This window comes from Tyto alba, unplaced genomic scaffold, assembly GCF_018691265.1.
Source record: "Tyto alba isolate M040663 unplaced genomic scaffold, T.alba_DEE_v4.0 Super-Scaffold_3, whole genome shotgun sequence".
In the NCBI taxonomy this organism is placed as follows: domain Eukaryota; kingdom Metazoa; phylum Chordata; class Aves; order Strigiformes; family Tytonidae; genus Tyto; species Tyto alba.
The window spans coordinates 19,569,731-19,638,799 of record NW_024881304.1 but is presented as its reverse complement, the minus strand read 5'-3'; the positions used below and the strand labels follow the sequence as shown (position 1 = coordinate 19,638,799).

Sequence of the window (69,069 nt, the reverse complement as noted above, 5' to 3'; positions counted from 1 at the left end):
CTGGGACGTGGCGGGAGATACGAGCCACCCAGAGCTCGTAAAATCATCGCCGGGCGGGTTAGCGGCAGCGCGGTGCTGCCTGCTGCCTCCCGGGGCTGCCGGGGGGGCTCAGCCCGAGCCCCCCCCTCCCCGGCTCCCGGGGCCGGCGCGCCGGGGCGATGCCCCACAACGAGGAGCCTTTTGGCTTTTCCTTCTTGCGGTGCCCGCCGTTGCTCTGTGGGAAACCGGACCTCTCGAGGCGTTTTTCTGTAGGAAACTGGAGCTTTCAAGGCGTTTCCCTGTAGGAAAGCGGAGGTCTGGAGGCACGGCTCCAGCCTCGCAGACCGAACCAAGTCGAGGTGTGCTTATTTCGCTCAGCACTTGGTGGTGCTTCCAGCGGCGAGCCGAGCCCAGGCGCGCCTTGGCGCTGGTGGGTCATAACGTGCCGGCAGCGGGGTCCAGCCCATCGCGGCTCCCGGGGGCACGGGGGACACGTTTCGGAGTCAGAGGCGAGCGGGGCAGCGAGGAATTCACGTTCTTCCCCAGCCGCGGTGGTTTCTGCTGCCGAGTCCCAGCCCTCGGCGGGCCGGGACAGGATTCCGCGCGGGCAGCCCTTCCCCGGCGCTCTGATCCCGCTCCTCCAGAGCCTCCAGTCCGGGGGTTGTGTTCAGAAACAGAGGAGCTGCCTGAGAAAAGGGGGTTTAGAGATGTTTTTTACAAACTCTCTTTTTCGGAAACTTAGGCAAGGCTGTTTGGAACAGCTTTTGAAGGCTTAAATGAAGTTTTAGCATACCAGTGAAATTAGAAAAATACGTCTGAAGACATTTATAGATCCAGCATGTCTTTGGGGTGATGTTTGGGTCTATGACATAATAATTGATAGTGAGAAATATTATCTTATTCAAAGGGGAGACTGCCACATTATGTTTAGCTTAAGATTTAAATTAACTAAAATCCTAAAGCCTCTACATGCCTTGTTTTCAATCCATATACTTGCAAAATAAACACCTGAACAACAGGATTCCTGGTTGAAAACCTTTGAATGTGGGCATTGTCTTTTCCTCAGCCCGTGTGCGCAAGCTGAGCGCTCCGGATGGGAAGGTAGAGAGTAAGTTTGGTTATTAAAGTCACTTTGCATCCAGTGATCCACCCTGCCTGTGCTGTCGGGGGCTGTTGGGCAGGGAGCTGTTCAACGCTGCCGCACCTCCGTCGTTGCTGAATCCGTGTGGTGTTGCCGAACATTCTTTTGTTTCAGGAGTTACTAAAACCTGTTTTATTAAATCAAGAATATGATTCGGCGGCTGGGAAAACACACCCGCAAGCCAAGCTGGAAGTACCCACAGACCCGATTTCTCCTAGAAGAGAGAGACCGACGTTACTGTGAAGACCAGACCTTGCTAAGTGAGCTGGGTGCCCCCTCGCCTTCAAAATGTGGATGCTCTTTTTTGACATCGGCATCTCGCGTTCCCTTTAGCGTTCTCCCTCTCACCGCACGGCGGCTTCCCCTCAGCGTCGCCGGAGCAGGCTGCTGGTTGGTACCTACGGGTGAAGCTGATACCCTGCCTCTGAGACGAGACCCCCGAGAGGGACGGGAGGGCCGAGCAGCCCCCGCTGCGGCCGGGACGTGGGGGGGGGATGGTGCCTGGCTCCTCCTGGGAGCTGCGGAGCATCCCCCCAGGCCTTCCCAGACGGGAAGGGGCGATGGGGGGCTGGAGGAGCTGCGGTGGGCAAGGGAAGCGTGGGGGAGCGCGGGACGCGGCGCGGTGGGTGCGGGCGGCGAGGTGCGGTCTGGCGGAAGGAGCCGCCCCGGCTGGGATTTGGGATGGACGGGCGGGGCCACCGCCGGGAGCTGGGCCGTGGGAACCGCGGGGACAGCCCCGGCGGGCCGGGACCCCGTCGTCGTGTCCTCGCCGAAAGCACGGGGAGCGGAGGAAACTAAAGGCAGCGCGATGGGCACAGCTGCCCGCTCTCGAGAGCAAGAGCAAGTGCCGTACGAGAGAGAAGAGACGGGAGCAAATGAACAAGTGAAACGGAGGCAAAATGAAGTGGGTGAAAACCCCGATAAACGGGTTTACAAACAAATGAACAGAATGAAAGTAGGGGCGTGATGGCTGGAAGGGGCACGGGGTGAGGAGCGGGAGCGGTGGAGACCCGGCTGGGACGGGGCAGGGGAGGCAGGCAGGGCTGCGAGGGGTTCCAGGCGCCGACCACCTGAATCCTTAAAACGGCTTCAGCAATTTTTGCGTGTGTCCGTCCGAGGTGGGGCCAGGGCAGCGCTGAAGGTGCGGGTCAGGCAGCGCTTGGGCTCCTCTCCTCTCGGGCTGCATTTCTGTACAGCTGCATTGCCCGTGGGTCGCATCCCAGATGTGGGGACACTTCCTCGTGTTTTGTGGGAGCATTTAGGAAGATGGCTCCTAGCTGGCTACAGTTAATCATGCAAATCCGTTGTGGAAATAAATGTCCAGAGAACGTATCTGATGGCAGTGACAAGGTGAGGATGGAGGTGGTTTCCCTGTGCATGGCAGGACGTTTCATTTTTCCTTCTCTTGGCTGCTGCAGGAGGGGGAAGCGCCCAGACCCACCTTTCCTTCTCGATGCCCACTGCTACGACTGCGCCTAACAGAAGCTCCAAAAAATTTGGTTTTTGGCCACACTTCTCACCCTGCGTTAGGTCTCAGAGCAGTTGGAGCAGGCAGAGCAGAGGCTCGCTGGGCCTGTGGTTTGCTATTCCGGGCAGGAATTTTGGCTCCAAAGAGAGAAAAGGGAGGATTACTGTGGGAAGCGGCTCATAAAACTGACAAAGCGTTTTCCGTCTCGGGCCATAGCGTTGCGCCTCGAGGAGCTGCGGGTGCTGGGCTGCAGGTCCTGAGGAGCACGCCGCGGGGCCGGGGCTCCCCGGGGGCTGGGTGGCTTTTCTCCTGCTCCGCACCCTCCCGCAGAGACCAGGGATGCTGTCGGCCCCGGCTGGGGGGCTGCCCCAGCTCGGGGTGATACCCCGATGGGAGGTGATGCTGCGGGGTGTGGCTGTGGGGTGCTGGGGGGCCCTGAGGGGCAGAGGGCGAAACAGGGGGTGGGGGGCTGGGGGATGGGAAGGATGGGGCAGTTCTGAACTGCAGAGGACTGATACCATTTAATTTCTTCTCGTCTGCTAAGGCCTCTCAGCTGGTACCAATTTCCAGTAAGATCATCCCCGCCTCTCCAGGTACAATCAAAATCAATTGACTACCTCTCGGTGTTCTTTGGGAAAAGCCTTTTTAAATCCCTTGCTGGAGTAGCCCTGCAGACAACAGTTTATTTGCAACTCACGCTGGGTCTTGGCTCACACACGCAGATGACTTAGCGGCAGCGCAGCTTCTGGCTGGTGCCAGTCTAAATAAACGCAGAAGTCTCACCGAGGTGCGTTTGATGTGAGCACACAGCTACCAAAAAGAAGCACATCTGCATTCGAGGAGCGTCCCCCAGAACAGCAAAATATTTCTCTGCAGTATAGGTATGTTGCGTAGGTGACTCTCGGATATTGGCTCTGCTTTGAACAAAATTTTGGGTTTCCATCCCAATTTATAAATTCCACAATCTCTACTCTGGAAGCTGCTGCATCAAAGCAACTGTGTGCCAGAATCTCAAAGTTCCCAGCAGGTCGGGTTTTGCAGAGCAGGAGCCATTTAGATTTCTTTGGGGTTTTTTGTTTGTTTGTTTGTTTTGTTGCTTTTTTTGTCTCTTACAGGTACTGCTGCTTCCCCTCAGGCATTGCCGTGGGCTCTGGCCATGCTGACATGTCCCTGCAGCTCGTGGCTCTGGCTGTGGCTCCGCGTTCCCGGCTCGTGTCACCGGGCTTTGCTGCGGGGGACGGGGCAGTGGGTGTCCCAGGAGAGGGTTTTGCATCTTGTGCAGGGGCTGGGGCCGAAGTTTGGGTGAGAAACATCCCCCTCCCCCCCCCCCCCCAAAGCTGCTCCTCATCCCGCTGCCCAGCAGGAGCGCGGCCGGTGAGCTGCCAGTGCAGGGCCTGGGGCAGGAGCAGCCTGGATGGGGGCTTGGAGCTGTGGAAGGAAGGAGGGTTTTGCTCTTGGAAAATGACTCTTCCCCCCCATGCCATTGAAGCCTGAGCACGTGTTAAAACCGTAGTCTTGATCACAACGTTTAATTTTTCACAAAAAAAAAAAGTTACGTGGCGTGTTTAACAGGCTGTAGAGAGCCCCGGGAAGCCTGCTTGGTTCGGGCAGCGCGGCTCCCCAGTAGCGCCTCGCCTGCGTTTGACCCAAGTTTCCCAGACAGCTTGGGAAGGGATTTCCTAAAGGGCAAATGGCAGTTTTGCTGCTGCAAGCCGCAGCCAGGAGCACCAGGAGGAATCCTACAGCCCCGTGAGTCAGGTTCCCCCTCGAACGCCGGCTCCCCCGGCGAGCTCGGGGCCAAAGGATGCCAGGCGCGGTGGAACCGGCGGCTGCGGCAGCACCACGAGCCGCTGGGCAAGAGGAGGGACGTCCCTCGCCGTCGCAAACCACGTCGCTGTCGGTTTGCAGCCTTCCTGTAGCAGCAAGTTGAGGCTGGGGCTCCCATTTTCACACGTGCGTTTGGCTTTTTAATGTTAGGGTCACCTCAGGTCTGGACACGGAACAGCTTACATATTTTTTTTTTTTTTTTTTTTTTTTTAAAAGGCTTTTTCAGGGTTTTGCAGATCGGGGACCAGTGAGCAGATTCCCTGCTCCCCGTGGGTGTTAAGGGGATTTTTGTGCCCTTTTTCCTCCTGCGCCCGCGTCTCCCCGGCGGCTGGGGCCGGGGGTGCTCATGGGGCAGAGCGCGGGTGGGCACCGGGGGGGTCTCATCTGTGGGGCAGGGCAGGGGGGCTGCCAGGGGGGAGCGGCAGCCCCCAGCCCCCCCCCGGGGTGCCCAGTGCGGGGTGGCACCGCCCAGGGCTGCAGCATTTGCAGACCATGCAAGCAGGAGAAGCGGAGAAGCAGCAGCAGCAGGAGGTTTGGAAAGGTTGGTGGCACACGGGGATTTAATCGCTATTTGCGGGATTAAATGCACACGTAGTGACAGGCCGTAAAATCTTGTGCTTGCTCTAATTATTTTCCGTCTAAAAAGAGTGGCTGACACTGGACGTGGTCAGGCTGCTGCCGGCCCCTCTGGCAGCCCCTGCTCTGAGCCACGGCTGGGGCATCGCGCCCGACCGGGGCCACTGGGAGGAGGGAGGAACGTCCCCCTGCTTTCAAATAAATGCAGGTAACGTTCTCTCTGGATATAGAAAAAGATAGCAACGGAATAGTGAGGGGCACCTGGTGGGAACTCAGGAAATGAGGAGTCATTTTTAATTCTGCAAAACCTTCCGGTGCTGCTTTCCAAAGCGAGGGGGAAGCCCTGGGCGGGGGGCGGGGGCGCAGCCCCTGGGCTCCATCAGCTCTGCGGGCCGAGCCGAATCCGGGGGGAAACAGTGAATAAATCCCCAACGAGGGCCCAGGTGAGTGCATGGGGCACTGGGGAGCAGGGACAGCGTATAAAAATATATATGAGAAGAAGACTAAAGCATTGTGAAGTAAGGGTGTTGTGGTTAGGTTTTGTTTTTTTTTTTTTTTTAAAGTGGAGCAAACTTAAGTGAATTGCATCAAGAGTGAACTGAGGTACTCTGACTTTTGCCAACCAGGGTTCTGGTTTATTGTGCTCAGTGGTAAAATGAGAGAAAAATGAAACTAATCTGACCATTAGGAGTAAATTACTCAAAAAAAAAAAAAAAAAAAAAATAAGAATTGGGTGATAATTGCTGCAAAACTGGTGGGGGTTTGTGCACACGCATCCTGCACCTGCCGGGCTTCCAAGGCGCTGTGCTCCTGAGCCAGCAAAACTGGGGAGTGTTTTCAGACGCTGGAGTAGCACCAGCCTTTTCCCCTCCCTCCCCCCCGCAGCAGCGGGCTGGCGCGGGTCGGCGAGGCAGCCCGGCTCGGGCTCCTCCGTCCCGCAGCCGCTGCAGGTGCCGATGGTCAGTGCTGCTCTCCTGGGCCTCCCCGGGGGTTATAGCGGAGTTGAAACTCGCCCTGTTGCGTCGGGGAACGGCTGTGCCCCGCGTTCAATGCCGATGGCACCGCCGCGGCCTCCTCCAGGGAGGGTTTTGCAGAGCAGGGCCGGTCAGCCGCCTTCCTCCAGCAGCAGAAATCCCCCGCCGAGGTTCCAGCTCCCACCGGCGCCCGAGCACCGCGGGGCTAAGGACCGAGAGCAGGTCTAACGTGAGCTGTCAGTCCCGCCTTGCAGCCGCCCGACCCTGACCTGCTCGGGGCTGTTAAATAATCCAGTGGGGATTAACAGAAATAAATCATCGTGCTTGCCGAGCTGGTCTTGTCTCAAAGCAGAGACCCCGTGAGTGCATCTCGTGTGCCTTGTTCGGCGTCGGGCAATTAAAGGGGCCTGCAAATGAAGACGCAAATCAGGTGCCTTTGCTTCGAGGCGCGGCCACGGGCCTGGGCAGTTACTGCAGCTCGCCTGAGGTTCCAGGGTGTGTCGGTGAGCCCGAGCAGTGCAGTGACATCCCCAGGAGAGGCACTGGTGCGGCCGGCTGAGCTGGGTCCCGGCACCCAAAGCTCTGAGCAGGCCCCGCGGGGAGCAAAGCGTCCCCTCTGCCGGTAAGTGCCACCCTGCAGAGACGCGGTTCCTCCTCGGGGAGTTTTTTCCCCACCGCAGGAGCATCGAGCCAAACCCGGTCCTGCAGGTGCTGCCACGAGGACAGCGATCCTTTCGTGCAAAACCAGCTCTTACTGACTCCTCGCCGTGCACCACTGGGTGAATTTTTAAACCTTTTGTGGTAGAGGAGCAATAATACTGTGACGAGCTTTCTCTGGGCAAGGGCAAACGAGCCTTGGGAGGATGTTTGTGTGCAGGGATGCAGCAGGCTACCAGTTCTGTAACATCTTTGATCAGTGAACTGGTGTGGCTGCAGCTAATTACATTTCCATTGAAAATAAGCTAAACAGCCATGCTACCACAATAATTGGGGCACTAAGATAATGAAGCAACTACTTGGTGTGATAGAAGAGAGGCAGGACAGCTATGACACGTTAGATACAGACATAAACTGGTTTGCTGACAACCTGTTGAGATTCTTTTTTTTTTTTTTTTATATCGCTTATTGTTGAAGTGACCACTCGAAGTCTGGTTACCTTTGCTGAAGATGGAGAAGTGTTCACTTAATGTACCTGCTGTAAGCGTCTTCACCGACGGACTTACAGACCTCTGAGCTTAAGAAACTGGTTTGGGATCCTGCACAGGCAGTCGGTGTGCCCCCGCCCCCGCGGCTGTGCAGAGCAGACATCCCTGACAATGTGGATGCTTCGGAAAACCGTGGGTTTGCTGTTCCCATCCCACTGGAGCGGGGTGCCCGGGGGGGACCCCCCTGCCGTCACGGGGCCGTGGGTGTCCGCCGGTCCCCTGGGTGCCATAAATGACTCCTCCAGGGCTGTTTGCTGCACTTCTCTCACCAGACCTAAATTCGCCTAAATTGGATAACGTAAGGGAAAAAACAACAACGGCGAAGGAAACGCAGTGTCCTCACCACGCTGTCCTGTCCCCTCGCTCCCTTGGGCAGCCCTGCTCCTCCGTCACCGAGTCAAGGGGCGACTGGGGAGCAGTCAGGGCCTCGTGAACAACCGGGCCGGGGACAAAAGTCACAGCAAAGAGGAGCACAGCAGCGGTGACGCGCAGCGAGGCGCTGGAACGCTTCCCCTGCCTGAGCAGCGCTGGCCTTCGCTTCAGCAGAGCCGAGACACGTCCCAGCCCTCGGCCAGCACGATGGTGGCGAGGGCCAAAAAACCAAACAAACAAAAAAAAAAAAACAAAAAAAAAAAAAGCCAAACCCACAATTGTGTTTCCGAAGCGAGTGATTGTAAAGTGGGTTCCTTCATTCTCTTTTCGCTTTTTCACTGCGTCGATTTTGAACAGCGTTAAGTTGCGTTTTATAATCACTGACAGCTGACGCTGGGCTTGTTCGCGCAGGGGGACGGGGGGTCCTGGGGGACCCTCTGCCCTGCCCCCCCCCCCCCCCCCCCCCCCCGCAGATCCAGACCCTTTTCAGACATCCCCAGGCCGGCGATCCCGAGCCACGGGGCTGGGGGAGCTGCATGCGGGGCCGGGGCGATGCTGGGCTGGGCAGGGGGGCCGCGACCAGAGAGCTTTGGGAACCGCTGCTTTGGGTGGAAAATCCGTTCAGGAGGAAATCAGTTTAGTCACGGAGCAATCCTTCAGGGTGGGAGGGCAAAACTTGGAACAAAATAATCACAGACGCGGGAAAAATGTACCCCCGCAATAGACTGTTGGCTCCCACTGCGTGTCCCTCTCCAACATGCAACAGCCGGTGGTTTAGAAAGGGCTTTGGAGGGCTGGGGGTTGTCTGGGTTTGGGGTTGTCTGGGTTTGGGGGTTATCCGTTTTTGGGGTTGTCTGGTTTCGCTTCGCTTTGCAGATGACAGGGAGCTTCTCTCAGGCTCTTTTTGCCGGGCAGGAATGTCGCAGGAAAGGAGGGGAGTTGCCCCAGTCTGTGACATCCCTCGCCGTTAGCTAACCCCATTTCTACATCCCTGTGAGCGACCCCAGGGCCCGGCACCCCGGGAAGGGGCTCCCAGTGCTCCAGCTGACTTGGGGACAATGCAAATGCTGCATTTGCATCTACTTTACGTGCTGAAAAGAGCAATGGGCTTATTCTATATTGCTCTTGGTCCCCAGGAAGGCCAGTGTTTTGGAAGCAAGAATAAGGGATTTGCTCCTCTTTCACCATGTCTCGTTTTTTTCCAGAGCTGCCCACGTGCCTCGGGCTGATGGATGTGCTGCGTTACCATTGTTTTCCTAAAAGGTCTGATTTGGAAAGAGAACTGTGCTGAATTCCTCCCATCCTTGTTTTGATGTTCTATGTCAGCAATAATAGAATAGCAGCTGTGTTTTGTAGATATTTTAGAATCTGAACAAGATGAAAAATGGTTTAGTTTTCTGAAAATTGGTATAGGATTGGGTGATTTGAAAATTTTCCATCTTAACTTTTCTTACAGGGGAAAATTTGTTTCCCCAGTTAATGAAAGATTTTACAGGAAGTATTTGCTTTCTTTAACTGATGCCGACTTCTTTTTTTTCATTGACTTTCCCGCTCTAATGTCTGGTTGAATATTTTGCCTTTTGGACAGTTGGACTACATGATCTTAAAGGCCTTTTCCAAGCTAAATGATTGTGTGACCCTACGATTCACATTTCTTAAGACAAAAAGCCAATGCTTCCTGTGTCAAAAGCGTATTTATTCACTGGAAGCTGCCCGCAGCCTGGCCTCCCCCTCCCTGCCGAGCCCCCCGCGCTGCGCCCGCCGTTATTTCACATCCGAGGTGCAACTTTAATTCTAATTACTCGCTCTGCCCCGAAGCTCAGGAGGTTTCTCATCACGTTTGGTCTAGCTTGAAAACCGGCACCCAATTCCTCGCTTCGCCCTCGCTGGCTCTGGAATGTTTGATTCACTGTTAGGGGGTGAAGCAGGGCGGTGGGTGAGGCTGTGCACGTGGGAGGGATTTGGGGCAAAACCTTCGGTCCCCCCAGCGCTGTAACTGTTGAGGAGCTGCATTTGGGATTTCAGCACACGTGGTCTCTTTGTCCCTGGTTCATCGTGGGTGACTCCTCGCCGGCTGTATGTGCCAGGCAGTTACTTTCACACGCACGCGGCGGCGTGATGAAATTTCAGTGAAGCGTCGTTGTTAGTAAGCAATTTTCCACCAAAAAGGATAGCAGCAAAAATCTTTTTTGACTCTTTGCCGTCTGTGGGGCGCAGGTACATCTCTCTTGGGCAGCGGAGGCAGAGGTTGCCCCGGGGGGGTCGGTGGCTCAGAGTTCACCGGGCCGTGATCCCGGCCGATCCGCCCAGCACGGGCAGCCGCGGGCACGCCAGCATCTCCGGGTGTGCAATTGGGCTGCCCCGGGGCCGGGGGGGGGGCTGGTGCCCCTGGGGAGTGTGGGGTTCTGTGGGTCCTGTGGGACCGGGCGCTGTGGCCCGGCAGGTCGGGGGGACACGCCAGCCCCTCGCGTCGCATCGCCGGGGGAGCTGCAGATTCTCTGGTACCCTTGTGAGCTCCGCGGGCGAGTCGCGTCTGGCTGTGCTTAGAAAGAACATTTTTTTTTTTTTTTTTTTTTTGAGGTTGACATCTGAATCATGTCTCTTTTTATAGCCAGGCGGTTGGGCTGCTGTGATTGCAGCTCCCAGCCCGAGCCCAGCGCCTGCTTGGGTTAACGGCCATCGTCCCGCGGGGCACAAGAGAACATATTTTGCTCGTTTCCCAGAAAAGCGAGGCTCTCTCTGGGGATGCTCTCCGTGGGCTGGCTCTGCTCTCCCCGGGGGATGCTGTGAGCTGCCCCCGCTGCCGGTGGGTGATGGGCTCCGGCACGGCCACGGGTGCCCGGGACAAGGCAGCAAGGGCGAGACAGGGCTCGGCCGTGTCCCCTGTGGATGCTGCATCCCCACCCGTGTGCCCGCTTCCCAAGTCCAGGGGATTCAGGCTGGGGCCCCTCCGCCCCCCCGGGCGAGGGTTTCTGTGGCGTGGGTCTGCGTGGCAAACCCACGCGTGGCTCTGCCCGGGGCCTGGCGCTGCCGGCCGAGCTCCCAGTTCCCGTGTTTCGTGGCGGATGGGCCGTTGCTCATCCCCCTGTCCTCTGCAAAGCCTTTGGCAGGGGACCGCGGCATGCTGTGCTCCTGTTCCCACGTCGTGACACTTAATTAACGAGCTGCCCCATTTCCCTTTACCTTGACAATGGGCAACAAATCACAGCTTGGGTTTCTGGTTCGCTCATTAATCGCTGTGTTTGTTTAGTTTCCATTCACCCCTGTCAATACATTTTTAGCTGCTAGCTCCTTTTATCAGCAATGGGCTGGATTCACCTGAGGACAACCCTGTTGCTGACCCTGATGGAAAGGGTGTGATTTAAAGCCAGCCGAATATGTCTGGATGCCTAAGGAATAATCAGTCTAAAAAAAATTTTACTTCATTTGGACTTAGTTTGCATAAGGGAAAAGTGCTGTACTTGTAACATCAGGGCTTCTTAGAAAAATTGCTGCTGTCTTGTACTCCATTGTGTTGGCTTTTAAAGCAGTGGTCATACAGAGAAAATTTAACTTGAAGCTTTTTTTAAAAAAAAACAAAACCACATAAAACAGAGTGAAAAAAATATGATTACACAGCTTGGTCTGTTGGAAGGACCACTGTGACTGGACCCCGTTGTTCGTACAAGCTGTCGTGGCTCTGTGGGAATCTGCAGATCTGGGGCACTGTGCTCCAGTGCGTAACTCTTGCCCTGTGTCAACACACATTTTAAATTGAAGTGTTTAATCAGCAGAAGTATTAATTTTGCTGTTAGGAGTTTTCCCAGTCGACGCCTTTCTTTATAAAGCAGCTATTTAACTTCTTGTGTTACAGAAATGTCTGGGTGGAAGCAGTGCCTGGTGGGTGGCGTTCCAGTGGGCTGATCTTTCCGTCTGGCCCCATTCGGGGCGGTTGGGGGGGTGCAGGAGCACGTGCAGGTGCCGGGACCACCCCGTGCGTGGAGCCGTGGGGAGCAGGGGCCACGTGGGGTAACCAGGGCGTGGGGCGAGACAACGGAGCATGGGACTGTGCAAACGCGCAGAGCGTGGAGCATGCAATGAGTGGCGGGGAGACCTGTGTCGTCTTGAAAATTTAATGCAATAATCCTGAAAAACGCCTCTAAATCTGTCTTTTCAGACATGCTGTGGTTTTGGGTGGTTTTTCTGTGTTTTTGCATAAGTGGTTTACGCATTTTTTTCATTCAAGGTTTCAGCTGAGAAAAAGTTTCTTAATAAATTATTCTGTCCTGATTAGTTTAGGCATAGCAGAATTACTGAATAGTGTCTGCCTGGAGTAATAAAGGCTGAGCAGAGGTAGCCCACAGAGCCGTGATTATTCCCAGGAGGTTTGAGCCGGGTCTGTTCATGTCCTTCGGGCCCTGCCCGCAGCTTTGCAGGGTTTCCCCGGAGCTGCCGAGCCCCGTCCTGCAGAGCCGATGCTGGGAGCAGGAGAGTGGGGCAGCTGCAGAGCTGCTTCCACCAGCCGCCAAAAAGCATCCTGAGTCCTTCGTCCCTCATCCTCCATCCTGCATCCTTCATCCTCCATCCTGCATCCTCCGTCCTTCATCCTCCGTCCTTCATCCTCCGTCCTGCATCCTCCGTCCTGCATCCTGCATCCTCCGTCCTGCATCCTGCATCCTGCATCCTGCATCCTTCATCCTCCGTCCTGCATCCTTCATCCTCCGTCCTGCATCCTTCATCCTGCATCCTGCATCCTGCATCCTCCGTCCTGCATCCTGCATCCTCCGTCCTGCATCCTTCATCCTCCGTCCTGCATCCTCCGTCCTGCATCCTGCATCCTTCATCCTCCGTCCTGCATCCTTCATCCTCCGTCCTGCATCCTTCATCCTCCATCCTGCATCCTCTGTCCTGCATCCTCCGTCCTGCATCCTCCATCCTGCATCCTTCATCCTCCGTCCTGCATCCTTCATCCTCCGTCCTTCATCCTCCGTCCTGCATCCTTCATCCTCCGTCCTGCATCCTTCATCCTGCATCCTTCATCCTCCGTCCTGCATCCTTCATCCTCCGTCCTGCATCCTTCATCCTCCATCCTGCATCCTCCGTCCTGCATCCTGCATCCTGCATCCTCCGTCCTGCATCCTTCATCCTCCGTCCTGCATCCTTCATCCTCCGTCCTGCATCCTCCGTCCTGCATCCTTCATCCTCCGTCCTCCATCCTGCATCCTCCGTCCAGCATCCTTCATCCTCCGTCCTTCATCCTCTGTCCTGCATCCTTCATCCTCCGTCCTCCATCCTGCATCCTCCGTCCAGCATCCTTCATCCTCCGTCCTTCATCCTCCGTCCTGCATCCTTCATCCTCCATCCTGCATCCTTCATCCTCCATCCTCCGTCCTGCATCCTCCATCCTGCATCCTCCGTCCTGCATCCTCCGTCCTGCATCCTCTGTCCTCAGTCCTTCGTCCTGCATCCTTCATCCATTGTCCTTTGTCCATTGTCCTTCATCCTCCGTCCTGCATCCTTCATCCTCGGTCCTTCGTCCTGCACCCTTCATCTTTCGCCCTTTGTCCTGCATCCTTTGTCCTGCGTTCTTCGTCCTTCATCCTCTCTCCAGTATCCTACATCCATCCAGCATCCTTTGTCCACCAGCCCACATCCAGCAGCCGTATTTGGGGCACCCGAAGCACCGGTGCTGAGCGGGGCTCTGGGTGTGTGGGTGTGGGGGTGTGGGGGTGTGTGTGTGCACGGTGCTGGCCCCTCCGCACTGGTCTCCCGCCCCAGCCTGGCGCTGGGGCCCAGCAGCCCGCAGCCGCCCCGGGCTCCTCTCGGAGGCGGTTTGGTAGCGCTGCCGTAGCGGGGGCAGCCGCGGAGGAGCAGCCAGGGAGCTCTGCTGCTGGTACACACCAGGGGTTCCTTTAGTCCTTCAGAGCTGCCTGCGGGGCCCGGGGGGGGCAGGTCCTGCTCCGCAGGGTGCGGCTGGTGGCCCGGGTGTCCCTGCCAGGGACCCGCGGGGGCCGGGAGTTGTTCATAAATGATCCTTTGATTTAAGGAGGGACCGTTCTGATAGAAGAACAGGTATTTTGGAATTTGAACGCCTTGCCCGGGTGCAGGAATTTAAGCTAAATCATCGCGGTTGCCTGCTGGGCAAGCCTAACACCAGTCATTTTCTGCTCAGAAGAAAGTAAACAATCGTGCTTTTTTTTTCACACTCCAGCGGTGGAGGAGTTGCTGCGAGCGCCCTGAAGGAGAGGACCTGAATTCAAAATGATTCTAACGAATTGGTGAGTTGGCTCAAAATCAACCACCTGAAATTAAATAAAGAGAAGGACAAATTACTCACTTCAGGAAGGAGAAGGTAAACACATTACTGCAAATGGGGAATAATTAGTGAGGCAGAAAAGTTTGTATAAATGCAGCTGGGCTCCATTTCTGGAGCGAAAGCTCGCTGCCCTGGTTAATTATTTGGCCTCACAGATGCATTCCTGGAGCGGGGGCTGTGGGTGCAGGGCGGGTTGCTGGGAGAGGAACGGTGCATGGCTCCCGCAGCGGGGGGATGTATATAAACACACACACACACCTGTATGGACATTGCTACACATTCGCCTGCTTACATACTCACACACATGCACACTATATACTTAATTATCCCGAGGACTGCCAGTCCCTTTCCTATCACTCAGCATGGATTTTGTTGAAGTAGTGATGAGCTGCAAAGCTGATTCACTTTCCTTTACATATGTATTAATTGCATAATTTACATATGAATATGGAGTTAGGCAGATGTATAATTGTGGCGTTGTTCAGGCTCCTCTGTCTTTAACCGTGACAAGGTGAGATGTTATGCTCAAGTAGGAACGTGCCTCATTTTAATGGACAGAAGCATTCGGCTGTAGCTCTTTGTGTGCCCGAACTGGAGCCTGCGTTTCGGGGCCAGTGCTTGCACCTCAAGTGCTTGGCCCTAAACGAATGATCCGTACCTACGTGTATTTAGTTAATATCTGAGGGGCAGGGAGGTGATGCTCAGTCGTACGTCACTTTGTCCCTTGGTTTTGCAGGTGCCATAAAGCCCGTTATTGCTGCACGTGTATTTTTTCTGGTTGTTCACCGGCGCCTGGGCCGGGTGTGAGGCCGTGGGTGACAGCCCTGTCCCCACGCTGCGGCCGCGGGGGGGGCGGGGGCAGGTACCGGGTCTCTCCGTCTTTGTTCTGCTTTTTATTTCTCCTTGTTGTCGAGCGAGCGCTCAGGGCGACTGAAATAAATAGCACGAAGTTACACAGAAGTACAGTAAAAACCAAAGCAGTAAAATTACAATATAATCTCCCAACGGCTTGAAATTGAAGTCTCTGTGCTACAAACCATATATATATATATGTATTTTCACCATCCTGTATTAGGCCACCTTGTCATTCCCAGGGTCTGTGCAGGCTCCATTGATTTTTATGGGCTTTGAGGCCGTAATGGGAAGAAGCGAGAAACGTTTTAGCATGAACAACGTCATTATGGGGCCGCGTAGAAAACCCGCGGCCGGGCAGGTCCAGCTCCTGCGGGGGGAGAGGGCTCGCTGCCCCCTGCGCGCGGGGCGCAGCCCGTGCCACCCCCTCCACCCTCCCTCTCCCCCCCAGGCCCAACGCCCTGCGGCCCCTCGGGGCTGGCAGGGGACCCCGGGGATGAAGGTCTGCCACGGCCTAACGAGGACTTTCGGGGTGCTGGGGTTGGCGTGATCTGCCTTCAATAGCTTCGAGCTCACCGATTGGAAGGGAGCGTTGGTGCCGCATCCCGGCGGGAGCGGGGCCCCGGAGCGGGACGCAGCATCCTTGCGCGTCCCTCGGCACCCGGCTAAACGCCCGTGCAACCGCCGCCGCCCCGGCGGGGCTTTTGCCTTGCAGAGCTGCTGTGTTAATGGCAGTGACTGTGGAGGTGGGCGCTGGTTTCACGCCAGGAAATTCAGGCTCTTTTTCAAGACTTTATCTGCAAAAGTTGAATGAGCGTGGCTTGGGCTTCTGCACTGGTGTGTGCTGAGGGCCACGGGAGCCGAGGGTGACAGTTTTCAGTAAGTAGAGGATTTCTTTGAAGGAAATGGTTTGAATCCCATGAACCTTACAGCGACATGATGTAAAAGGCTCTTGATACTGAGTTCTTTGAGTAAGTCCAGTGTTCCTAGAAAAACAAAAAGCAGCCAAAGGAAGAAATGGTCTTGATATGTGACACGAACTCATGCAAATTCTCTTTTTCTACTGTGAATGCTTTCTAAAGCTCGAGACGGCAGCGTCCAAGTTGTTCTTCCCTTCTTTGTTTGTCTGTGTGCAAGCCGCTTTTCTGGCTCTTTTTCCCTCCCAGTACTGCTTTGATGATGGAGTTTCCAAAACAAACCAACTGTCCGAACAGCTCTGCACAGAGCCCCAACACCACACTGGTTTGCGCGCTGGAGCAGGAATGCTTGAAATGACAATGGGCTCTGGCTTAATTTTTCCATTAGATTATTTACTACAGTCAATCTGAGGACTAATTGTTGGGTTTGTTTTTTGTTTTTTTTTAGCTAACGGAAGAAATACCACGGCCAAGAGCGCGGTTCGGGCAGCCAGGTGATGTACCTGGGGGTATGACGTTACCTACGAGTGTAGCAGTATTTTACCCACATCTTCAAACGATGTGTAGCACTGTGTTATGTTACCACTAATCAGTGACCTCATTAATGCCATGAATTTTGAATAAGTGTTCAGGACCAGATAATTTTGTGCACCACTTCTACTTGCATGTTTTGTCTCCAAAGACTTGTGGACTTCAGTATGGTACATTTTACAATATTTACTCTGGGTGTCTGTTCCTCTCACGATCAGTATACCAGATGGCTACCTACATAAGAATTTTGTATCGTACTTGAGGATTTACTCGTGTACATTTAAGAAACACAAGGAAGCGCTAATAATTTTCTCTCCCCTCTAGTATATTCCCAAGCCTTATCTAAAGCACACAACATTCAGCAGCTTTTTATTGAAGCATTAACATGATTTTTCCAGGGAGGTGTGTGAATGGGACTGCACATCCTTGTATTTTTAGAGAATTTACCAAAGTTGGGCCTCTCGCAGACTGAGTGCAGGGGGTGAGGGCTAGGAAAAAATTCTAGGATAAAGAGAATTTCCCATGCAAAAGCAGCCAGAGAAAATATCCTGGCTTTCTAGCTTGCAATGCCTGGTGTGGGCCACAACCGTACATGAGAGTTCATGAGCGGCTACAACTCCATCTGTAAAACAGTGGCCTGGACTTGAAGTTTTGCCAGACCTCTTGTATCATGGGGACTGTAAAGTTGGGATTCAAGATAGCTATTGGAAAAACAGCTATTTCAGATGCAGCAGTAAACTGAAGTGCAATTAAATTTAGCTTTACGTAGCATTTGTGCTTTTGATTATTCTGAAGCATGTATTTTCAAAACAAGATTGTTTCCAACTCTGTGGCATCACTGAATTTTTAAAGCTGGAGGGAGCTGGGGGTGACTCAGAAAACCCTTTCATTCTCACAAGATTCTTTGCTTTAAAATCACGTGTCTTTGGTTTCTGCTTGTGGGGCAGCCGCAGCTTTGCCTGGGTACGGACCGAGGGGGCTCAGCTCCAGCCGTGGGGCCGCTCCCCCCGGGGCTGGGCCAGCACAGCAGTGACCTTGTTTTCAGCAAGTGCCTCTTTACGCAGCCCCTCGTGGGATTTTACGCCTGGTAATTTATGTGAGAAAGCTGACGCAGGGGTAGAATGATGAAATCTCGCGTTTGTCTCTCACGCCTCTAGGAAGGGAAACCCCCAGCAGCGCTGCCTGCCAGGAACGCACTTTCCAGTCGCGGAACCAAACCCGTCCTCCGCCGCGCAGACACCCAGCCGGCGACAGCCCCACACAATTAACAGTAAAGCATTTTAATTTCACGCACTGACAGCGTTATTGTCTTGACGGGGCGGGAGGTTGCGCTCGCTGGCCAGCTCCACGGGCCGGATCCGGATCGGGGCCCGTCTCCCTCTGTCACGGGCCGTGGCCGCAGGTACCGGCCGTGTGGTGCAGAGCCACCACTCGGTGCCGTTTGTTTGCTCAAATTAACATTTATTGGTGCAGCGGCGTGAGTTCTTACAGCAGCAAACAGTCGCGGGGCGAGTTTATTTTGACTGGACTTGGTGGTTTTGAGGACCAGTTGGAAATTTTCCTTTAACAGAAAATGAGAAAAAGCAAAGAAGCAAGGGAAGGTTGTAAAAAAAAAAAAAAAAAAAAAAATTTTCTGCTTATTGCATCTTTTGCTCCCTGTGCCCCAAGCACCCCCAGCAGCCGTGCTCATCGCCCATGCACCACGCAGGGCTGGTGCTGCCTGCCCCGGGGAGCTCCGGGAAGGTCAGCGAGGGGGAAGGTTTCCTCGGCAGCTCCCGGAGACACCCCGAAGTGAGCCTGGCCAAGGTGCCGTGCCTCCTGCACAGGCTTGGGCTCCGGGGGAGGGCTCCAAACTGGGCAGCTCCCACGCAGGGCGTGAGCGCGGTGGCAGCCCCGGGGAGCTCTGGAGCTCTGCCTGCGGGCGCGACGGCCGGGCTGCGCTGGGAGCTCGAGCTTCGGCTCCTGGAGCTGCTGAAAAGCTTGTTTGTTGGTCTAGTACAGCAGTAATTTCCTCTGAGAGCCTTGCCCTCACCCTGGCACTCGTCAGTTAGCATTGGGACGCTGTCAAAGGCTAATGGCCAAAACCAGAGCCACGCTGCGGGGAAGGGGATGGTGCCCGCACAGGCAGCCCGCGGCAGGGGAGCGGGCTCCCGCTTGGGGCTTGGTTTTGAGGTTTTTTTTTTCAATTTTTATCAAAGTTTTAGCACTGTGTCAGCCACCACGTCTCCTGTGAGCCCGGGTGACAGGCATGCCCGTGTCCCAGAGCTAGTTCAAGCCGTTTAGCTGTTTAGGTCTCTGGGATGAAGTGAGCTGGGCTGGGAACGCCGCGGGAGGGGGATTTTGGGGACCCCGCAGCCTGCGCCCAGAGCCGCTCCATTGCGTGCTGACCTGGGCACAGCCGGTGAGGATTGGGGTGACCTTCATCGCCGCAGGGTCCCGGTGCAAGCGCCTGGTGACACAGCTTTGCAGCTGCCCCGGCGCGGCGTCGGGAGCAGCCCGCGGTGGGGCAGGAACCTGCCACTGAGTTTGTTTTCAACCAAAGAGTTTTCGTTTTATTTCTCCCCTTCGGTGAATCTTTTTGGGCTTACTAAAACAAACATGTTAGCTGCCAAAGCGTGACAGCCAAAAAACAAGGTCACAGATGAGAAAACACATGGAAGAGTCGGATGTTGCATAACTGGCGAGGTCGGTGCCAAACCCCAGTGAATGATTTCTGTCTCCAAGCTGCCCCGGAGGGAAGCGGAGCTCCGGGTGGCTGGGGATGCTGTCGGTGCTGCTTTCCCTGGGCATGACTGCGCGGCTGTGCAGCGGGAGCGCTTTGGCTGTCTTGGCAAGGGCCAAACCAGTTGAAGCTGCACCCAAAGCTCTGGCTGAAGCTTGTCGGGCTGAGGGAAATGCCTGCTGGGCAGGCTGTAGGCCGGGTAGGAGACATGAGAGGAAAGGAACCTTTAGCGAGGAAAGAGCCTCGACTGTAGCCAAGGCCCTTAAAGCAAAACTAATGAGAACCTTCCACGCCTTGGCTTTTTAAACCCAAAGTTCAGTCCTGAAGGCGTATGATCCTCCACCTCGACAGCGCGCGCGCCTCACTGAGCCGCTCCTGCGCTTCTGAATCGGAGCAGACAGAGCGCTGGGAAACGCAGCCCTGGGAACAGTTTGGCACTGGCGAGGGGACAGGCAGGATGAATCCTAGGCGAGCTCTTCCACAGCTTAGCATTTATGATTCACTGTTGAAATCGAATGTATTCTGCAATTACACACCACTCTTCGAGGCGTTCAGCTGCCGCGGGTCGGAGCGGCACAGCTGGCGTAAGGCTCTTCGCCGCCTTCGGAGCAGTTCGGTTCCAGTCTGAGGAAACTGGTGTCCGTGTAGACGTGAGGGCCGTCTCTGCCGAGGGCAAGGAGGAGCGGCGGCTGCTCTGTCCCGCCGGCGCTGCCGTCCCAGCTGGCTCCCGAAGCAGATCTGCCTTCTCACGGTGCCCTGCAAGATGCTAAAGGAGCCGTGCAGAAGCCAAGGGCAAACCTCTCCTTGACTCCACTGGAGCCAGGATTTCACCCGTGGACAGATCCTCCTACGGAACTCTCCCGAAAGAGGCACAACAATGAAAAAAAAAGCATTGCACGTGGTGAGTTGTTGTCCTCAGCGATTCCCACAGCCGTTTTATTGCCTGAAGGAGGAAGAACGTGAACCCTGGAGGGAAGGACTTGCCAAAGTATTTAACATTTCTACATCTTGCATGGAGCTAAAGGTTCCCAAAAATCTTTAAAAATAACTGCAGAGATGTTTATTCAAGGTCTAAGGCTAGGCTAAGTAGAGTTTGAGATGTGGCTTCCAGGGGAAGGCAGCACGGGGGGATGAGCACCAGCATGCCGGCTTTCGCTTGGAGCTGGGGGGCTGTGGCAGCCAGGCCGGGCCGGGTGGGCTCCTGCTGAAGCCACCTTTTTGGGGGGGGGGGGCTGGGAGTGACTCGGTGGCTGCTGCCGGGCTCCGGGAGCGGAGCTGGGGGGCTCGGAGCTGTTCTGAGCGCTTCTGCCTGCACCCGGGTCCTCGCTTCCCTCCCAGGGGCCTGGGAAAACCAGCGAAATGTGCTGCTGGGCTAGTGGCAGGGATGGCAAACGATGCCAAACACAGCCACCTTCTCTTCTTTTATAGAAATACTTTAAAAATACTCTAAAATAATCCCTGCTGGAAAGGAAAACAGTGGTTCTTGGTGACGGTTTTACCTGCCAAGTCAGGGAAGCACGAGGCTCCTAGCTGAACGGGGCTGTGCGCTGGGTTCGGCGGGAGCTTTGCTGGGGGTGCCTGTGGCTGCTGGAATCCAGCGAGATTCCGAGACCCCAGGGCCGAGCGGGCAGCTGGGGGTCCCCTCGGAGAGCCCCCCCTCGGAGAGCCCCCCCTTCAGAGAGCCCCCCGCTTCGCACATCCTCTGGCATCCCGCACAGCGGCTGTTGGACGAGAAGAGCATCTTCCCCTGCTCCCGCACCTCGCCCCGTCCCCCCCCGCGCCCCCCCCCCCCGGGTGTTTCCAGGCCCGGGGGGGTGTCGGGCCGGGGGGCTGCGTTTGCGAAGAGCTGAGCCCGGCGTGGGTGCTCTCCCACCCCTCCTCCGCGTTTCACACGTCCCACGCCGGCGGGGGACGCCGTGACCGTGTGGGGGGGTTCCCCGTCGGGGTTTTGCAGCCCCCTCCCCGCACCCCCGCCAGCCCCCGCCCATCACCGTGGCACCCGCCGCCGGCCTCCGCTCCGCCGCTCCCTCTCGCGGCGGCCGCTCCGAGCGCAGCCGGGCAGGACCCGGCCCCGGGCCCCCTCCGCACCCGGGCGGGCAGGATCCGGCCCCGGCCCGGGGCTGCTCCGGCTGCGGGGCTCGGGAGAGCGGGGGCTGCCCCCGAGGGGCGGCGGGGACCTGCCCGCCACCGGCGTGGGGCTGCTTCGCGACACCCCGTCGCGGGTGGGTGAGCAGGGCGGCAGGGATGCCCCGGGGGGGTTTGGGGTGGGGGGGGAGAGGGGCGGCAGGGATGCCCGGGGGGGTTTGGGGAGGGGGGAGAGAGGGGCGGCAGGGATGCCCCAGGGGGGGTTGGGGTGGGGGGGGAGAGGGTCAGCGGCGATGCCTGGAGAAGCGGGGGGAGCTGGCCGCTCCCCGGAGATGGGCAGGGCACGGGGAGGAGGTGCCGAAGCGGGGTTTGGGTGGGGGGGCCGGCAGGTCTGGGAGGGCCCCGGGGGAGCTGGGAGGGCTGGGACGGGGCGGCCGCCTCTCTCTGCCGGCCCTTTCCCCCCAATCCTCCTCCTGCGCATTTTTTTTTTTTTTTTTTTTTTTCTTTTTCCTCCTGTCTGGGGGCAGGAGCCTGCGGAAACGTCGGGTGCCCGGGGAGGGGACAGGGTGGAGCCGCCGGAGAGCCCTGCAGCCCCGGGGCCGGGGCCAGGGCCGGCCAGGCTGCTCCCCGCAGCGGGCAGCGCCCGAGCGGCAGAGCCCGGGGCCGGGAGCGGGGCCACGGCTGCCGCCCGCGGGCCCACGCGTGCCGGGGATCCGCCGCCCGCCCTCGCTGCTGCCGGGCTCTATGTGGCCATGGAGAAGTTGTACTTCGTGGGGAGCAGCGTGTGGACGATCAACAGCTCCCTGGGGAACGGCAGCCTCCGCCTGGAGAACCAGACCTCCGGGAGGAACAGCACCACGGACCCCCTGAAGAGGAACGAGGACATGGCCAAGGTGGAGGTGACGGTCCTCTGCCTCATCCTCTTCCTCGCCCTGACCGGCAACCTGTGCGTGCTGCTGGCCATCCACACCACCCGGCAGAAGCACTCCCGCATGTACTTCTTCATGAAGCACTTGAGCATCGCTGACCTGGTCGTGGCCATCTTCCAGGTGCTGCCCCAGCTCATCTGGGACATCACCTTCAGGTTTTACGGGCCAGATTTCCTCTGCCGGTTGATCAAGTACTTGCAGGTAGTGGGGATGTTTGCTTCCACATACATGCTCTTGCTGATGTCCCTGGACCGGTGCTTGGCCATCTGTCAGCCGCTGAGGTCTCTGCACAGGAGAGCGGACCGGGTCTCTGTCCTCCTCACCTGGCTGCTGTGCCTGCTGGTCAGCATCCCTCAGATCCACATATTTTCTCTGAGGGATGTGGGGAATGGGGTTTACGACTGTTGGGCAGATTTCATCCAGCCCTGGGGACCTAAAGCCTATGTCACCTGGATAACCCTCATGGTCTACATCATCCCTGTGTTGATGCTGAGCATCTGCTATGGCTTAATCAGCTTCAAAATCTGGCAGAACGTGAAGCTTAAGACAGCTCAAGGGTCCAACATGGGTCTGAGCTCCAGTTCCCACAGCGGGATGGTGTTTGCCAGGGTCAGCAGCACCAGGCTCATCTCCAAAGCCAAGATCCGGACAGTCAAAATGACCTTCATCATAGTGTTAGCGTTCATAGTGTGCTGGACTCCCTTTTTCATTGTGCAGATGTGGTCTGTGTGGGACACGAATGCTCCGCAGGAAGGTACATCCTCTCCCCTCCTGAATCCCCGTGTTTGCAGGGACCCCCGAGCTCAGCGCCCGCAGGGACCCCCGCACAGACTCGCGGGCGACAGCCAGAAGCTCTGCTCTGAGCTGGGGCTCAGGGGGCTGGGAGGGAGGCGGGAGAAAGTCCTGCACGTAATAAAAGCCACCCAACGGGCAGCAGTGGCTGTGCCTGAGCTCCCCGGGTGCCGGCGAGGGCTGGCACAGCCCCCGGCAAATTCAGGGCCGCCGCGACTCGGGGGTCGGGCTGTGTGGGTGATGGCTCGGGAGGTTTTCACCGTCCCTGGGTGCGTGGGCTCAGCCCTCCTGGGGCTGCTCTGGGGTCCCCGGTGCTTCGATTGCCCGCCCTGGGTGCTGGGGGTGCCGAGGACTGTGTGGGAGCTCAGCCCCCACCGGTGCCCGGGGGTTGGGGTGACTGCAGGAAGAGACTGAGCTGTAGTGCCCGACTTCTTTTCTTTTGCTGTATTTTTTTGTCCTTGCTGACTTCTTTTCTTTCTACTCTTTTGCCCTGTTTTCCCCTCTCCTCCCGTTCCCGTCCACCCCAGGACTGTGCTGCAGTTATTTTATCTCTAACTGGAGCACGGTTCCTGCAGAAAGCCACTGATTTATGAGCAAAGGCTTTTCCTAAAGGACGTGGTGTCACTGATTTGCCATTCTTTATACTTGGCACTGGCTGCTCCTGTCATCACTAAGGTTTCAGACAGAGTAAAATATATTACCCTCCTCGGTCTTTCATGCTTGTAAACTGTGCAAGTCTGCTGTTCCCGGGAGGAGGTGGCCAATGGTTCCTCTGCACCCTCAGGGAGAACTGGCCAGGAAAGCTTAAAAGAAAAACCTCTGTACAAGTTTGTGAGGTGGGAGAAATGGCAAAAAAGTGCTTCCAGGGATAACTTTTCCTTGGCCAGACTGACCCAACTCAACAGAAATGCTGAGTCTGGGGATGTCAAGGACCGACGAGGAGCTGCGACCTGCTCCCAGCTCCCCCGGCAGCCCTGCAGCGGCCAGAGCTTCGCAGCGGAGGGCACGGCTCGCTTCCACCCGGCACCCTTTTCCTTTCTTTAACCCTATTCCTGCTATACATTGCTCTGTGGAAAACCTGATGACTACTGCAGCCTGTGCACATCTGTTTTCCCAGAGACTGAAGCTGGTAGCCTGGCTCCAGCTCTCCTAACTCGCCTTTATTGCTTCTCTCTGCTCCTTTTATTTCAGGTGAAGTGAAGCAGAGCTTTTTAAACCTCCCTAGGTGCCCCAGGCAGCCGTCTCTTAGTTCCCCACATGATTTAGGCTGGTTGAAACTTCTAGTTTTTAGGGGATGAAGCAGGGTCTCTCCTTTTCGCCCTATTTCAAACCTGCAATCTCGAGGGCTTCCACCTGACTCATCAGCAAACAAACCTCTGCCGCTCTGCTGATCGCCGCGGCGAGGAGCGGGGGGACGGCCGGGCTGCGCACCGATCGCACCCTGCCTGCTGCGCCGCCAAACTTTCCCTTGCTCACCCTGGGCAATCGGCCCTGCGATGCTTTTTCCTTCCCTGCTTTGCTTTTATGTAGTGGGGAAGGCGCCAGCCGTGCCGAGCTGTAGCAAACTCCCCTTTCCTTCATCGTTCTGGTGCTCAGGGGGCCGTGTCTGCGGTAAAGGGTGGGAGTTCTGCCAGAGCATTTGCTAGAGGCTTTCATGGCACGGGGAGGAAAAACCTGGGCGTGTGAGTGAGGATAGCGAATGCCAGGAGACCCCAGCCCTCCCTCCCAGGCCCACCCTCCTCCTCGCTGGCTGCCCAGAGGCACAAGAGGGACGGCAGGGTCAGACCTCTCTCTGCAGAAGGATTGGGCTTCGCCTGCTGCGTTCCTGCCCTGCGTCCTGGGTTTCTTTCCCTTTGCACCGAGGCGTGGGCTGCCTCGGCCAGGCGTTGTCACAGGGTGCCTGGCAGAGCCGTACCCTTCAGCAGGAAGGGAATTTGGCTGTTTCTCATCTTGCAGGCTCTGCAGTCTGCCTGGGCATAACATCAGAGAAGGAGGAGGAGCAGGCGGGCAGGGTGCAGCTCTGGGGCCCCGACGCGTCTGCGACACTGACGGGCTGCACCCCGGGAGGTGACGAGTGGGTCGCAAAGGCTGTGTGAGGGACGGTCGACCACTTCAGAAAATGTTTAGTTTTCTCCACGTAGGGTGTCATAAAGAGTGTCCCCTGGCAAGGGAAAGCCTGTTTATACCCACCGGAATCCTAATGAACCCTGAGCAGGCACGCTGCAGTTTTCTGCCCGTGCACTGCATCCCGGAGCGTGGCGAGACACGGCTCTCGGGTGTTAGTGGAGGGACAAGCAGCGCTTGGTCTGCTGTGGGTAAAACTCCATGCTTCCACCTTCACAGGGGGCAAAGCCTGCTGCGGTTTGGTGCGTGTCAGGGCTAAGAGGTGAGGCTGTAAAGAAAACAAACAGCAGAAGCCCTTCCTTTCCTAGTTAGTAAAGTGATAATCAGAGAGGTCTCACCCTGCTATTGCTGATTCACTTCAGCTGCTTCCTACCTGGGTCTTCCTCACTTCATAACCCGACTTCGGTGAAATCAGGTGAGTGAAGTGCAGATGCTGTGGCCCTGCCCTGCACGGTGCTGGGTGGAGTGTCAGGATGGGGCTGGGGTCCCACTCCCCCTCTCTCCCAGCTCTGCTACCACCCTGCCCGGCGCCCCGGCTCCGCAGTATGTCAGGGCCAGGCAGCCCCTCTTTTGTCCCTTCCCCGGGGGCAGCTGAAAGTGCCTGAATGTGAGTGCTGGGCACTTGGGAGCACGGCTGCGTGCCTGGGGAGGGGCTGGGGGTGTCAGCCCAACCCCTGCCTTTGCTGGCCATGCAGACCTGCAGCCCCTGCAAGCGCGGGTTGGAGCTATGGGTTATCTCTCAGGCGTCGGCTCAAGCACCCGGGATCCTTTGCAGACCGTTGGTTAAAAGGAGGTTTCTGCTGCACACACCTTGCAGATAATGTATGTTACAGGTGGTGTTTTGAGTCAAAGTTGGCTTAAAACATCTGTGAAGGTAATAGGGAGGCTGTGAAACGGCATAACTGTTGCATTGGTCCCTTAATCTTGGGAGCTGGTGCCCCGAATCGTGGGCGGTGAGTGGCAGCATCTCTCTGTGCGTGGGAATTAGTGACCCTCCTCGTTTCACTTCAGTTCTGTAGCAGCGTTTGCAGCAGAGGTCCCGTCCCCGGGCACAGCCTCCTGCCAGTGTGACATCCCAGCCCCGCTGCGGGCCACCTGCAGAGCCTGGGCAGGGGGAACGTCCCTGTGGGGCAGAGCTGCGCTTTGCAGCACCGCGGGGATCGCTGGGGCCCCCGAGAGGGGACAGATCCCCCCTTCAGACCTGCCCTGCCGTGAGCTCCGTGCAATTCAATTTATCTCCTGCGGAGACAGAAGAGCTGAGTCAGCCACGGCTGGGTTATTTTTTAAGTGGATGAAAATGCTGTGATGTATTTCAGGTCTTGCGCCTAGGACTTGTAAGCCGTTCCCCATGGATTTCTTTTAGCGTATGCTTGAAATTAAAAGCGGTTGGACCACACATCACTAGAGCAGGAATTATGCATGAGCTGGCTGAAGGTGAATTTTGAAATGAGTCTTCATTATTCACGTTTATTTTCTAGTTTAAAAACTGCAAGTAGTTTTTTGCAGAGGCAGGAAGGGACCAGAAACAGCTGAACCGGTGTATGCGTCCTTACTGCTGGCGTGTCCCCTGAGAGCACAGGGAGATGAGAAGATGGGGCTGAAAACGTGGGGAGCAGAATAAAAGCTCTGTCCCACACCTGCAGGTGCTTCATGGGGGTGCTGCCCCGCGGGGGGCTGGGGTGGCCCCCCCTTGTCCCGGCTGCCGTGGCGGGTGCGAGTCCCCCTGTCCTGGTCTCACCAGGAGACACCGGTCCGGCCCCTCGCGTGGGACAGTCAGGTGTTTCGTGCTGGGGGGAATGGAGAGCAGCAGCTGGAGACTTGCTGCCCTGGCACCGCGCCGCCAGCATCGTCCCCCTCCCCGATGTCGCGCTTCCAGCCGGGAGCTGTTGCCAGGCTCCTGGGCTTCCTTACCGGGATGGCAATGGCTGTCATTTCCCCTGGCAGAGCGTCGCACGTGAAAATTTAAATCAGGGGGAAAGAAAAACGCCACTGCTCCCCAGGGCTGGGAGAGCACCGGGCAGAGAGGCCTGGATGGGGCCGGGCTGGTGGGCACTGTCCTGTCACTGGGTTTTGGTGGTGGGGGAGCAGGGCACAGCCCGGGGCCTGGGGGAGCGTGGCTTCCCCACAGCCGGAGTGGATGAAAGCTGATAATCTGCCCCAAATCGGCTGCTGGTGGGGAAAAAATGAGCCACCCGGCTCTTTTTGTTCTTAGTCCTGCTCTTTGCCATGGCAACTTGGAGGGGCCGCGCTCCCTCCTCCCCGCTTCGGGCAGGGTAGGGGCGAACGGTGCAGGTGATGCTGGGGGCAGCTCTGGGGTATTTCTGGGGTAACGCCGAGCGGGGCGGCAGCGCCGCAGCTGAGCGGGGGGAAATGCCGCTCTTCAGGGTTGGGGGGGGGGGGAAATACCACCTAAACCCGAGTTGCTTAAACCCAGACTCGCTTCCCTCCTTTTGATCGCCCGCTCTCCTTCGCCGAGGGACGGGCCGCGGTGTGTGGTTCTGGCCGCCCGTGCCGTGCCCTGACGCTGCCCTGTTTTTCTGCCTTGCAGCCTCCCCCTTCATCATCGCCATGCTCCTGGCCAGCCTCAACAGCTGCTGCAACCCCTGGATCTACATGCTGTACACGGGGCACCTCTTCCACGACCTGATACGGCGCTTCCTCTGCTGCTCCACGCGGTACCTGAAGTCCCGGCCGGCGTGCGACCTGAGCGTCAGCAAGAAGAGCAACTCCTCCTCCTTCGTCCTCAGCTGCAAGAGCACGAGCCAGAGGAGCTTCACGCAGCCGACCACGGCGTGAGGGCATCGCCGGCCGGGACCTTGCGCTGTCTCCAGCGCTTCCCTAGGGAAGGCTGGGATTCGGACAAGCAAGGCGGGCTCTATATAAATAGGTGTATATACATCTGTGCGCGTGTAAGCATGTACAGCGGTCATTATTTAATGAGGTGGGAGGGAGGGGAGGACTTCTGTGGGCCAAGCTTCAGCGCTGCCTGGAACTGGGCACCAGGAACCTGCTTCTGAGCCCCCAAACTGCCCTCGGTGGTTTTTAAGCACCGCTGGGAGGGACAGGTTTTGCCCCGAGTGCTGCCGTGCTCCTGGGGCAGGTGTGCTACGTCCCCGGTGGGTGCAAGGGGCTGGAGCACAGGGCGAGAGGTGCCACCCTGGGCACATGGGCATCGGGCACTGGCCCCATCTCTGCCCGCAGCAGGAATTCCGCAGGATACCAGCACCTGGCTGGCGTGGAGCATGGGCACCGCGCTCTCAATATGCTGGGAAGTGCTGTGGGGCAGAGGGAGCCCCATCCCCTCATCCCCCCTGCATCCCCTCATCCCCATATCCCCGCATCCCTGTATCCCTGCATCCCCACATCCCTGCATATCCCCTCATCCCTGCATCCCCTCATCCCCATATCCTCGCATCCCCGCACCCCTGTATCCCTGTATCCCCACATCCCTGCATCTCCCCTGCATCCCCTCATCCCCGCATCCCCTCATCCCCATATCCCCGCATCCCTGCACCCCTGTATCCCTGCATCCCCGCACCCCTGTATCCCCACATCCCCACATCCCTGCATCCCCCCTGCATCCCCTCATCCCTGCATCCCCGCATCCCTACACCCCTGCATCCTTGCTCGGTACCAGCCCGGCTTCCCCCAGCCTGGACCTGCTGGTGGCACTGCTGGCACAGAGCTGGGCAGTCCTGCTGCCACGGGCTGGGGGGGGGGGGCAGTGGGGACAGGGCTGGGGACCAGCCCCCCCCAGGGGCCAACGCTAACGCCCGGGTGTCCCCCCACGCTGCGTGGTGTGAGGCTGCGCACTCGGGTCAGCCGGAGCCCGGGGAGCCGACACGGCTGCAGGGCTGGGGGGTCTGTGCAATAACGCGTTTGCTGAGCGGGCTCAGAAGCTCCTGCGAAGGCAGGTGGGGGGGTCATGGCGGGGGGGGGGGGGTCACAGCAGGGGGGTCATGGTGGGGTTTGACACAGAAACTCCCGTTGAGTCCCCCAGGGCCAGGCTTTTGCTTTGGGTTTACCGCAGATCGCATTCAGTCTTTTACACCAATACAATTTTCTTGCTCTGTAACGCACAAGGTCATGCTTATGGCACGGAGATTTTTTTTTATTGTTAAGAATTACCTGTAAATAAAGTTTTCTGACTGTGTCTTGATGGAAAGCGGCAGGGGAAGCGCGGCAGGAGCACTGGGCTAGGAAAGTGAAGGCAACCGACGGGGAGCAACGCTTTAAACACGAGGCCCAGGTACGCCCAGCGTAACGATGCTCTCGTTTGCAGAGCCCAGCGCCCACAGCCCGCAGGGTGGCACGCCGGGGGGGGACACGCACGACCCCGGCCGCAGGCAGCAGGGGCTTTACCCAGCAGGTACATTTTCATATCCTGGCATTCCCAATTTTTCTGCAGTCAAGCAAGCTCTCCGCGCATTTGCTGAATACGACCCAGAACATTCAGCCTCAGCGGATTTTACCAGGCTGGATTCAATCCTCAGGAAAGCGCACAGCGTTTTCCTCCCACATTCACTTTTTTTTTCTCCCGGAGAACAATCCTCTCCTGCACAACACAGGCGGAGGTGGAGGCTCCCGTTTTCTCATGAACCCGGGGGCCCGGCGCAGCCTCCGTCTGCCAGGCGGGCAATGCAACGTGGCGATGGATTTTACCGGGAGCGATGTGCTGGGGAAGGTGGAAGCCGCGGGGGGAGGCCGGGCATCGCCTTGCCAGCCCCGGTTCCTATCCCGGGCTGCGGCTGTGGGGCCGGGCAGGAGGGGCCGGGGAGAGCAGCGCCGGGCTTGTCGCAGCGGAAGGGTATTGAACGCGCTGCCAAGAAGCTTTTCATAAGGGTCGAAAGCAAAATAAAGGTGCTGACACGTGAGCAGCTTGTGTGCCACGTGCCAGAGCCCGTAGATTACTGCGGTGGGGAGATCAGGGTTCTGTAGGGCTCAGGCTGTGAACTGCTAGAACAAAAAAAAAAATGTAAAAGAATATAATCTCAGTATTTTTTAAAATTATTTTTATTCCCACAAAAAGCTTTAAAAAATGCTCATGATAAAGTGTTTTTGAGACTTTTTTTTCCCCCTACAAATATCTAAATATTTTTTTTTTTCTGTATCACTCCATCCATCTCGAGGCCCGGTGTTGCTAGAGCATGGGTGCTCTATTGGTATGGAATAATGGAAGTCCACAATCCCAAGCCATTGGAAGAGCACCAATAGAAAATCTGGCTGTTTCTTGTCCTTGGCATGGCACTAGGAGAGACTTTGGCTCCGAGTCTCTGTTGGAAGCCAAGGGAAAAAAAGCACATGAATACAATTGAGAATAACCTCTGAACAACGAGACCTCCTGGGCCCTGATTCAGCAAAGCTCTTAAGGCCAGAGCCAAAAAACTGTTTAAGTGCCTCAGAGTTAAAGCACGGCTTCGTGGAAGATGGACTGAGGGAATTAATTGACGATACAGGGGAGGAACTAGCGCTGAATTGGACTCTTTTCCCCTCGTGCCCGTGCTCTCACGGGAGCCAGAGCGGCTGGGAGCGGGCAGTGTCCTGGGGAGGCTCCTTCCCCCGCTGCCCCGGGGGGCGATGGAGGGGACGGGGGTCTCCACCCCGGGGGGGGTCTGCAGCGAAAGCAGGGGGGGGGCTTTCCCAGCATCAAGCGAGCAAGCACGTAGGAAATATCCTCCCTGCGAAAGACGCCGAAGCTTTGCTCAAAGCCAAGCTTGCCGTTTCTCAAGCGAAGCTGTCAAGAGCCATTAGTTCTCGCGGGTCCCCGTGGTGCTGCACCCCCCCCCCCCCAGGCCCACGGGCGATGCGCAGGGGTCCTGCCCACCCGTGCCAGACTGCCCGTGGAATCCCGACCACAGAGCGTGACGATGCCCTGTCGTTCCGTGCTGAGTGTCAAACTGCCACAAAGGGTTTCGCAGCTGCCGGTGGGCTGAGCACATACTCCCAGGAGGCCGGCACAGCGTTTCCTGCACTAATTGATCCGGATTGCCAAGCTGTGCTGAAATGTGGACACACATGAAAAAAAAAAAAAAAAAAAAAAAAAAAGTTTGTTTTCGCTGTTCTAGCCATAAAACTTCTGTGCGGCACGATTTAAGCTTCCACAACAACGATTATTTGCAGCAAATAATAATTTGTAAGCAAGTATTTGTCTTAGTGTCATGCTAGACGGAAGGGATGGAGAAGCAGGCGGGGTTTGGTCTGGTGCCCACCCTTGCTTCTCGCCCTGCAGCTGCAGGTCGTGGCCCAGGGCTGTGGTCCAGGAGATGTTGCGGGGGCGATGCCGGGGGTCCCGGAGGGCGGGGGGGGGTCTCCCTGGGCTGCTCACCAAGCCTCGCCGGGCTTCTCTTCTCCTGAAGCTGCTGGCTTTGGGCTGGAGGAGGGGGCAGCCCGGCGTGACTCCAGCTGCAAGGAGCATCCCAACAGCTCGGGCCCCGCGCATGTCCCTGTGCCCGGGGGGGTGGCTGTGCGAGGGCTGGCCGGGGCGGCTGTAGGGACCTAGATCTCCTTCCGGAGAGCAACCCTGACGTTGCTGCAGATCTTAGAGAGTGCCTCGAAGAGCGGGTCGCAGAAGGTGTGGATGCAGAGGGAGTAGATCCGGCTGACGCACTGGATCTCTATCAGGTAGCTCTTGATGCAGGGCACCACTGCCCAGATGTGGCAGAAGGAGATGAGGGCAAAGAGGAAGCCCCAGACGACTGCCAGGGGGATGCCCAGGATGGCGGAGAGCAGCCGGTAGCACCAGTACTTGCTGACGGTGAAGGTGGTGTAGCTGGTTTTCCAGACGCCGTCAAAGCTGTATGTTCCCACAGGCTCAGCTATCACATCCTCGAAATCCACCTGGGAGGAGAGGAGGTGGAGGTAAAGGGGGCTTGGGAGGGGGGGGGGGGGTGACAACGGCTCCGTGCAAGGCTGAGGATCTGCGGCACCGTGAGAGGGGAGCTGGGCTGGGGGTGCTGGGCTCTTGGAACGGGAGCTGGGCGCGGGAGTGTTTACTCCGGAGGAGGCCAGAGCCTGTTCCTGCCCTTTTTTAGCATTCAGGGACATGGGCTGCCTGCTCGGCAAGGTGGTTTGTGCTAATAAAAAGTCCAAGAGCCCTCTTGATTTACGATTTATTTATTTCTGTGTGTGGAGGTGAGGTGCTCAATTCTGTCTGTCTGCGTTCTGTCTGAAGAGGGAGAGAGATCGGCTGGGCCATGCCCTTACAGGGCTGGCGCTGTTATGTGCAGGCATTGGGAGTGTCTCTGAATGGCAAATACTCTTAAAAGCCTCTGAACCACACTTAGAGATCTCATTGTGGTGTAATTCATTTCTAGGGAATTTGTAAGCCAGGCTCTCTGCCTTGAAAAATAGCATGGCCTTTCCTTGGGAAGCTAGCACGTCTCTTTGTACTTTTACGTTAAACTGTAATATCCATTCTGGTTTCGGAAGCACTTTGATCATAAAATCGTTCTGCAGCACCTCTAATTTCCTGGAGTGGGCAGGAGGTACGGGGAGAAATATTGAGGTGGGTTGGGGACCAGCGGCCCTGGGGAAAGCCCAGGTGGGCTGGAGCAGCAGGTCTGCGCAGCTGCCTGATGAGCTCGTCAGGGGCAATTAATGAAGGGGGCAGCGGGCTATAAGAGCCGTCTCTGCCTTGCTGCTCCTTTGGCTAGCTGGGATCCAGAGGTGGGTCCGGAGGAGTGGTGGAGGCTGAGCCTGGGAGCTGCCCTGGGGTGTCTGGGGACCGGCACTCACAGGTACCTTCTGCTGCTGCTCGGCCTGGGAGGAGGCTTCAAAAGCTCTGTAAAGCTGCTGGGGCTGGGGCTGCAGCTCCAACTGTGACGCGGTCTCAGATTCTGGCTGTGGCGCTGTAATGCCCAGGATGGGTTTATCTATGGCTGCAGGAACCCTTCAGCCTGCAAAGCTCCCTTGCTCCCCTCCACCCGGTGCCTCTGCCTCCGGGCGTTCAGAGCATTGCGTGCTTTAATGCCCCGGGGTGTTTTCCAGTGTGGTCCTGCCCACGGGGGAGAGCGGGCTTCGGCTTTCCCTTCGGGATGCTGTTGAGAGGCAGTGGGGTGAGTCGCGTTCCCTGTCCCGGGGCTGGCTCTGCGCTCCCTCCCCAGCGTTATCGGCTGTGCTATTTTTAAGGTGGGAGGAACGCTAGGTAGCTTGAGCAAACGCTCTGAAAACTTCCAAAGCTGGTGAAGCGGCAGTGTGGCCACGTAAGTGGGTGAGCTTGATAATCCTCTTACAGGCTTTTGGGGATCCCTGAGCGGGAAAAGGCTGGGGTGGGGGAATGGGGCTGGCATGAGGGGTTAGGGATGGCCTGGAAGGCAGCGGCACTGCCCCCCAGCAGTAGACACCTGAGCTGGGGAGCAGGTAGATGCACCCCAGAGCACGGGCCGTCCCGGTCCCTGCCGTGCTGGTGGCAGGATGGTGCTGCCTGCAGCCCAGCACCCTGCGAGCCCCGGGCCAGGGCTCTCGGGGGGTGCTGGCACGGGGTGGCGCAGATGTGGGACACGCTCGAGATACCGCGGCGCCCGGCAGCCGTCACGGGCACGTCCCGCTGTGCCCGAAGGGTGCCCAGCTACGGCTGTCACCGTCACAGCTCGTCGCGGGGGGCTTTTAAACTGGCCACACCGTGGTTTTAGCTGTAGTAGTGTTTGAACGCACCAGTGCAGGCTTGCATTTCACCACCACGATCAAGGTCACGGCCCGTTACGAAGCCTTTGTGAGCAGGCTTAGGGCGTGCTGTACTTTCTGGCACATCATCCACTTTGATCTCTCAAATACAGTTTTAACAAAACCCTTCCATGTCCTCCTGTTCTCCTTTGGGCCAAAATTATCTTTGACATAATGCTAACAAAGCTTAGAGCAGCCATGTTTCGGTGGTCAGCATTCAGGAAAATGCTTCCCTGTTCAGCTAAGACTGAGAACTCCTCTTGATCAAAAATAGACCGAGGAGGCTTGCTGCAGCCTCCTGCTGCCACGGGGGAGAAACAACCTTCTTCCAAACAGCAACACGTGTCTACGTGCTCTGACTGTCAGGTCTTGAAGGTGAGCGGTCTTTCTCCAGGGTTCCCTTTAAATGGGTGATATGGGCTCACCCTGTTTTATTTTTGGCTCCCCGCTTACAGCTACAGAGGAGGGCATCTCCATAAATTTTCGAGCTACACCCCGTGAAGTTGGAGAGTGTGTTCCAGGAATGGGAAATATTGCATTAATTGGAGCCAGGCATGCCACCCGGCCGGCTGCAGGACGGCGGTACCGATACACTGGTTAAGGGGGCGGCGGCGCTTCTACAACACAGTGCGGGGAAAGTCCTACCTTGACGACGTCCTCGTTTATGTGCTTTGGGTCTCTGTTCACCAGGTCGATCTCCTTGGTGTGCTGGTCCTTGATGATGATCCTCTCCTCCAGCTCGGTCTGTTCCTCTGCCATGGCTGCTCTGGCTCCGGACGCTGCCGGAGCGGGGAATTGGGGCTCTGCCGGAGGAGGACCCGGGGTGGGCAGGGTGGGAGGCACTGTCCCCCCCCCCCGCTGCAGCAGCAGCAGCTGCCCTGTGCCCCTGGCAGGGCTCCAGGCTAAAATTAATGCCGTGCCTCCTGCGGCCGCTCCGGAGTGTCCCTTAAAGGGGCTTTGCTGGGGACAGCCCCCACGGTGTCACCTCGGGGGGGGGAGGATGGGTGGGTGGGTGGGTGGGTGCTGGCCCTCGAGCCGGGGCAAGGATGGCATGGGGTGGGTGGGTGTGCAGCCCCCCGGCCCGCCTGTGCAGGTGGGATTTTCTCCTGGTGTGGGGAGGCAGCATGGGAGGAAGGGTGCCCAAATTGTGGCTGGAAGTCCTCAAAAGCCTGAGGGAAACAGTTGTTTACGAGGGAAATTGTTTATGAATCTGCAATTCAAGTGGCTCAGGGGAGGCAGGAACAATGTCTATAAATATCGCCCAGAGAAGCCACATTGTCCTGGGATGGCCAGTGAGCCCCGGGGTCCCTCCGGGAGCTCAGAACGTGGCTCACGGTATCAGCTTGGATTCCTTCGATTCCAGCTTTTTCGAGGAAATCCAACAGACCAACCCACAGAGCTATAATGCTCGGGATATCTCCTCCAGGAACACGGGGCACAGTGACATTTAGCGTATAAACGAAGATTTATTGAACTCGTGATCTGTTTTGATAACCCTCATCAATCTCCTCAGTGCTCGCTTGGCTTCTGTGAACTGGAGGTTTGTTCGAAATTAATGGTTTCGTGGAAAAAAAAAAAACAAACAAAAAACAAACAAAAAACCCCCCCAACCAAACAAAACCAACCAACCAACCCCCCCCCCCCCCCCCAAGCTGTTGTCCAGCCTCTTGTTCACAGCGGTGTTTGTGTGAAGCCGTGCTGGGGTGACAGCCCTCGCCTGTCCCTTGGCTGGGGGCTGCCCTGCGGGTGCTCTGACCCCTCCCGGGCAGTGCTGGGGGTGCCCTCGGTGACACCCGGCCAGGCTGCCGGGGTGACAGCCGGTGGTTGTGCCTCCCCCCACAGCGAGCCCCACGTGTTGGTACCCCACGCTGCAGCGTCTGGGGCGGGGGGACAAATCCTCTCGAGGCAGCGACTGTGTCTTAACCCTGTTCGTGTTGTGTTCTCCAGCCCCGTTTATCTTCTGTTTCGCGTGTGAAATGGCAAAGGTTTCTCTGCCTGGGAGGTGCTCTGGGTTTCCTTGTTGAGGTGAAACGTTGCCCCTGGGAAGTGACATCCGTGTGGTTTTGCAGAGGAGCAGGGCGGGGTCCCCGGGCAGCACCCGAGGCTGGGGGTGCTGTGGGTGCGTGCTTTTCCCTTCCTTCACGCCTTTTGTGCCGGTACAACAATTTGAAAGCGAGAAGGGGTGGAGAGGGCCGGGCGCCTGGCTGGTTGAGGAGGGGGAGGCAGTGCCCCGAGGTGTCGGCACGACCACTGAGCGTGGAAGCGGCCGCTTCGGAGGGCGTGCGCTCGGCTGGCACGGCGGGGGGAGTATTTTAACAGCAAAAGGCTGCTGCCTTCCAAAGCCATCAGTGCCTGTGCAGTGCCGTCTTTATCAAACCCACGTGGCCGGGTGCCTGGAGCTTTCAGCGCTTCAATGGTTTCGTTCCAGCCCTTGGAGTTGATATAATACAGTGGAAGAGCACAATCCCATTTTTGCATTTGGCCGAGGCGTCGCATGTCTCCCGGGCATATTAATTTTCCCTGAGAACTTGTGATGGTGAGGGCCTGGCTGTGTGTCACCGCAGGTCGAAGGCTGCTAGATTCCTCTAACTCCTCCTGCTGCCTGTGGGTTTTTTTTCAGTATTTTTTCTGGAGTCAGGGATTTTTTTCAGTACTTTTTCTGGTACCTCAGTCTGGAAACTGTTTTTCTTGAGATTTCTGCTCTAGTGAAAGCAACGTGGTGATGCTCTGGGGTGTGACATATCCGTGGCTAAACCTGTGATGAGTGCGGCTTGTCAGAGCCCCCCCCGGCTGCTCCTGTAGGGAGGGACAGGGCAGAGCTGGGGGTGGGAGAGGAACCGCGCGAACCCGCGGGGTGTCACAAGAGGAAAGGAGGCACTGGTGGGGAAGGGGTGAGCTCTGGGAAGGTTTGTGAGCGTGGGGTTGTGGGTTTAAATCTGGGCAGGTCGGTTCTGGTGAGGAGCGCCTGTCAGTGACCCCAGCCTGGCTGCGTTCCTCCAGGTACAAGGATGCTGGCAAAGCCCCGGCTCCATGTCCCCAACCCCGCTGGGGCTTTGGGAGCCCCCTGGGCTGGAAGAGCCCGGGCCCCACGTGGGCTGGCATCACCCGTAACAAAACTCCCTGCCCCAAACCTTTGGGCACCAGCTGTAAGGCCAGCCCGGCTCTGTCCCGGCTGAATTCCTCTCTAGCAAAGTTCCGCAGCACCGCTGCTGCGGTGGCTGAGCAGATTGGGAACGGTGGGTGGGTTGTTTATTTGTTTTTGTTGTGTTTTTTTTTTTTTTGTTGTTGTTGTTGTTGTTTTTTTTTTGTTTTTTTTTTTTGCAAAATAAGCTGTTTTCCCTTTCCTTTCCCTTTGCTCTGAGCTGAGGGGACACACCGCTGGCGTGAGCGGAGGCGGCGTGCGTGCGTAACCGGAGCACTGCGCCCTTGGCTGGGAACCAGCGCCGAATTTAGGAGGCACAGCTGCTCCTGGCAGAGCTGTCCCCCCGACAGACAGAGGAGTGCCACACGAGGTATTTGCTCCGCTGCATGTTCCTCCACCCGTGGAAGGCTTTACACCAGGAAGGGGGGTTTGGTGACCTGCCCTCCCTGCGGTCCGGGTGACTCAGGGCTGGGGGGGGGGGGATGGCAGGGCCATGCTGGGGTGCAGCCTGTGCTCGCCCCGGCGTTGCTGGGCCCTGCCCCACCTCTCGGATGGGATTTCTAACAGCTTGAGTCACTGGCTGTCTTTAGGCTCGGGCTGGGCTGGTCCTTGCTGTCTGCCTCTGGGCATGGGGCTTTGGTGTCCCGGGCGTGGGGGTAGGAAAATGTGAACCCACGTAGTGGTCAGCGTGCAGTTAGTAAGAGTCTCGAGTAGCAATGAGAGAGAGAGGAGGAATATTCTGTTGCACTGTAGGGGCTATAAATGAATCTATTTCTGAGTACTTTAAGACTGCGAATGCAACACCGTGTAAAAGCTTGGTGTGCAGACGTCACAGTGGACTAACAGTAATGTTAGTCTGCTAATAACTCATGGCAACCAGAAGTTTAATTGCTAAGAAAACAACAGCACTTTTAGCAAATATCAATGCTCCAGTGGGGATGGATGTAGATGAGATGCATTGAAAGAATTTGCTGGCCACGGCTTCTCTTGTGGAGACCCTCTCCCAGCGTGGCCATGAAAGAGACTGAGCTTCTAATTTAGTGGCAGTGCCCTACACTGGCACCAGCAAAAAAGTCATCATGCCTTTCAGTATGAAATCTGGCATTCGTATAGCAAATACATTCCTCTTTCCAAATCAAGGGCTTCTCCTTGCAGAGTTTTTCTTGCACCAGCCTGCCCGGGCTCCAGGCAAGTCCTTGGCTTCAGTTGGTCCTCTCATCCCCTGAGCCCAGCCACGCTCAGCCAGCCCTTGCCTGTCCGTCTGTCCAGCTCTGAGCGTGGAGGAAGGGGATTTGGGCTCATGCAAAGGACGGGGCAGATGGAGCGTTCCTGCATGCATGGGGCACGCTTGGGTGTTTTACAACCCAGGTCCCCACCCCGGTGCAGGATTCTGGCGTGTGCCCATTACCAGAGGATGGCTCCTACCCTGTAAATACGACATTGCTGGTGGCCACTGCAGCGAGAAGCCGCTTTTATTCAGCTCTTTGTTGCTGCTGTGCTCTCTTTCCTGTTCTACGAGCAGCTCTTCTTGAAAGTTTGTGCCGCGGCACTGACGGAGGAGGAGGAGGTGCCACTGCTCCGGTGCTGGGGTCACCGTTTCAGTCGGGAGCTTACCAGAGAATCAGGGCTCGGGCATCATCCGGAAACCTTCCCAAGCCATCAGGTATGGCTTAGGACGTGAAGGAGACTCCGCTGCTTCTGTTTAGCATGGAGCGTTTCCCGTGCTCCCCGTGCATCAAGCCTTTGAAGGCTTTTTTTCCCTCCCAGGAAAAGGGGAAGAGGCAGGGGAGGCGAGCTGGCGGGAGCAGGGCCGGGCTGGGCAGCGGAGGTGCAGGACGTGCCTGCTCGGTGCCGCTCGGGTCACTTCTTGTTCTCCGGCCTCTCCGGGGGACGCTCGTGGGGCTCGCTTGGCCGCGGTGCCTGGGTGCTGCTCCCCTCGCCGCCCCGCTGCGATTCCCCCGCGCCCGGGGGCGCCTGCGGGAGTCGAAGCCCAGCTGCACTGACGTTCGAAACTTTGAGAACACTTGTTAGGAAACCTTGAGACCAGTTTCCCTCGGCAGAAGCAAAGAATTACCGTTGCCCGCCCCCCTTCTCGACCAGCCTTATACCTGATCTCAAGGCGAGTATTGCTTTTGGTAGACGGATTATCAAAACCTGCACTGGCTGGGGGCTAGAAGTACTGCTGCTATGAACTTAGCCATCTAGAGATCAGCTAAATAACCTGCTGCTTGGTCCCAGCAAGCAAAATCTATTTCTCTTGAGCAGAGAAGAATAAAGCAGAAATAAATCTTGCAGAAATCAAATCTCCTATGAAAATAGAGAGACCAGAATTGCAGTGAAAAAATAGTAAAGAAGGAGAAGAAATTGGGAACTTTTGCTGCCGAGTCCTCTGAGAGCATGAGGTATGCTCTGTGAGAGGGGAGAGCTGGGTATAAAGTGATGCTGGAAAATTAAGTCTTAGGATAAAGCAGGAGGACTGACTCAGTGTGTAATCCTGACCTCAGGGGCTTTTAATCCTTCAGCAGGGTTTAGTATGTGTAGCAAGGCAAGCAAATGAATATTTCAAGTGAGTGGAAGGGAGTGAGGGTAAGGGATCAGCTCTGCCTTCAGTGCTTGTGGCAGAGCTCTCCTTTCATCTTTTTTTAAAAAGCAAAACAAAACTACTTTCATGTCTCCTTCCCACGAGCATCTTTTATCCCTTCTGATTATCTGTTGCAGGTTAAAGCTCAGTTTTAATGATCCGTTCCCTCGTGTTACTTCTCCCTGAAAATGGGAGCTGGCTGTGTGATCCTCCCCTTGATTTCTCCTGCATCCTGCAGCCCTGATGCTGTGAGCAGAGGCTTGGGGCTGGGTCTCCTCTGGTGGCAGGAGAACGTGTGTGCAGGCTCGGCAGCGCTGGGCTGAGTTTCTCTTACTTTGGGTAAAAAATCTGCAAACCTGGCTGATGGATCTGTGAACAGCTGATCCTCTCCTTGTCTTCCTTTGCTGGCTTGCAGGAGCACCAGGATGAGCCGTGGGCAATGACTTCATGCCGTGTGAGGTTTGCACTTTGCAGCGCCTCGAGTTTCATGTACAGTGATCATTTATAATTAAACAAGTTGGATTGAAATGCACAGGAGGAACATAAAGCCCCAGGTAAGAAGTGTTTAATGCACGTTTTTGCTGGTCAACTTGAGAACAATTGGGGAACGATGCGCGCTTCCAAGCGAAAGGGATGAGTCTTCTCTGTCTGCCTCGAGTTCCCCCTCTCACAGGGACTGCAAGCCCGAACTCTCCTTGCTCACAAACGGCACCTCACCCTTTTCCTGCCCTGGATCTCCTCTCTGTTAGTGTGAAAGAGGAATCCAGTCTTGCTGGAGCTATTAGTGTCAGAGCCCTTGGGTGAAAGGCCTGGCCCCTGTAGGTGCAGAGACCAGCACCCTGCCTCCCTGCAAGCCGCCCGGGCTCTCCTGTGTTTAGGCGAGTCCTCACTCATTAGTACTTGAGGACTGAGGCTTACAGAAGATACAGAGGGTAGGGATTTAATAGCATTACTATTTCGGGGGCAGCTAAAATAAGTGGCTGGCAAAGAAAACTTTGAGTACAAGCTCTGTCGTGTTCAATATCAATTAAAATTAAATTTCACTGAGGAAGTACAGAAAAACATTCATTTATCATTCAGGTCTTCTTAGTTTGTTTCAGTTCAAAGTGTTTTGCCCTTTAAAAGAGAGAGAAAGCCTATGAATATCAAATTCATGCCCCTGTGGACACACAGCCACCTCATCTTTTTGCGTTATTGTCTCGGCTGCAGATGCTGGGGTAGGAGGTTGAGATGGAGCTCGAGGAGCTGCGGGTGCTCTGGAGGGCGAGGGCTCAGGGCCGGCTGGCGCTGCCGCAGGCGCGAGCAGGAGGGGACAAGCGTTGGGTCACCCAGAGCAGAAGCTGGACTGTCCCGGTGGAAATCCTGGTCTTTATTTGTAGTGGACCCCCTCGATGCAGAGGAGGGAGGGAGAGCTCAGCTGTGACATAAGACATGTGAAGTTGCATTTCATCCTACGGTCCACAATCAGCAATTCTTCCTTTTGTCTTTAATTTGAGTTCTGAGCTGCTCTTTTGCTTTGGCCGTGCTCGTCGCGGGTCTGGGCTGCTGGCAGCGAGATGTCCCCCAGGGCCGAGGGGGATGGGGCTGCCCTCCCACGGGGAGGTAGCAGGTCGGGGCGGGGGGGGGGGGGATACCGAGGAGTTGGTATCACATTAAAGCACCCCAGGTGCTGAAGAGTTTCTGCTTTTAATGCTGTGTTTAAAGATACCAGTGCGCTGGGGATCACACAAAGCATCTACAGCTGCATTTCTTGTTACGCAGCTCGTCAGGCACTAATTGAGCCTGTAAGTAACTGCTAGCTATTTCCTAATTCCCTCTTAATCACATTCTTATGGCTGTGGGCAAAGCTACCTTTAAAATGTGGAACGAATGACTGTGTCCCCTGTCAGGTTAGAGGGGAGGAGTGCTGGAGGAGCAGGGATGTGCCCAGAGCCCCCGCCTGCCCCTGGCCCATCTTGGGGACACACGGGGTGCTGTGAGCCCTGGCCGAGGGGCTGGGGGGGTCCCCGAGGCCGGGCAGGGCTGGGGGTGTCTCGCTGGACAATGACAAGTTTGCTCTGAGAAAAACTGGCTTGGTGTAACCAGCGGGATGTTGTTCCTCCTCCGCTGAAGGGACAGGAGGGCAGTTTTGGAGCGGGCCCCTTTCAGCTTGTGTTTGTATCTTCTCTCCATCTCAGCTCTTTTCTCTCACACCAGCACTCTAAATTCCTTTGGATTTTCGTTTTAAAATAGCCTTGCTTGGCTTTTCCTTATCAAGCAAGAGTCTTTTCTTGATTTATCACTTGTGACATAACCAACTGGGTCTGATAATCAGATTTAACTAGTTGGTGTGCTGCTGGTTAGAACTAGGGTCCAAACTTGCCTTTAGCTATTATTTATCCTGGTGTTATTATTTTTTTTCTTTAACTAAAACCCATGCAGCAGTAGAATAACGCTTTCCTTTTCAGCAAAGAGCAACACTGCTCCAAGCTGCACGGTCAGGAGCCAGGTAATGAAGGGGGGGGGTTACTGCCAGCATGCCAAAGGCTGCAGCTGTGGCGCGAAGGATTGTTTTGCATCAAGGCACAGCAATGGGAAAACAGGTAGTTAAACCTGCCCTGCTGGCAGGAAAATAACCCCGAGCAGGGGCTGTGCAACACAGGTTTAAGGTAAGAAGGAAGTGAATGTGTGTGTGTGTGCCCCAGAGGGGCGAGGCATGGAGCTCCGACGGGCTCAGCCCGTGCTCCAAAGCTGCCCCCTTTCTCTTCTCGGGAGCAAGCAGCCCTGCGGCGGTGCTGGGCACCGGGCTTTGCAGTTGGCAAACCTGCCGGGACGCGGCTGGGCTCGGGAGCTGGCGCTGAGCCCCGGGGACACGGGGACGGCCGGGCAGGTTTTACCCCATCACGTTGTGCAGCCTGTCCCCGGGGGGGGGGCAGGGGCCAGCGCCCCTCTCCATCGGCACCTTTTCTGCTGCCCAGCAATCCCCCGGGGAGCCACGCCGGCGGGACACTGGGGGCAGATGATGGCATGTGACACCCTACTACCTTATCGCTATATTTTTAGGAATGGCTAATTCTGCTGTCTGGGTTATTTAGCTTTGCTGCGCAGCACCTATTGCCAAAATCGCGCAGAGATGAACCAGAGCTGCAGTTGTAAAATTAAACAAACCCTTCTGTGACTGCCCAGGGCAGCCGTTTCGGCCGGAGCTGGCTGACTGCTGGCGTAAAGCGGCACTCGGGGAGCAAGGCCAAGTGGGGTGCAGGATTCCATCACCCGGAGTGGGAGCAGCGTTCAGCTGGGGTGTAAGTAGGAGCTTTGGGGTCAGTACTCGGTCTGTCAACCTCGGTGTGACAGCGGGGGCTGGCTGCGGGGGCTGGCTCCTGTCCTGGGTGGCCCCCAGGTCCTTTCTCATTCCACAGCCCCGAGTTGCTGCCGCGCAGAGGAGCCCCTGGCATGCTGTGAGGACAGACTGTAAATCCCCTTTTGGTTCCGCTCCCTCGTGCGCACGTGCCCCGCGGCAGCAGAGGGACCGCGCTGGCTGCCCTGGGCGCGACGGAGGGCGCTGGGGGAACAGAACCGGAGCACGTCTCCTCGCAGCCTGCCCCTGGGTGCAGCAAACCCGTTGCTGTTAAAAGGAAGGTCTTACTGATGATTTCAGGACGCCGCTTTCATCCTCCAGACTGGCATTTTTTGACGACATGGAACAGGTTTGAGAGAAAGGAGAGCAAGTGTTTGACCCTCTCTGAGGTCCAAGAGAGATCAGGGGAAAATTCACCCTGTTGCAATGACGGGAGCGTGCATGTGGCCTGGGCCAGCGAGGTGGCTGCCTTGGCCATCTAGGAGAGCTGCTCTGGCATCTGGGAAGCCCTTTGCTTCCCCACGAGGAATGGCTGATGGTTTTCCCCCTTTCTCAGGAGGTTTTACAGTGCACTCTCATATACTCCAGTGCAGCAGAGAGGTGACATGGTTTAAAGACAGGGGCTCAGGAGCCCAGTCCTGCTTTGAAAGGAACTAGGCTGAGTTGAGCTTTGAACAAAACACTGCATGAAGTGTTTGTGCGAGGCAGCCAAAGCTGAAGTGCAGAAAGCAATGCCTGTTACCGCTCATAAATAAGAAAAGATGCTGCTCTTCGGATGATGTCATGGCAAAGATGTGCAGAGGGATTTTTGCAGTCTTGATCGATCCTGCTTAGCTGTGGCATGTCCAGGAGGCTCCTAATGCCTGCAAACAAAATCCTTTCAAGCCCTGGAAGGCGGGAGGTTGTCTCTTAATAACCCACTGCAGAATATAGATGCCTATTTCTAGCACTGGGAGCTTTGCATGTGAAAGGTTTCAGCTGCTCTTCCCTGTCCTGTTCTTGTTCTGCCCTATTGTGGTACTCCTCTGTCTGAGAGTGGCTGTCTGAAAGCTCAGTACTGGGGTGGACTCAGGCTCCAATGTAACTGCTGATTATTTTTCCCCCCCAGAATAGCAATTTTAGAACCAAGGTCGCCAGCCAAGTGGTGTTCCCGTGGCACTGGTGGGCTAGCTGGCTGGCAGGGCTCGGGTCGGGGGTCCCCGCAGGTCGTGTGAGCCCTGAAGTGGCAGTGGGGTTACTTTAAGCCAGAAGAAAGGATGAGAAGCTTGTGAGCACCTAATATCCCAGCTTAGTATGTGAACAGCTGCTAAAAAACAGTGCTAAAGAGACTGGCAAATATAGTAACATGAGAAGAGAGTTTCCCATCTCCCTCTCCTCTGGGTGAATGTCTCATCTATGGCATTGCACGTGGCAAAGTGCAACTGGAGAAATACTGCCTGCTCAGTTAAAGTATATATAAAAACTGTGGTCCGGTTCTGTAAAGCCAGAGTGACCTCTCAACATTTAAAGGTAAGTCTTTGTTAAACATGAAAAAGGCTTTCCATTCCCTGAAAGATCAGACTGTTAGGAACGGATTGCTGTGTGACTGTGCTCTGGGGTGAGTTACCGTGCTGTTCCCTCCTGGGCTTGAGCAGGGTGATACATATGTTGGGTTTTCTTGGGTACGGATGCCTCACGCGGGCGTCTCAAGCTGGTTCGCTGCTCTCCAGGGACCCCGACTGCAGGCTGCAGCCCCCGGCACAAATCCTGCCACGGAAGCTGCGGGCAGCTTGCCCGGTGCTGAGCCTGGCCGGCTGCTCCTGGCCCGATCTTGACTGCGGCAGGCGCCGGGTCCGCATCGGGCAGGGTTTCTTCCGTGGGGTTTCAGTCGCTGTTGCCACTCGCATTTTTAAACCTGAGCATCAGCTGCTGCACTGCGAAGGTAAGAACTCTGTGGCAAGAGACCCAGGCACAGACCTTACCCTGCCGAGAGACAGAGTTTTCAGAGCTTCAAGGTGTGGTTCATGGTTTCCAGGCTGATTTACAGCTTGGGGAGATGGGTTTCAGAGCGCAAATGAAAACTTGGTGGTTATTGCTGGAACTCCATGTCACTTTTGTTCTCCCTTGATACTTGACAGCATTACAGGTATTTTCTTCCACATTTGCCATTTCATCCATCAGTCTCAATGTGGGGTATGTCCTTGCAGCCTGCTCACGGTCTTGCAACTGACACAATACTGGCTGGTTTGCCCTGAGCCCTCCCTGCGCTGAGGATGGCTGGTGCAGCTGAGCAGAGCAGAGGCAGGGTTTTTTTGGGGGGGAGGGAAGCAGGTGGGGAGCTGGAGGGGCAGGGATGATTTCGGCAGAGGCGGTTGCGGCTCTGGGGGTGTCGGGGCTGGCGGTGCTCGCTGTGGGAGCCGCAGGTCTGTGGTGGTGGCTGCCCGTGGCTATTCCCTGTGCCTTGGTGAGGGTCTGGCACGGGAGCTGCGCAGGGCAGGTGCCCTGAGAGGGCTTTGTGCCAAAAATAATGACACCTGCGGCATTAACCTTTGCCGGTATTCCCGTGGCAGCGCATCCAGAGGCTGAGATTGCAGTGTGGGTGCGGGTGGAGCAGGGGACAGGCCAGGGCTCTCCCTGTGCCCCCTGGGGCTGGAGATGCACCACGACTCTGCGGGGGTTCGCAGGGGCTTGTAAGGCAAGTGGGTAAAGCCTCCGTGGGTGAGCGCCTCGTGGAGGGCTGTTTTCTGATGGGGAAAGCATGGATGCTTCTGGTGCTACTCCCCCTCCAGCTTTGAAGGCCATCTAAAACCCACTGGCACTTTTATCTTTTCCCCTTGGCTGGTGCTGGCGGTGGGACGCTGCGTGGAAACTCCGGAGCGTGTCCCCAGGGTGCGAGCACTGGTCCTGGCTGAGTCCTGGGCTCCGGCTGCTCTGAGCGCAGGGTGCTGCTCCGGGGCTTTGCTTGCTTTTAACTTTGCAGCATCACCTGGGGAGCTGCGCCGAGCCCGGGTGGTGCCTTAGGGGGCCAAGCTGGATTCTGCCTCAGGGAAGACCCAGGTGCCTTCCTCCTGCAGCCCCTGTCAACGCAAAGTCCCTTTCCACTACCAGATACCGAATAACACTGTGAGGAAGCATTAACTCCATTTTTATTTTTTTTTTTTTTTCTTCCCAGCTAGACCTTATTTATTGAAAGCAAAATAAACCACGTGTCTTGCACAAATATTATGACATTTTGTTATTCACACTAAGTGTGATAAGTGAGCTGTTTTAGGGACTGTGGTACATGATTTATTTAGCTTGGATGTGGATATAAATCCAGTCTTTGGAGGAAGCACTGTAACTCTGTAGGAATGTGGACACTCTCACATCCACTGGAGCATAGCCAGTACCTAATGCCTAATCTGTGGTGGTTTAACGTAAATAGGGCACCTGAGACCATTTGTAACATGTTACAGGAACCAGGTGATTTCTCCAGTGTCTAAGAAGAGCTGAAAAGTGGAAGGCACATATCAGAGATCTTTAAATGGAGAAGGCAAATTCCATTTAAGATAATTTATTCAGTGCCTAGAATTATTGATTACTATGCTCAGTATAAGAGGGAGAAATAGAAGAAATATGCTTTATTTTGTTTCATTGTCTTTGTTACAGACAGCTTTTTGGAATTTCAGCTTGGACTCCCCGGAGCCTTCTCTTCTCCAGGCTGAACCCCCCCAACTCTCTCAGCCCGGCCCCCCAGGGGAGCTGCTCCAGCCCCCCCAGCATCTCCGTGGCCTCCTCTGGCCCCGCTCGAGCAGCTCCGGGTCCTTCTGCTGTTGGGGGCCCCCGAGCTGGCCCCAGCACTGCAGGGGGGGCTCCCCAGAGCGGAGCGGGTACAAATTGCCACCAAGACCCTGCCTGAGCTATGGCAGGGCCGACCACCTTGGAGGTGAGAAGGGACTCGCGGAGGAGGTGGGCAGCAGCGGGGGCGAAGGACGGTGTCAGTGCAGTGCTCGGGGTGGGGGTCAGCAGGACAGGGGCACGCATTCGGCAGGTCCAAGCCCAAGGCAGAGGAGCCGTTGCTTGGTGGGGATGCCCAAGAGGAACTGTGACACCTGGATGTGGCCGGCTTGCGGGGACGTGGGGATGTGTCCACCTTGTTCCTGGGCTGCAGCTCCGGGCAGGAGCCGGTGTCCCGATGGCCCCGTCCTCCGGGCGGGGAAGGAGCGATGTGGGGTGATTGTGAGGGCTGGAGGAGAACCTGTGACCGAGCCATGCTGAGCCTGAGGCAAAAGATGGCCAAACTCAGCCCAAAACAATGAATTGACAAAGGATATAATAGATGGAAAGAAAAAGTACAGAGGATCTAACAACATCCCAGCTATGTCAGAATCAAAAGGGATTATATTTGTGTGTGTAAATCCCTCATTGGAACTGGTATCCATATGTGGAAGAAAGCAATACTGCTTTTCTCCCCCACACACTATTTCTGGTGCTCTCTAAATTCATGCCTGAGACTCGCTGGTATTTCATGAAGAAAATGCTCAGTCTTTAGGGAAAGTAGTGCCAGAGTCCAGAAAAATAGATACTCTAATAGCCATGTGATTGAATAAATGTTATTCTTTCCCTTGTTTTTATAATAAGAAAAAGAATTTGGTGAGAAAGCTTTATCACTTTGAAGACTGACATCTTCTGTCATTTAAGCCCTACTACTTAGATATGGAGAGGGGAAAGGGGAGAGCTGCACATCCCTGAAGAAAACAAGCGAAGCAAGCGGGAGCCTTGCAAACACGGCCATGGAGCTAGAGGAGACCCTGCCAGGGCAGCTCTGAACTCTGGGCCCTGCTCCGGCGTGGCGGGGAGGTGATGCCACGTCCCCTTCATCAGGGGTTCTGGTGGAGGCCAACCTGGTGAGTTGGGACCCAACGGTTGAAGTGGGTGAGCTGGGACCCATCGGTTGAAGCGGGTGAGTTGGGACCCATCGGTTGAAGCGGGTGAGTTGGGACCCATCGGTTGAAGCGGGTGAGCTGGGACCCATCGGTTGAAGCGGGTGAGCTGGGACCCATCGGTTGAAGCGGGTGAGCTGGGACCCATCGGTTGAAGCGGGTGAGTTGGGACCCATCGGTTGAAGCGGGTGAGCTGGGACCCATCGGTTGAAGCGGGTGAGCTGGGACCCAACGGTTGAAGCGGGTGAGCTGGGACCCATCGGTTGAAGCGGGTGAGTTGGGACCCATCGGTTGAAGCGGGTGAGTTGGGACCCATCGGTTGAAGCGGGTGAGTTGGGACCCAACGGTTGAAGCGGGTGAGTTGGGACCCATCGGTTGAAGCGGGTGAGTTGGGACCCAACGGTTGAAGCGGGTGAGTTGGGACCCAACGGTTGAAGCGGGTGAGTTGGGACCCAACGGTTGAAGCGGGTGAGCTGGGACCCAACGGTTGAAGCGGGTGAGTTGGGACCCAACGGTTGAAGCGGGTGAGTTGGGACCCAACGGTTGAAGCGGGTGAGCTGGGACCCAACGGTTGAAGCGGGTGAGCTGGGACCCATCGGTCGGTCTTGGCAGTGGAGGGGGAGAGCTGAGGAGTGCGGGGGTGTGCACAGCCACCTCCACGGCTGGCCTGCCCTTCCTGAAGAAGTGTCAGCAGGAGCGAAGGGCAAGATCGACCAACGCTGTTCTGTGGTGATAAGAATCAGCCTGAAGCCCTGCTGTTGTTGATTTGAAGCCCTTTCTTGGAAAAAGCCAAAATTATTCATCCTCGGGACACAGTGGTTATAAGCAGAAGGGCAACATTTTCCAACAGTTTTTTCCCAGATAAATATAAATACACATGTGAATATTTTGTGTGCTCATGTCTGTTTTGCCATGTTCTTGGTTGCAAACTCCCTTCCCCCAACTAGGCAGAGCAATCAAAAATCCCATCTTGACATTCTCAGCTCAGTTTTTTTTTTCCAATGATATTGTGCAAATGCTTTGGGAACCGATGCACGGAGAAGGGGGTCACTCTGCATGTCTGTCACGAGTAGGGCAGAACATAAGGGGCTTAAACGTGTGAGGGAAGAGCTGGGTGTGAGGAGGAGGGGAGGGTGGTGGCAGTCCTCCCTGTTACGGGTTTCTCTCGCGTGGCTGAACGGTGATGGAGCGGTGCGGCACGCTGCTACGGCTGAATCGGAGCCTTCTGCCGATGCGAGGTGCGGTGACGTGCGGGCATGCAACACACCCGGGAAATTGCTCTTCTGAGGTGTTCTCACCATACGCTGAAGTTATTTTTCTTTGACAACAGCCCCAGCTCCTGTTTTGGACAAGGGAGCAACGTCTGCTCCACCTGTGAAGGACGAGGGCCGCTGCTGAGCTCCATCAACCTGCGAGTACAAAGGCAAGGCTAACAACAAATGTTAAATCTCAGGGGGGTCTTCCATGGGCAGAAAATCCTTCCTGTTTGTGGTAAATTACACTGGCAAACAGAAGAGGAGCAGGGTCCCTTGAGGGACTGGGGGAGGCTTTTGAAAGGGCAGTCCTAGCAGAGCTGGGCTGCTCCGAGGTGTGAGTTTGAGGTCGCGTTTCCATGGTTTGCCGTAGCTCAAGGAGCGCTCCGTGCCAGGGCTGCGGGGGGTGAATCACCTTCCCTCCCCTGGTTTTCACCCCCCGTGCTTCCACCCCGCCCTCTCATTTCTTTTATTATAACAAGGATATTTGTTACTCCCCCTGCCATGAGAGATGGTCTCAGACAACCCCTGCAGCTCTGGGCAGCTTCGGGTTTTTGGTTTGGGAATCCACATTACGCACGTTGCAGTCTGGCTCCAGTCTCCAGGCCATCTCCAGCTCTGTGCTGCTTTGGATTAAACTCTTAGCCATCCTTCTTTTACTGTTACTGCTTTTGAGGTTCTATATTTTTTTATTGTTCGGTAGCCTTTGTAAAATGGCTGTAAAATGAAAATAATAACAGTTAATCCTCTGAGGCTTTGAGCCTGACGCCTGCTTGGAGGCAGAGCTGGAATCCGCTGCGCGAGGCCGCGTTTTGCTCTCTAGCACTACCTGCCTCCAGGTCGTCGTCATAAAGCAGAAATTTATGATGGCAAAGTGTCTTCCCTGGGAAATGCAGGAGAGGGGAGGGGAAAGGTGCTAACCTGGGCTGCTGGCGTCGGCGGTGTGCTCACAGCATGAGGATGAAGGAAATCCTCAGTGGGGCCCCAGTGGGTTTCCTTTCCAGACCTAGGTGGCTGCAAGTATGGCTTTGTTCCTTCAGGAAGAGTCATATTTTTGAATATGTAGAAGACCAAAGAGCTGGGTTTACTGCCAGGCTCTTCAAGGTGGTCGTTGGAAAGAGATGCTCTGAGATGAGCAGTGCCTGGTAGTGACACTGTGCTTAGTGCTTAAAATAGCATTGCTCCAGGTCTGGAGACAGAACGGCTCGTGTAGCATGAGGTGAAGTTTAAAAAGAATTTGAACTGTCAAAAGCAGAAAAGGGCATTTGCAAACATAACACTCTGCTTTCCCAGTTACTTGTGTAACTAAATCAGCTAACCCATGTGTCATCTACAGTCCAATTCTCCTTTTATAGTAAAAACAAATATTGGAGGGACTCGGGGCCAAATGTTGCCTTTTTTTTTTTTTTTTTTTTTTTTGTCAATCTACATTGTTGGCATGGTTTCCAGAGCTGCTGAGCTACCAAATCTTGACCAGTGGCGGGAGGGGTGATGATGGTTTGCACCTTTTGGAGCCGGGCAGCATCACTGCTGCCTTCCAGGGAAGACCTTGGGCATCCCCAGCACCGTTGGTCCCCAGGGTTTGAAGCCTATTTCACCTTCCTTGTGACTGTTGCATGGACACGGCCACAGCTCCTCTTTCTTTAAAATGTCATTAATCAACCATGACTTATTACAAATGAACTGATGCCGATGGCAGTGTTGTCCCTTCTAAAACTAATGATTGGGTGTTTTCTACTTGATTTAGAAAATAGGAAGTAGAGAGGGGGGAAAAAACCCCCAAGATGTAAGCACTCCTGTCTTAATTTTGGACAGTTTAAATCAAATGGTGGTTGGTGCAGGAGCTTTATAAAATCTCTTTGTGTGCAGAGTAAGGACTGAGAGGTAACACTTTCTCCTGTGTAGAGCTCTTCTGAAAGTCTTTATTTTTAAAAAGCTTTTGTACAGACTCTTTGAAGTAGGTGAAAGGAATACTTCATAAAGGTGACTGAAGAACAGGTGTGCTCCTAGGACCTTTGAATAAAAGACAGGTGTTGGTGATAGGTATGCCAGCCTTAAATATTTTATCAAACTGGAATGACTTAACTAGAATTTTGTTTTGGATCAATGTAGTATGGGTGACCATAGGAGCTGGACATGGGCGATTTTGATGCCATCAAATATTTCAAACTTTGATTTGGATATGATTTTCCGCTTCAAAGTACAGTATTTTGTACTTTACATAACAAATAACACAAAGTGAAAAGCCTGAATATCTGACTGAAGTTTTTTTCTGGAATCTAGAGGGCTTGTTTTGGTTCAGAAAGAAGCCAAACTTTTAAACCTTTCATCCCGTTTTTCAAAATAGACATGAGGACTCAAGGTCCTGAGTGACTCCGGAGGTCAGGAGGCTTCGCATCCTCTGTCTGTCTGTCCGCCCCGCAGCTCTCCCCACATCCCTGAGCCACGCCGCGGGCATCACCCAGCCCTCTGCGGAGGGCAGCTCCAGGGGAGACGGTCTGGATGCATTTAGGGGGGCCAGCACTGCAAAACTTCTAAAACAAGGGGGTGTTTCAATGTCATTCTCTGAAGCACGGGGCGGATTTATGCTGTTGGTGACTTTTTCCATGATAATTTCATGGCACCGCAATTGCACTGTAGGGAAAGAAATCGTTCTGCAGAGCTACGAGTGGGGGGGGGGGAAACACAAAAAAACCCCAAAACAAAACAAAAGAGTATATTTAGTTTATCATAACAAATGCATCGTTGAAGGAAATCGAGGGTGATCCTGTTTTCAAGCAGCGAGTGCGGGGCTGTTCTCGGACTGAGAGCTCCATCTAGTGAGGTGCTGCTGGGGAGCCGCGTCCTGCGCCCCGAAACCCAGGGCCTGGTGCTGTGCCCGACCCTAGAGCATCCTCTGCCCGGCCCTGGCTCCGGTTTTCCTCGGGGAAAGCTGGATCTGGCGATTTGCCTCCTGAAGGAAGCAGCCGGGCACTGCCTGGCGCCCGGCGCCGAGGGCTTTTCCCGAGAGCAGGCGATGGAGCAGCCCGGCTTCGGGCCGCGGGGAGCTGCTGCCGGGCGCTTTGGGCTCACTACCAGGGGGTGGAGGGGGGAGCAAGGCTGGCAGCGGCCCCGGGGGGGCTGTGTGGCGTGTGCCTCTGTCCCGTGAGAAATAGGGCTGAGTGTGCAGGCAGTGGAAGGGAAGCGGGCGATCCTCTGAACTGCAGTTATTTCGGTCTTTAAGTCATACCTCGGGCGGGCGTTGGCACAGTGGGCACCAGCACTTCAATTTGAGCTGCTCTGCTGGGGCAGGGGAGATTTTACATCGGACTTTGGGTGAGGATGTTTTCGGAGCCCCCACCAGCCCGGCGATGCCCTGCTTGCAGACCTGCCTTTTCGCTCCTCATCCCCCCAGGCCGGTGTCGGTAACTGTTTTACCACCCGGCGGTCCCCGCTAACGCAACTTCCTCCACGGTCCCAGCCCCGAGCACCGACACGAAACGCTCATTTCCCGAGCCAAAGCTAGCCGTGTCCTCAGCGATGGAGAAAGAAGAGTTGATCCAGGTGAGGCTTTAAAATGTTAGAATTGATGTTTTGAGAAAAGTGTGCAGCTGAAAAAATACCTGGGCGAGAACAATGTGGCTCCCACCCAGAGGGCAAGCAGGGAGGGTGATGGTGTTGGAGGGCAACCAGGAGGCTTATTTCAGCAAAGCCCTGGGGGAACATTTGTTAACATTTCACAGTTGGGGCTAAAACTGGAGAAAGTACCCTTCCCTTCGTTTTTGAAAAGCAGCAGGTGGAGCAGCTGCAGCAACTGGGACCTTTAATTATGCTGGTGGCATTTAAAGATGCTTTCTTGCCATGCTGGGTGATCATGAGTCACTTACAAGGTGTGTTCACTAAGACCTCCTATTTTCATGGATTTTATTGCTTAGGAAAATAGAATCCATTTGGGGTTAAATACGATAGATTTATTTTCTCTGAGATGTGCGTAAAAAGTAGCTCTGTACGGTGATGGCTGTAATTTCAAATATGGTTGTTGAAGGTGTTGTCTGCAAAATACCCACTTTTGGGGAAGGTTATATTTTCACTTGAATGAAACTATTGCCCTGATTTTCCATAGTGAACCCACAAAACAATGAGTTTTTGAAGCAGGGATTGTGTGTGTTATAAGGCAACCCGTTCCATTCATAACGTGTGTAAAACAGAGCTCATATAAAAGCTGTATCTAATGACAGTGTTCCTACAGTGCTCCCCACCCTCCTTATGGGATTGTGTTGCCTTTCTCCCTGAGGGACGCTTAAACACCATACAAACCCATGTGTCTGCATACTGGATAAAATCATTCAGTTTAACCTTTAAACACTTCAAATACTTCTACTTACAATAGTTTTGACTTTCCTCTGTTGGCAGAATTGGTGAATTTACAGATATAGGGTTGATTTTATGTTAGTTAAATTAGTTCTAAAAGCATTTTAAACTTTGAGAAGTGGTTAGTTTGTGCAATGATGTAAATCAATGGATCTCAACTGAAACCTGTATTGACTTGATCCTAATCCAGATTAATGCTTCTTGCCTCCTAAACCATTTCTTTCATCTATTTCGCAAATGTTTGGTGATCCAAGACGTTTTTTCCTAGTTAATCAGAATGGAAGGTAAAAACTTCATTGGCAGTTATCTCTTGGTCTTTGCACGGTTGTGTCTTCCTCGCTTGGGCAGGGATGAGCTGAGGAAACCTTTCTTGCAAAGCTGTTAGCCTGGCTGGGAGCACAAAGCACCCCAAATGCTGGAAAATTCCCACACGGCATTTTAGTGATCTGAGTAAACGTTTTACCACTCACGTCGTTAATTCAGCAGCAGCAGATCATCTCTCCTTGCTGATTCCTGGGCAGCTGCCCTGGCTCTGGCCCGAGGCAGGAGAGTTTGGTTCTTGCCCCTCCTAATAACGCCTGCAATTCAGGGTGGCAGCCAGCATGCTGGGTGCCCCAAAACACCCTGAGGTAAGAGTTTGTAAGCAGGAAAAAACTACACATCTATGCAGAGGGAACAGAAAATTTGAGAGTGATTTTGTAAGGCTTCAGCACCAAGACACAAATCTGAAGGAACCAAACCTCTCTAGTTCCACTGCTCATGGAAATGCATTTGCTTTCCCTCATTTCCCCTCTGTCACAGAACAGACCTTTCTCCTTACCTCCTTTGCTGGGATTCATTATCTCCTCGCTGGTGCTGCCGCTCTGAGGGAGAGAACAAACTGATCTGTAGCTTCCCTGCCCAGCCTGCCTGCTTCCAGAATGGATTTGATTTGTGATGGTGTATGTTACTCATTTTTCTGAGCAGGAACGAGGACCCGGTGAGCTGTGGGAGCCCAGACCCTCCTCCTCTGCCCGACGAGGCAGGAACGGGCCGTGCAGGCAGCTCTGCAGGGGATGCGACCGATGCCGAAGCTCTTCGGAGCAGCTGCCACGGTCAGCACGAGCTGCGGGTGGGCTGTAGGGTGCTGGCTGGCCGGGAAGAATTCTGGTTTTGCAACAGGAGCAAATGTCAGAGCATCCTCTCTTCCGTGGTCAGGTTGCCCGAGGGGCGGGTGTCGGGGCTTGCCAGGAAGGGGGGGAGCTGGCACAGGGCTGCCTGGTCTGAGCTGCGGCCGCTCGGCACGGCGCAGGGAGGCTGGTGCCCAGCCACGCTGGAACAGAGGGTGCAACACTGGGAGCTGGGGCAAGTCTGACAACGTGATCCGCAGCAGAGCGGAACACCGAGAGTTTGCTGGGTGGGTGCTGCAGACATTGTGTAAAGGAAACGTTTCTTTTAAAAAGCAAGAGGTTTTAGAGCCGGCGTTTCCCGCCAGCGCAGGGACGTGCTGGTGGCACTGGGCTCTGCCCCGTCACGCTGGAGAGAAGGATGCTGTGGCGTGCAGAGAGCCTGCAGGCAAAGCAGGACACGAGATACAGCCGTGACTTTATTCCAGATGCTTGGAAGGAGAGGACTGATTCACAGCAGGTTATTTTCTGAATGAGTTTGAAGTCAGTGAGGAGATTGCTCACCACCAAAATAACTTAGTTTGGTGACTGATTTTGATAAAAGAACACCGAGCTGGACAAATCTGCCTGAACAAACTCCCTTGGGATATCATTTTCAGATCCATTTCTTTTTCTCGTCTATCCGATATTTCAAAGCAGCGGATGAGATGAAAAAGCTGAGAAGGCAGGCAGCCTGGGACTTGCCTTTGTTCCTCGCTGTGACTGTTCCCAGCCGCCCACCTTCCCCTTTCTTTGATCCTGCCCCCCAGCCCGAAATGCTGCAGCCCCTCTGTGGTCTCTGCAGCCGTGCCCACCGAGGCTGCTGCCAGGGCCAGACTGGCTGAGGGCGGCCTGGTTAGCATTTCGTGGCCCAGAAGGGAAGGGTTGCTGTGTGGTGTTGGGTTTTTTTTTGTCTGTTTGTTTTGGTTTTTTTTTTTTTTTTTTTAAAGTGTTGCTGAGCTCTGTTAACCCAAAGTTCAGGGATTTTGGCGCAGTGGCTTCCCCAGCTCCGCACTGCCTCGTGATTACTGCTCCACCTCTGCTCTTCCTCGGCCATTCTTGTGCTGCAGGGTTTCAACGCCACTGAGGGCTGCTGAAACCAAAGCCACGTTCTGGGTTAACGTAGCCGTGGGCTAAGGATTTTGGGCAAACGGGTGGCTCCTGAGCCTCTGCACCCCAGGGCGGTGGGTGAGCGAGCGCAGGACGCCCCGCGGGCAGCACGGGGTGGCTCAGGCCGTGTGTCCTGCCGTGTCTGAGGGGTGCAGAGCTCCCTCGTCACTGCAGCACCACTGCAGAAGGTCTCATCAGCTGGAGCGGCAAATGCCGTGCCGGACGCCGCGCGCTCCCAGCGCTCCTGGGGAGCCTCCTCTTTGCAAACCAGTGGCAATCCCTAACGGAGCTTCGGGAGCGTTTCTAGCCGTCACTGCTGCCGAGCCCCTCTCTCCCGCAGGTGCTGCTGAGGGTCCCCATCCCCATCCTGGCGTGGAGCCCTCCGCTCCCCCCCCCCCCCCCCAGGGAGCTGGTGGCCGCGGGGCCGGGCGCAGGTCCCTGCCCTGGGCGCAGCATCGCTCGGGGAGCAGGCGGCTTGTGGGGCCTGGGGCGACAGGGGGGAAGGCGAGGTGTGGGACTAAAGGGGCAAATCCCCCCCATCTCTAGAAGAGGGAACTTGGCTCATTGTCATGGCGACAAACAGCAGCGTTGCAAGTCAGCCACAATCCCACCTCCCTGTTCCCTGCCAGGGGGTGAACGCTTTCGCACCCCGGCCCCTCCGCAGCCCGCGGCGTTCCAAGCAGAGGAGAGGTGAGCCGTCCTTTCATCTGTTGTTGAAACACGTTCAAAGATGCAACGGGGCATTTTCTGCCTCCTGGGGCAGGCGGAGAGCTGGCGGCCGAGCCGTGGTGGTCCCGGTGTGGAGGGAACTGAGCTCCTGGTGATGCCCAGTCTCGCTAAAACCAGCTGGAGAGATGAGCCCCGCTAACGCAACGGGCGGTGAGGGGCGATGCTCCAACACGCTGCACGGCGGTTGTTTGGTGACAGACCTTTAAACCAGCTCTTTGCTGAGACTGGGGGCTCCGCTCTTAGGGACGACCACGACAGTTTAGCCTATATAAAAAAAAAAAATCTCCACATGCACAACCTTATATGAAGCGTGGAATTTGCTAATGAATCTTGACCAGTCTTTTAATATTTTTTCCCCCTTGTGATTAAAAAACTTACAGGAGATGACATCAACTGTGCATTTTCAAACTACCTGCTTTTATTCCTTTCTCCCCTGTCCCAGCATCTTATATATTCCTGAGGATGAAGCCAAAGATGCCTTTGTACAGTTTGCAGCCAGCAAATACTGCTATAGGACTGGCCCAGCAAAAACACATGGTGCTCCGGAGCCTGACTGCAATGAACACGTACCAAGTAAGGAGGTGATGTTAGTATGCACAACTGTGTGATAGATTTATACCTCAGCCCACTGCACTAAGAAATTACTTCAGATATGTTTTTGAGGTGTGTAATATCATATGAAAAATTCTTGAACTTTCAGCTTGTGTTATGTTGCCAATGTAGAGAGAGAAAAAAAAAAAAAAAAAAATGGTAATTGCACATTGCTTTCTTCGGTAAGCATGAGGACTCCCTGCAGAGGTCTGCACCCGAGCACGGCTCCGCACTCCAGTGCTCAGCCCGGGACTGAACACACGTGCCAGGAGCCCGCGGGGCTGGGGACGTGGGGCACTCGCTGCCACCCCTCCGTGGGACAGGGACGGCGTGTGCTGGCCTGCACGGAGGCAGCCTCTCAGCAAAGCAAGAGCCAGTTTTTTATTTTCTGGCTTTTTTTTTTTTTTTTTTTTTTTTCCAGCTGCTGCTAGCAGGAGGTTGACGGTGGCAACACAGGAACTGGTTCCAGTCCCGTGAAGCTTGGTGCATGCTGGTGTCGGTGGGGAGCGGGGCTCAGCCCCCAGCTCTGTCCCCTTCCACCAGGCTCTCTGTCACCGTTAATTCTCATTTGCTTTTGCCAGTACTAGCTGCAAACGTTCACGGAGAGCAGGACCACTCTTCCAGCCAGCGAGTCCTACGAGGGTAAGCATGTTAGCACCCTGGGGCCCCGCAGGACTGGGCCAGACTGCCCCTCCGCCCCCAGTTTGGGCACTCAGCGAGGCTTTTTCCAAAGAGAAAGTCAGAGATGTTGTGCCCGGGGATCCCAGGAGCTGGAGAGCTCTCCTGTCCCTGCACCCAGCCGTGCCTGGGCTGCGAGGGGTGACGGGTGCTCCCTCCTCCCGGCTCTGCTGGAGTGGCTGATGCCCAGTCCGCCCGGCATGTGCCCGGTCTCTGCAACTGGTGGTGTCTGGGGGACCGGGCTCAGCTTCTTGGGAAAGAGCTACAGCCAAAATAGAGGCGAGGGGAGCACCGGGCAGCTGGCACGGTTTGGGCTCTCCTTGGGTGGCAGTGGCTGTCCCCATTGCCAGAGGAGGTGGCCCTGGGTGCTGAGGGGAGCCCGGGCGGGTTCCCCATGTCCCTACTGCCCCATCTCTCTTCTTGCCTTCTTCCCCCACCCCAGGCAGGTTTGTGGACTCTCCGGAGGTAGCGATGCCCCCTGGGCGCTGGGAGGTGGCCGTGGACCCCCCTCCTCCGTTTACTGACTGCGAGATGCATCTGCCTGTGCCTCACACCTACACGGTCCAGGTGAGCTCCCCGGGGCTGCTCGTCTGCAGGGTGCTCTGCCACGCATGCCGGGCGATGGCACCGGCGTGACGTCCCTGGCCAGCCAGGAGAACCCACCCCCCGAGGGGCTGTGCACCCCCCGAGGGGCTGTGCACCCCCCGAGGGGCTGTGCGTGGGGCTTGGGCTGAGCCTCAGCCCAGCGCTGAGGAGCTCCAGGCCCCGCTGACCCCCCCTGTGGCACCAGACCCCGGCAGCATCCCGGTATTCCAGCTGCAAATGCCAGAGCACGCATTCATTTTAAACCCACTGGACTATTATATTCAGTTCTGTATTTTTTGGATAGGTATCTTCTACATGTACCTATTTTGACGGAGTTATTTTTGCTCACTAGAACAACCATTTTTTGGTGTACCGTTCTATTTATTACTACTTCCCTTCATGACTCAATGATAAGAAAAGACAACTCCGGTTTTGGCAGGACGCATTGTTTTTCTGATTAAATAAAAGCATTTTAATAGCTTCAGATAAAGGATTAGCGCTTGATTTTGGCAAAGAGCTGCTTTTACTGCTTGAAATAGTCTGGAGTGTGCATTTTGAGCGGGCAGGTCGCCATTAAAAATTATTTGTACCCACCCAAAAGAACAAAGCCCAACTATTTTTACTCCTGGGATTAACCAAATAAAATTGGGCAGAAAAACCTATCCTAACTGGGGTTTGGGCGAACGCAGCTGATCTGGAGAGACCTCCTGGCCAGCTCCTGTTCCCGCTCAGCGCTGGTTTGCCGTGGGCCAGAGCACGCTTGGGCAGGTGGTCCAGCCTGGACAGAAGAGGCTCTTCCAGCCGGGCACGGTCCTGCTCCTTGCAGCCCTTGCCTCCCTCCCTCCCGCTCTTCCAGCTCCAAGGTGGTGTGCAGGGCGAGGAGGGGTTTAAAGGTGTTTGCTGGGGGGCAGCGGTGCGTGACCACCCCACTCCACCTCCTTGGCTTCCAGGGCTGTCCCAGCTGCTCCGGAGCCGGCCGGGCCCCGTACGGCACCTGTGGAGGAGCTGGCACGGTACGCTGGCCTGGGATCCGTGTGGGATTGCTCCAGCTATCATCTCCACTGGGAGAGAGAACAAAACGTGTGTATTTTAAAAATAGTCTTTGAAAAAGTGCGTGATACCAGCTAACCCCGCCTTGCCATCCCATCATTCCTTCTCTGAGCTGCGAGATGAGCACAGAACTTGGTTGTGTGAAGACAACGAGGCAGGAGCTCTCCTCCAGGTCTCTTGGACGTTGCATTTGCAGTCGTTCTCCCAGGCAGGGAGGATATACAACATTGGGAGTTTAATACGGGATGATGCAACAAGTCTCCTCTGCTTTCTGAGAGGAGAAAGCTACTGTACACCTCTGACAGGTTGCACAGAGCAAAGAGGAAAGTGTGAGAGGAGAGACATAAATCACTGTACGGCACTTTAAGAACTGAAGATTACGGGGCTGATTCAAAACCTATAAATCTTTGGAAAATTTTGTCAGCTGGAGTTAAACTGGGCCCCATTTTCTTTGAGGAAAAAGACGACCTGATTTACACTGAATTGGGTCAAAACTTCTACCACCCTAAATTGAAAACCTGGTCATGTAGTAAAACCATTCCACATGGCTACGCAAGGAAACACACAGCATCTGGAAACGTCAAATAAAGCTGGAACTGTGGTTAGGCTCTGCCGAATGAGGGAACTGGGGGGGTTTGGACAGAGCTTGATTGCTGGTGTCCTTTCGTACAGGTTGCACCGAGCTGGAAAGATAAAGCAACAGTGTCAATAGTGAGTTTTTAGTGCTGATGGCTTGAGTAGAGGGTCAGGACGTGCCTGACGGTCCATCATGTGAGTCTGGTGCTGAGCTGTTGATAAGGACTAATATGAACCAGTTTCCCACTGAAAGTGCTTCTCTATATCTGTAAATATTATTTTAGTTAACTGCCCATCTGTAGCCAGTTCAGTTTTTAGTTTTGCAGTGTAAATAAGCATCCATTTTTTTTTTTTTAGGGCTGGCTTTGGATGAGAAGCTGTTTTTCAGATCTTTGGAGGTGCAGGTCTCGGTGCAAGTGAGGAGGTGATGGCTGGCGATGGGAATCCTGACACAGCTGAGCGTGTGCCCCCCCCATGGGGATAAATAACAGCCCCTGTCACCTTCTGCTCACCTCTGTGTGACCATGCACACAGGTACTGCTCGTCAGGCCTCGCTGTACGGGTGGGGTGCAGAAAATAGAATTAGAAATGAGAGAATTGTTCTTAATATTTGTTATTCTTTGTTTTCTTTCTGCATACAGAGAACCTGCATTTTCTGTGGAGGAAGTGAGAGATGCGCTAACGATGATGGCATTTACAGTGATTGCCTACACTGTAAAGGCTCAGGACAGATGAAGTAAGAAAAAACTCAAATACCAGTCCAAGTGGCAGCTTGGTCACTAGGATCTCATTTTCTCTGACAGTGGAGGTGAACAAATAGATGCTAGCTGCACACCTGCCTAAATGACGAATACATGCCAGCGTGCAGTGGGGCCCAAAGGCCGCTGTTCCTGACAGACAATCAGAGCGTGCGTGCCGAGCTTGCGATGTGCTTTACAAATACAGAGGAAGCCCCGGGACGCTTGGCAGCACGCAGGGTCCTTCGTGAGAGCTGGCTTCGCACCCATCCCCTGCAGACGGCTAGCAACGAGTTTTAATGCCTGGTTGCCCCAATCAGAAGAAATCTGTAAATCAGTTCTTTCCTCTGCAGAGACATTCAGTAGGCAAGATGCAGGGATTTTTTTTTTTTTTTTTTTTTCCCCCCCCTTTTAGAGTTGTTACTCGAGTGCACAGCGGCCAGGGCTCTGGTTTGCCCAGCTCCCCACCCGGCAGCGGTGGCTGGGGGGTGCGGGGGGTGCAGGGCTGGAGGCCGGGCACGCTTCCCCTGCCACTCACACCAAACACCCCGATTCACGTGTTTTATCTCGTGTAGGTGCTTTTCCTGCCACGGGGAGGGCCGGGTGCCCTGTGCCCGCTGCGGCGCGAGGGGCCTCTTGCTCTGCCACTCGGAGCTGACCGTAACCTGGCGAGCGGGAGCCCCGCGAAGCCGAAGTGGGTGGGCGGTCGTGCTGCCCAGCAGGGACTGGGGGGACATTCCCGGGATGGGCTCAGTGTCACACCTTCCCCGGAGCAGCCTGCGCTGGCTCTGGGGGCGCGGCGCTGCCACGCTCTGGGGACCATGGAGGCGGCTGCTGCTGCTCAAGGAAAAGGCAAAGCTTTTGTAATTTAGAGGAAAACAAAATGCGTTGTAAGCCAGGCTGCCCTGCTAGGAGCTGGTGATATCTATGCTTAGCTATACAATATGAAATGACAGTTCACAGGACACGCCTTGAGATGGGGAAGGTGCTAAAGCTGATAGAATTAGACAGAAAAAAAAAAAATAAAAAAATTGCTCAGGCCCTGGACAGTTGTGTTTAATAAAAATAACCCAGGGTGGCAAACTAGGTGGCTTCAGCGCTGTCCTCGGAAGGCATGTCCACCTGGCCGGAGGGGTGCTGGGGTGCTGCTCGGCCGTGCTTCGCCACCCAGGTCTCGTGGCTGCTTTTCCTTCCCTGGTGCGGGTTGCTCAGGTCCCTGCACCCGGCATGGGGAGGGCGGGCGGCCCTGTCCCCCACCTCCCCTCTGCGTGGGAAGGTGTCCTCGCCCGGAGCTCACCCTGCTCTTTCCCCCAGGAGGAACAATGTCGCTGAATACGTGCCAACAGGAGCCAGGGGTTCCCCCTGTCCCGCTGCCAGGGGGTGACGGGGAAGCTGCTCTTCAGCGAGGAGCACCACTCGGTAATGTGCACATTAACTCGGCAGCTCCGTCACCTGCCTGGAAGCTACAGAACACACCGACGTGGTTGCGAACTTTATTCAAACCATAAAGTAATTCTCAGCTGCAGAAATCGAGTAGGTAACAGACGGCATGATTTATACAGGAGAGTTTCACTCTCCGTTAGTGGGAAAATGTCACAGCAGTTTTTCGGTGGCTGTGTAACATGTTGCTGTTCGTAGGTGTCACTGGGTCCCTGTGGGGGCTCAGAGCCTCCCAGGGCGTTAGAAACACCCGTGGGTGTGCAGGGTGGCCCTTAAGAGGGATGAACCAGAGCTCTGGCTCTCTGCACGCAGCGATCCAGGAAGATGAGGCTGAGCAGCTTGGGGTGGAGGAGACGCCGTCGGTGGCGCTGGGAGCGGGTGAGGGTTGGGACCCTCCTCGGGGCTTTGCCTCCGGGGGCCGAGGGGGGGCCAGTGCCCCGAGATACTGCTGCTTGAATTGGGCCAGCACAATTCAAACGGCTGAAAGGAGCGTCTGCAGAGCGGGGCTCGCCCTAAGGTGCGTGCCAGGGAGGACGCGGGCTGTCAGCGCTTGGCTTTTTTGCGATGAACGGGAATGAAGGCGCGCGGGTTGCATCTTAGTGAGGATTTCCCCTTAATTTGTTTAGAAAGTCTCTCTCGGGTGCTGAGGAGCGTCCTCTGCCTCTCGCCTGACTGTGACTCCTCCGAGCATCCCCCAGCCCATCGCGCAGGGCGCGGAGCCCTGCCTTGCCCTGCAGCCGACGCGGGGGTCGGAGGAGACCCGGATCCTGAGGCAGGTAGGGATGCGTCTGGGGCTGCGAGGGGGCTCCGACACCACCCGGGGGCCTCTTCCCCCCAAATCCCTCTCTAAAACAGACGTGTCCAACCCTCACGCAACACAGCAGAGGAGCGTTGGCCGTGGGGCGGTTCCCTTTGATCCAGGAGGGCTTTGCGTTGGGGTTAAAACCCTCCCCGCTCAAACTGTGAGCCAGCACCGAAACCTCTGGCCTTGGAAAACCAGCTGATGTTTGGTTTTGCTCGCCCTGTTGAGGTGGCTCTTCCCATCCTTCCCCGACCCCTATGAGACCCAACCCACCCAGTGTCACCATTAAATAAAATAGACCTCAAAATGCATCTCATAAACCAATGTCCCTTGGATTACAGTCAGAGGTAGTTATAAAAATACTTTTTTTTTTTTTTTTTTTTCCCTTCTTGTAGAAACATGCTATCGAGTTAATTCCCCTCACTAAGATCGAATATGAATGGAAAGGGACGGCATATTCCTTCTACGTCTTTGGCAATGAAAAGCAAGTCTATGCAGGGGATTACCCGGGAAAACACTGCTGTGCTGTCCTGTGAGCGCGGGTCGGTCCTGCCGAGAGCTGGAGCTGGGTAAATCCTTCTGGTGAGTGATAAACTCCCAGGGTGGTGGGGGAAGGAAGGGCTGGAGGAAGGGAACTCGAGTCACCCCTGAAGAGCAATTTCAAACTAAAAGATGAGAGCAGGAGTCAGATTATTTCATTCCAAATCTCATTTTTTTTTCTATTTAAAAAAAAGGACCTACATTTCAAACAGAAAGGGGAATGCTTTATGAAGAGATAAAACTATTTAGAAAATGCAGTGTTTGCCCTGAGATTGAGTAAATGTGTGTGTGTGGCATTGGCCATGAGGGAGTTTTTGGTTGGAAAAATTTGCTTTTGGTGAAACTTAAACTGATTTTTTTCTCTCTTAGTTGTTTGATAGAAGCAAAGGAATAACAGGACATTCATTTCTATGCAGATCTTCAACTTTATTGTTGAGCAGCATAGCAGATCAGTAATTATTCATTCTCTTTAGATTAACCACATGTTATTTTCCCAATTTTTATGTAGTACATACAGTAACTGTCACCTGCCAGTAGAGCATAAAGACTCTGTTTTTATCAGTACAACAGCAAATTAAGGAGCATTTCTTTAGGCCATTCTCCTATTAATTCTGCGGAGAAGGAAGAAATGGTTAGTGCAAAGCCGCTTGGGCTTGACACTAGACGATGGATAAAAGTGTAAAACCTATTTCTCCCTTAAGGTTTTGCATTGAACTATTGTATTTAGTTCACTAAATATTTCTGAAAATCCCAAGCGAGAGATGCATGTGCTAAACTGATGTCAGCCTCATCCTATCACTTCATGGGATATGAGAAAGGAGAGGATTGAGCCCTATAATTTCCAAGCACACTCACTTGGAGATGTCTCCGGCGACCTGCCTGCTCCATCTTGTAAGAAACCACCCCAAAAGCAATTGAGGGATGAAGCAGGTTTGGGGAGCTGGGCATCTGGAGGACAGCACAAGATGATGTGCCACAACAAGAGCAGGGTCTTCATCCCTCCGGGGCTGATGCAGTAAAATGTCCAAATCTGCTCCTGCTTTGAGATGAAAAAGATGGTTTTCTGAAATCGCACTGTCGTGTGTTGTTTTTTTTGTTTATTTTTTTGTTTTTTTTTTTCTCTTTCTAGGACCTGGGTGCAAACTGCCAGACAGACCAACCACTGTTCCCAGGTGCTGAGGCTGCTTGAGAATGTCCTCCCTGGGCTTCCCTCGGGGCCAAAGGCACCTTTCCACCTGCCCATGAGCATTTTATTGGATTTCTGTTTAAAAATGGGCAAGGACTCTGACTTAATTCAACTGTTTCTGCTGCTGAATTTTATTGATTGAAGTCCTGGGTGCTGGCAGCAATGCTATCACACGTGTCTATTGGTTTGCTCATAGCCTTAGTCTGGAGCTCCCTCTTGGTTTCTAGGTCACTGACTCTCTCCAAGCTTTAATAATTCATTTAAAATTTACTGTAACCTTCTGTAAGTGATGCTTGCCTGACTTTCAGAAACGGCACTGGCACATGCCCTCTGCTCTGATCCTCGGTTATGAGTGCTGGGAGAGACGACAGCTTGTTCACCGGACAGCTACAGCCATGTCACATTTCTAATTGCATATGATAATCTCCAGATCCTGTTGTTTAATGCTGTTAAGTGTAATCCATCATCCTATTCCATACAATCAAGATTTTCCTTTGCTGTGGTTTGGGGTTTTTCAGTAGCTTGTTTTTTCCAGTGAAAAGGGGACAATTCGGTAACAGCGTTATGATCCTCCAGGCCCTTTGATGCAGCTCTGTTTCCTTTGTGTCACACTATTCACACGCATTTAAGGGTGTGAACGGACGCAGAATAATTTTACTGTTGACAGATTTCAGTGTCTCTGACACAGCACGCAAAAATGGAAAAGAAACACTTTCCAAAAGCGCCTCTCCGGCAAAGCAGGCGTGCCAGCCGTGAGCACCCAGCCCACCCTAAATAATGCTCTGCAGCCACACAGCCCACAGCTGGGGGGCAGAGGCCGTGCAGCGCTGTGGGGCTGTGAGGCTGCCAGGCCAGGCTGGCACAGCGGCGCTCAGCAGCAGCTCAGGGAAGGTTCCCTAAAGGGAACTGATTTTTTCCTTTCTGTCCTGGTTTTCATCCCGTGTCCCCTGTGCAGAGAAGCTCTGCCGGGGGGGGGGGGGGCAAGGGGACAGGTCCTGACCTGGGGAACGGGCACGCTCGCGTCTTGACTCGCCTACCCCGAGCCCTGTTAAGCTGAATGATGAATTTCTGTTCTCTGGCGTCATTCACAGCGCTAAACATAACCGTGTTGGAGGCTGTCCTTGCATAGACTGTCTGAATGTAATTAAAACCAGCTTGCGTTTGTGGTGTTGATAGTCTTAGCTACATTAATTATATCCCCAAACGAAGCTGCCAGTCTCCTCTGTCCAAGTTTGCAGCGTGCCACAGCGGGTGGAAAAGCAAATCTCGCCGGCTGTCGGTACAAAAGGCTTCAGCACTTGGGCCCTGAGGTTCGTGTCACAGCCCAGCTGCCCTTCGGAGGACTGTGGTGGTTAGCTTCCCTGGTTAAACCAACCCCCTGGTTAGCTCCCCTGAAGCGGTGGATGTGAGAAACAAGCCCACGTATATATATAAAAAAGTTTTACTGGGGACAAAGTCAGTGGAGCAAAGAATACAGCGCTGGGCGCAAAGGCGAGCCCGGAGCCAAAAGGGGCTCCTTTTATTGTATAAATGGTTACATATTCATCTACCCTAATAGATATGCATCACTACTCTAAGGATAGGGAGGGAATATTACAATTAGTTCTGAGAATTCATTAACATATCCCCCCCACCCCAAATTCCTCCCGTCGTGCTTGCACAGTGCTCCCTGGTGGTCGTGGGCAGGGCTCTGCAGATGAAGGCTCGGAGTCTTCTTCACTGTGTTGGCTCACTGACCCTTCCTTCCGCGCCAACTCAGTCCTGTGCTCACTTACACCTTGTCCTTCAAGTCTGGGCCAATTTGCAGCTCCTTTGTCTTTCTGGCTCAGCGGTTTCAGTTCCTCTCTTACCTCAAGGACAGGAGATACCAGGGATGGCCCGTCCTGTTCTTTTTCAGTCCACTGCAAAGGAATTACCGCCCTGTGACATGGACCATCTGGTGAGCATCCCAAGAAAAGGGGGGGGGGGGGGGGGTGGTGTGGATTGGTGTTTCCTCTGATTAATTCCCCCCCTTCTCTTTTCCCACTAGTAAATTATTTTACTTTTCTTAAAATTTGGATCGTTGTACTAATAATAGCTTTAGCCTAACTCAGTAAAAGTAATTGTTTAATTACTTTTAGCGAAAGCAAAATTCTTCTGTTATTTATCACAGTGGAGAAGGAGGGTTTGTGCGGATTTCCACAGCTGCTCTGGAGGGTCAGCCTTCCCCACCTGCCCCATCACCCTTCCCTGTATTTTTAAGCAGCTGCCCCCTGCTAATGCAATTAATGCCTGTGATACCACACAGACCCAGCAGCAACGAGCAGAGCCCCTCCGGACACAGGTGGCTAGTGGGCTTTATTAACATAAAATCCAGATAGGCATTTACCAGGACAGGATTAGATGTGGGTGGGGAAAGGATAATCTGGTGTTAATAACCACTGTGAAACTTCCCTGCTGGGTCTGTGGGCTCTGAAGCCCCAGTAGATGCAACAAGGCTCCAGTCTTGCAAGTAGCATGGTGCAGTCGGAGCCTTGAGTGTGTTTCGGATGCTTAAGCTATTGATTTAAGCTCTAAAGAAGAAAAAAAAAAAAAAAAAAAAAAAAAGAGTGAAAATAAAGCAAGCCATGCTGTCATGGCTAGCTGCACAATTTGATTTGGGAGGAGCTGGAGGGGCAGCAGCTCCTCCAGGTGCTGCCGTGGTGGATCAGCAGCTTCGTCTGGTGAGGCCGCGGTGGCCGCAGCTGCCTCCAGAAATGAGTGGCTGTGGCTGTGCTCAGCTTGACCTCGTTAGCTCGTTAGCTCTGCCCTTGCCAAAACAGGGCTCTCTGCTCATTACGTGGTGCTTTCCACTGGGGCTTTCAACTCTTTTGCATTTGGAGCTAAATCCTGGACCAAAGGGGTGCCTCTCCCCAGCTGGTAGGACCCCAGTGTGCTGCTAACGGCAGTCACGGCCCCGCAGCACTGAGTTACTCAGGCAGCAGTTGGGTTTGACAAATCCCTGTGGGGAGGCAAACCCCTCTCCCCCTGTCAGAGCCCATGCACAGAAATACTTTGGAGTGAAAGCTCTGGCTTTTGCAGACCGTGACGTTGGGTCAGAAGTTGAACCTTTTGATGAAAACCACAGCAAAGTCTGAGGAAATCACGTTCTCAGAGGTGCCGGTGTGGCAGCCCAGTGTATTGGTGCACAAGCCTTCTCTTCAGGATATTCAAGTGGAGAGCAGACTTTTGACTACAAGGATGGCTACGGGAGGCTCCTAAGATCTGGCGAGCGGGTACAGCTCTTGAAAACAGGCTCTCCTCATAGTTTATGATCATCAGCTAACTGGCCAAAGCCTTTTGATTGCTGGTTTCTGAGGCCATAGTCACGGGCTTACAAGCTTTACAACACCACGCTGCTCCCTCCCAGTGCTCATGGGCTGAGGAAGGGTTTGGGAGAGGTAGTGGAGAAAGCACAGAGGTGAGATACCCAAGAGGAAGGTGGGACAGGTGAGGATAACTCAGCAGCTGTGCTGTCATTAGCTCATTGCACAGCTATCGTGCTCCCCGGGACTCAGCTCCGGTGACGCACGGGGCTCACGTACAAAAGGAAGGCACGGAACGAAGCACTGCTGATGTCTCCTCTAGTACCTGCTCTGCAGGCAGCAGGTGTTTAATAATTATACTAGATACTGGAAAAAAACCTCACAGCAAGAACTTGAAACATGTGGAATGTTCCTGTGAGGGCCAGAGGTGCCTGCGCGCAGTCAGCTCCCCCTCTGCAGAGGGGATGGAGCCGTGACCCCCGGCTGAGCCTGTGGGAATAGATCTTGTGCCTCACACGACTGGGTTTCAACCATACCACGCAGGGACCCGAAAGATCCTTCAGTCTCCTTATGCCTCTCCAGCCGTAATTGGTCCCACGTGCAGTCTCCATGATTTCTGAACATCTTCCTCTCCCGTGGGGCTTCCCTTGGGGAAGCCAGCCTGGCACTTTCCTTCCTGGCAAGCTTCTGCTTTGTCCAGCTTTGACATCAGTTCATTAATTCCCAACATCTGCATTGTTTGGCAGGGGGGAGTGGCTCACGGGGGCTGGGTTTTGGTGCTGTGAGCACAGAATTTGCAGAGAACAATGTATTCCAGAGGAGGCTGGTGGGATGGGACCATCTCTGCTCCTAGCCTTTGAAAGTGGAACAAGAAATGAAAGCAGACAGCAAGTAAAACGGAAAGAAATACATTGCCTGCCATGCTGACAAGTTTCTTTACTATTTCTATGCAGTTGTGCTTTTTGAATAAGATATTCATAAACTGTTTTTTCAAGTAATATGCTAAAATAACTGTTTCCAGAAATGAACTCTCTTCCACCAAATGTCAGCAGATGCACTTGTCCAGTCGGTGTTTGTGGAAGGGGTGGGAAGTGTCGGCATGTTGGTTGTGCTGTCTGTGACCTGATGGTGTTGCTGCACCTTTAGGCACAACACAAACCCACCGATTCCAGCAGGACAGGGACTTAATCCTTAGAGGTGTGAACTTAGTCCCTGAATCTCTGCTCCTGGGTTGGTTCCTATTTTTGTCTTTAAGGTGGGATTCTTGGAGTTCACTATAAGCTGCCTGACACGGGTTAGAGATTAAACTGGGGTTTGTTATCTTTTAAGAAAATGCTGCTTAATCAAAATATCTGTCATGATGGAGCTTTGATCTTATGCCCTTGACTATATATTTTTCATTAGATGTTAATATGGTGCCTGAAGAAACTCTAATTATGTGGGCCTCCAGTGAAATATTGCTGTCACTGATGTTACTGAAAAATAATTGAGTTCTGAGGTTCCTTAATTTATGGATGAGAAAAGCTTTGATTAGCTTAAGAAGAAATAATGATGTTACAGGAAGTTTCTGTTTAATCAGAGGGGTGAAAAAAAAAAGAAAAG

General features: G+C 54.9%; 2 protein-coding genes across 2 annotated transcripts; one reads left to right on the top strand and one right to left on the bottom strand.

The window, feature by feature from the left end:
• Positions 1-21,504: 21,504 nt before the first annotated feature.
• On the top strand, positions 21,505-27,607 carry OXTR (oxytocin receptor). Its single transcript, XM_042799638.1, has 2 exons — positions 21,505-22,627; positions 27,338-27,607. Exons 1-2 carry the CDS (start codon positions 21,697-21,699, stop codon positions 27,583-27,585), a joined length of 1,179 nt encoding a protein of 392 aa, XP_042655572.1. The 5' UTR covers positions 21,505-21,696; the 3' UTR covers positions 27,586-27,607.
• A 3,660-nt stretch (positions 27,608-31,267) lies between these two features.
• LOC116963412 (caveolin-3) lies at positions 31,268-34,242 on the bottom strand. Its single transcript, XM_033000118.1, has 2 exons — positions 34,096-34,242; positions 31,268-31,626 (listed from the first exon to the last, which is right to left on the bottom strand). The coding sequence occupies exons 1-2, from the start codon at positions 34,207-34,209 to the stop codon at positions 31,285-31,287; spliced, it is 456 nt and encodes a 151-aa protein (XP_032856009.1). The 5' UTR covers positions 34,210-34,242; the 3' UTR covers positions 31,268-31,284.
• Positions 34,243-69,069: the final 34,827 nt, after the last annotated feature.

Excerpts from the sequence above, each read along its gene's own strand:
- LOC116963412 (XM_033000118.1), bottom strand. The coding sequence starts at position 34,209 with ATGGCAGAGGAACAGACCGAGCTGGAGGAGAGGATCATCATCAAGGAC. Across the intron at positions 31,627-34,095 it reads TAAACGAGGACGTCGTCAAG|GTGGATTTCGAGGATGTGAT; the intron begins GTAGGACTTTCC and ends CTCTCCTCCCAG.
- OXTR (XM_042799638.1), top strand. The coding sequence starts at position 21,697 with ATGGAGAAGTTGTACTTCGTGGGGAGCAGCGTGTGGACGATCAACAGC. Across the intron at positions 22,628-27,337 it reads CACGAATGCTCCGCAGGAAG|CCTCCCCCTTCATCATCGCC; the intron begins GTACATCCTCTC and ends TCTGCCTTGCAG.